The sequence below is a fragment of the Schistocerca cancellata genome, chromosome 8 (assembly GCF_023864275.1).
Source record: "Schistocerca cancellata isolate TAMUIC-IGC-003103 chromosome 8, iqSchCanc2.1, whole genome shotgun sequence".
Taxonomy (NCBI): Eukaryota; Metazoa; Arthropoda; class Insecta; order Orthoptera; family Acrididae; genus Schistocerca; species Schistocerca cancellata.
The window spans coordinates 440,786,806-440,858,894 of NC_064633.1; the positions used below are offsets into that span (position 1 = coordinate 440,786,806).

The 72,089-nt window shown below is 37.8% G+C and overlaps 1 protein-coding gene across 1 annotated transcript; it reads left to right on the forward strand.

The window, feature by feature from the left end:
- Positions 1-4,151: 4,151 nt before the first annotated feature.
- On the forward strand, positions 4,152-32,048 carry LOC126095321 (coatomer subunit epsilon). Its single transcript, XM_049910127.1, has 6 exons — positions 4,152-4,307; positions 10,245-10,408; positions 10,490-10,642; positions 10,793-10,928; positions 26,696-26,920; positions 31,846-32,048. Exons 1-6 carry the CDS (start codon positions 4,206-4,208, stop codon positions 31,978-31,980), a joined length of 915 nt encoding a protein of 304 aa, XP_049766084.1. The 5' UTR covers positions 4,152-4,205; the 3' UTR covers positions 31,981-32,048.
- Positions 32,049-72,089: the final 40,041 nt, after the last annotated feature.

A 72,089-nucleotide genomic window follows, 5' to 3' on the forward strand; every position in this document is an offset into this window, starting at 1 on the left:
GTTAGTTAGTTTACTGTTCCATGGATCATTTGCACAATAAATCATAATGATGTGAAACGAGTCATTTTACATTCACATCACAAATTATTTCACAAATATGCATACATGCTAATCATGAACAAGTTTATTATATTATTATTATTATTAAATATATAGATATGATTTAGTAATTCTTACCCACCATCTTTAACACATACAATAACAGCAATTCTCCTATGGAATAAAAAGAGTTGTCAAGAAGAAACTTTATCAGCTGGCTCTCCCGAACATTTTATATCACTGGTTAAGTGATCAAAATCTTTATTTTCATTATTGTGCACCCCTTTTATTGCTAAAGACCACCTTAATATGTGGTACTGAAGATAATTTGTCCTTCTGGTATTATAATTATTACATAATTTTTCTTTTGAGCTGCAGTAAATTATTTACAACAAACACCATGAAGGAATAAATACACTGTGAAGCAGCAGTTAGAATTCTAGCTCCTTAATCAGATGTCTACAAAATGATCCTTGGTGCACACCACGTATTTTTATTGCAATGTGTTTTCAAGCAATGAAGACTTTCTTTCTTAAAGATGAGTTACTCCAGAATATTGAATGAAATATGCAAAATAAGTGATCTCACTGATTTCTCTTCCCAAGATTTTCAATGATTCTCAGTGCAAACGTGGCTGAACTAAGTAATTGTAGGATTTCCAAAATGTGCTTTTTCCAGATTACATTCTCATGACTATGGACACCTAAGAATTTTGAACTTTCCACACTATTTATTATTTCCTCCCATGTGTTACAGGTACCATTGGTGTTGTGCCCTGAGAAATGCAGAACTTATATGCCATATCTTTTCAAAATTGAGGGTGAGATCATGTGCTCAAAACCAGTCAATGATACTTTTAAGAACCTTGTTTAACATTCCTTCTGTTGCTGTATGTGTCATCTGCAAAAAAGAACTAATTCTGTTTCTTGTATATTAGATGGTAGATACTTTATGTGTATGAGGAACACTGTAGTACCTAAAATCTGGACTTGGAGAATCACATATGTTACTTCTCCCAGTCAGAAGAATCTCCCTGATTACAGTGGTTGAATTACTAAGTTCAATTTTCTGTATTCTTTTGGTTAGATAAGTCATTATCTATTGGTTGGCTGTACCATGAGTTCCATAAAAACTTCCGTTTATCTTGGAGAATATTGTGATTCACTCAAATGCTTTAGGCAGGTCATGGAAAATACTAAGTGGCGCTATTTTGTTATTTAATACTTGTAAAATTTGGTGAATGAACATGTAAATGGCACTCTCTGTAGAGAAAGTTTTCTAAAATACAAACTGTGATGTACTGAGGATACTATTGTTGCTCAGACAAAATACTGTGCAGGAAGACATCACCTTCTCAAACATTTTGTTCAGCCTATTTCTGCAGTTTGACAAAACTTGCAGAAGTCGACTTGCTGGAGGTGTTTGCACATCAAATAAATTGCAGAAGTAAGTTCCGCAAGTAACTCATAACAGTTTACTTGCCAGTGAAATAGCCTATCCTACACAAGCTGAAGCCTTCAATAACACCACGCAGATGTCAAAGAAGGGTCACAACCACGGTATGTTAGTCTCATTGCACTTTAAAAACAAATCTGTTTTATTATCTCATACTTAAAATTGTGTGTTAACTCATACACAAAAGAACAAATCACTGATAAAATCATTTACATATCCACAGATGCAATTTTAACAAGTGTCGGAAATTATGAACAACATTAAGGGAACATTATGCTCAATGTGGAAATCAAGTTCATTATATGAAAGGACATGTCATGTGCTCATACATGAACGCAATACTATTATTACCACATGTGCACAAGAACGAATTAGTAATAACACTTCCATTTAAATGGGCAAGAATAGAATTTTAAGAAATGAAGACAATTACGTTACATGAAAACTTTATGTTCTGCAGCTGTGAAGTATAGTGCAAAATGTATGGTACATACATACATAACATGTTCAAAAACAATTTTTTCTAGGCAAAAAATGTAAAACATGATGACATATTGCTCTCATGTATTAAATACACTGCCAGAAAAAATTAGTACACCCTTTTAGAGGTTCCCAAATCGCTCAAATTTCATTGTTGCAACAGTGCATATGAAGCGAATGAAATGATTACATTTACAGATCAATAGCACAAGGGTTTCTGAAATACGAGGTATCGACGAATGCTGAAACATCCACATTAGTGTGTGGTGTACCTTCCATGCACAGCAATGCAGGCACTTACTCTAACATTCAGTCGATCATACAGATGGCGAATACTGACCTCAGCGAAGATCAGTTTGGATTCTGGAGAAATTTAGGAACATGTGAGGCAATATTGACCCTAAGACTCCTCACAGAAGATAGCTTAAGGAAAGGCAAATGTACATTTACAGCATTTGTAGACTTAGAGAAAGTTTTCGACAATGTTGACTGGAATACTCTGCTTCAAATTCTAAAGGATTCAGGGGCAAAATATACGGACTGAAAGGCTATTTACAATTTGTGCAGAAAACCAGATGGCAGTTATGAGAGTTGAGAGGCATGAAACGGAAGCAGTGGTTGAGAAGAGAGTGACACACAGTTGTAGCCTCTCCCCAATGTTATTCAATCTGAATATTGAGCAAGCAGTGAAGGGACAAAAAAATTGGAGTAGGAATTAAAGTCTAGGGAGCAGAAATAAGAACTTTAAGGTTCACTGATGACATTGTAAATCTGTCAGAGACAGCAAAGGACTTGGAAGAATAGTTGAACAGAATGAACAATTTCTTCAAAGGAGGATGTAAAATGAACATTAACATAAGTGAAACGAGAATAATGGAATGAAGTCGAATTGTCAGTTGATGCTGAGGGAATTAGAGTAGGAAATGAGATATTTAAACCAGTAGAAGAGTTTTGCCATTTGGGAACCAAAATAGCTGATGATGGCCGATGTAGCGAGGATATAAATATAGAGTGGCAATGGCAAGAACAGCATTCTGAAGAAGAGGAATTTGTTAATATCGCATATAGATTTAAGTGTTAGGAAGTCTTTTCTGAAAGTATTTGTATGGAGTGTAGCAATGTGTGTAAATGAAACATGGACGATAAACAGAGACGTGGTGCTACAGAAGAATGCTGAAGATTAGACGGATAACTAAAGAGGAGGTACTGAGTAGAACTGGGGAGAAGATAAATTTGTGGTACAACCTAACAAAAGAAGAGATCACCAGTTTAGTACTGGAGGGAAGCACGGGGTGGAGTAAAAATGGTAGAGGGAGCCCAAGAAATGAATACAGTAAGCAGATTCAGAAGGATGTAGGTCACACTAGTTATTCGGAGATGAAGAGGGTTGCACAGGATAGAGTAGCATGGACAGCTGCATCAAACCAGTCTTTGGACTAAAGACCACAACAACAACACTAATTAATAATAAGACTGGTATATGTGGCCTGAGGTACTGCCTCAATGTTACTATTGGCTCTTGAGCAAAAAAATTTGACAACCACTATACTAGAAGAAGTTTAGCCATTTCAAACATACAATAAAAGTGCCTCCCGAGCTAGTGCCATACTGAAATTGCATGTGTGAACTCTCAGTTTTCAGTGACGCAGCTTCTCTTATGCCACAAAAAGTTCAACTTGATTGTACTTTGTTGAGCCACTTTCCTTCCACCACTGCCCCCTAGTGGTAGTATTCCGAAACACAAGCTACCTGTCGCAGTTATCGTGGCGTAATTACGGCTAAGTGAACCAGACTATTGTCTTTCAAAATATTGCAGCTGCTGAGAATGCACCTTAGTGCTTTCGAACGGTGCACTTCATATATACAAGATTCCACTCACTGCACTTACCCGGGGCTACCTGTCGCAGTTATCGTGGCGTAATTACGGCTAAGTGAACCAGACTATTGTCTTTCAAAATATTGCAGCTGCTGAGAATGCACCTTAGTGCTTTCGAACGGTGCACTTCATATATACAAGATTCCACTCACTGCACTTACCCGGGGCTCCCATTACTCGATTTCCTAAACCGATTGTGGTTAGCAAACTCTCCAGAATTGATTCTGGAAATGCTGTTCTAGTGTTGTTGCTTCCGGATTTCCTCATCGCAATCGATTTTAGACCCGATGTTGTAAATACTTTGATTCCCATCAGAGAGGTGGCGTAGCGTCTGCGACGAGAGATTTGTTTTGAAATGGCACGTCAGCAGGGAGAGGTAGACGAATTATTTGATGTCAAAAATTCATTTTATATTGGAAACTATCAACAGTGTATAAATGAAGCTCAGAAACTTAAGGTAAGAACAATTATAGACTTTTTCTGGTTGTTGACCTGTATTTCTGTTTTCCTTAACCTGAGAAAGTCATGTAACTTAATATATGATGCACCCACCGCCACGACCACCCAGCACATAGCAGTAAACCATAATTTTATCAGTGTGTGCTACTGGAGTTCTACTGTCTTGATGGCTTTTTTTCATGAAACGTGCGTTGCCACGTTACCTCGAATTTGTTTACATCAACAAACTTGAATAAAGAATCGCCAAATAACGTATGTTCACTGATCCATTATTTAGTTACAATAATTGTATCTCCTTAGCTGTAGTGTTAGGCCTATTTCTAACAAATGAAGTTTGGAATAGATTAGTGAATTAGTATCTCTCCTTCCTTGCCATCCTCAGTTTCTGTCTTCATTTTCCCCTGCAACAGAAAAATTATGGAAGCGTAAATCGTGTCATTGCACTGGAAATGCAGTTCTCCCAAATTGCGTTCGGAAAGAAAGAACACCCACGCACAGAGACACAGGGAGGGAGAGCAAGGTCTTACTAATAACAAGGCTTTAGAGGCCTGCTATCTAAGTTACCACACGTTAAAAGTACCATTATGATATTACATAATAGCAAAGAGAATTCTGCATTAACATTAAATCAAATTTTGGCATTAAAACTTACCCTAGATATCTCTCAGCCCTGAGCCATTGCAGCCTAAGGGGGAACCCCAAAATAACAGATTATACCAAGTGGAGATCAAATACTCATTTTCAGATGTGGATAATTACCACTGACTGTAGTGTGTTTCGTGTATCCAGAATTGTTCTCGAGCTGCTTGCAAACAGTCTTTCAGCAAGTGTGACAAAACAGATGCAGAAAGGTAACATCCAAATATCTACAATTCAGTGTAGCAAGAAAACACAAATATTCACCAACCATAAGACACCAACACTGTCCAGTGCCATAAAAACAATTAGTGAACAGCTTAGCTGTTAAGTGAATGAAAATAAATGAGATGAAAGTAATGCCGTAGCAGTATAAATATATTCTCATGTTCAACTTGGAGTTGTGAAAAGTCATCTATTGGTCATGTCTTGAGGTTTGTATCTTCACCATGTTGATGTCATTGGTCTATTGGCACCCTATTGCATTGTTTACTAAATCCTACATAAATTGTGGATTTACTATCAGGTTCATAAAACCTTGGTAACTGCACTGCGATTAGAATTGTTTCTGATAATCATTAATCCAGCATTCCAGTATATCAAATCTCTTAATACACATCATGCTTTTATTCTATTTAACTTGTAGAAAAATTGTAATTGCACGCTCCAAGAGAATATTCGCAAGAGGAAAACATTTGCATCCACCTATTAGCAAAGTTAACAGTAATGAGAAATAAGTGTCAAACAAAATTGAAGAGTACTGTAGTATTTAAATCAGTCACTTTTCTGAAGCCTCCATTAAGTGAGATTGATCACCTTATTGTCAGATTGTGGTTTACTGGTGCTAACTGTGTTTACTGTTCATTTTGCATAGTCCATATCAACTCAGGCAGCCTAGGAAAAAATCTTACTTTCATAGTCTTGGATGTTATTGAATTTAGCATATGTTAAAATGAAGGACTAAGTAAGGAACACACTTTCTTTTTTTTTTTTCCTGTTGATTAGTGCCATATAGTCCACATTCCCTGAAAAAGAGAACTTCCACTTTTAGATTGAACAGGTTTTATATACAATTGAAACTTTTGCCATACATAGAACCTGTTTTAGTACCACATTATCACGAAACAGGCTCATAAAAATCAAAACCTAGCCTTATGTAACATAATTTTAGTTTTAAAATATTAGTAAGAGACTCATTTTTCAAGCACTTTAAATGGTTCGAAAATGTATGTGAAAGGTCCAAACACTTAAAGGTTTCTATTTTTACAACGCACTCTGTTTTGTACTGAAATTAGCCAGTCAATGAACTAAAAATGTTTTTCACTGCTTCAGTATCTTCCTTTGATAGAGTGATGCCTTCCTGTTGATCCAACAGGAACTGGAGCACTTAGTCTTCAAAACATTGTGAAGAGGATGTGAGCACTCATGGTGTTCTTGCTGTCCTTCAGCTGGAAACCTATAGCCAGCAGCTGGTCCATGTGGTAGCATATAGTTCACTACAATTTCAGTTAACTCATAACTGGTGTCCATAGTCTCTGCAATCCACCAATCACAGTCATACATACACACACCACAAACATCCCCCTTCTCAGGTTGTGAATCTGAATATTATCCTGCTGTTTCTGAGGTGTTGGCCGAACAAACAAAATTTCTTTTTTTTTTTTTTTTTTTTGCTCTTTAAAGTGCGTGCAGTACGAGTTTGGCCATCACTTTGACTCCAAAAATGTGTCTTCTGAATTCCTTTCACATGAATAGTTTGTTTGGATCATTCTTCTTTCTGCTCACGGAATTCTTCGATTGCCTCTTTGGACAAAAGAATGAGGGCTGTGGGTGTGTAAGATGTCACAACTCTCATAAAATCCTGAGCATTGTGAATCGCAGCTGTATTTGGTCTGGAAAGATTATGGTTTGTAGCATGGTGCTTCAGCAGGCCTCCTACATAATCACAAGGACCCTTCCCGTAACCAGTCAGTTGGCACAAGCAACTTACTCAATTCAAACAGCTGGTAACAATTTATAAAATGATTAGGAGCACCATCATAAATAATGATGATCTTCTCTGCTCCTGTTTGCAGTTAAAGAATTTTGTGCATTGCTAGCAAAGCATGTGTTGAGTCCTGACCTGTGTCATTACTCATAACTGCAACACTTGTGGTCTTGTTTTGAAAATATGTCACTCCTGTAAAAATTGAAACCTGGTCATTACACCTATGATACCGTTGTACCTCTTGTGGGAGAACTACAGACGAGATCTCAGCAAAATCACAGTGAAGCACTAAACATAGTTCTTCAGCCTGTACACACCCTTTCACGTCTGCAATGTGTTGTTGTTGCAATTTCTTCAGACGCTGGTGTGTTACTGATTTCACTGACCATTTACCAAATTCATCAATGAAAGTGTCAAAGACGACAGTTTTCTTAATTAGTTTATTTACTTCCCATGTTGCATATGTAATTTCTGCAGAGTTATCTGCTACGTCTTCCAGGCCAAGTGTCTGTAAAGACAGTCCTCCCTTTCCAGGGCAGTCACCACGTTCTTGAAACAAACAAGTCTACCGCTTTACGTCATAGATTACTAATGACTTCACACGCTCAACCAAGGTGTCGTATGTCACATGCTCCAGTAAGTCTTTCAAAGTTACCACACAAAGTCCAAAATTCGCATAGTACACACATAAACAGGCATCTGTGGGTGGGTGTGGAAATACTACTATGTCATAGTGCATAAAATTTTGCTCTTCCAGTATGTGAAGTTGTAGAGTTGCTGTTATAAATTGTAAAAGTTCCTTTAATACTGCAAATCATGTACTTCTTCACTTTCACAACTTTTTGACCTTCAACTGTTACAGTTAGAGTCCCCCCCCCACTCTGGAGAGGACAGTTGCATTTATCTTCCATATAAAATGACTGCAAAGTTTGAACTTGAGCTGCTTCTACAGGATGACCATAATAGGTATCTGGTCTTCCAAAGACTCCTACAGACCTCTCATTTCTTGATTTGTCTACCATGTACTTTGATACTGATGGAACATGATACAAAATTGTTATCTTTGAAAATGTCTTTGGAATAATAGTTAAAAGTTGCACCTTTTTGCATGTGGATGCACAATATTCAACAGCTGAATTGATATTTGTGTAAAATTCCTGGCAAGAAGTGCAAGAGTGCTTTGGTTCATTTTCTTCTGAAGATGAAATTTCTACTTTGAGCCAGTCGGTGTGGCCATGCGGTTCTAGGTGCTTCAGTCTGGAACTGCGTGACCGCTACGGTCGCAGGTTCGAATCCTGCCTCGGGCATGGATGTGTGTGATGTCCTTAGGTTAGTTAGGTTTAATTAGTTCCAAGTTCTAGGGGACTGTTGACCGCAGATGTTAAGTCCCATAGTGCTCAGAGCCATTTGAACCATTTTCTACTTTGAAGAGTGTGGTCAGTTTGGCTGTAGTGTTCATCCATAGCTTTAGTAATTTCTGTGCACTTTCTTGAGGCATAGAGCTTATGGTTCGACTTCACAGACCATGGTTTCTTAACATGACTAACTCCTACTCTGTAGTTGACTGGTTCACAGTATTTAATTATTCCTCTGTTGATGCAAAATCTGCACCATTGGAGGCTTCACCTTGTTCACGTACTAACATTGTTGTTGTTCTGCCAAAACGTTTAGAACACAAAAAGTTGTCACTGGGAACATCTTCACTTTGAAATAGAGTCTTCAAATGAGAACACTTATTCCCAACCTGAACAAAGTCTGTTTCTTTGTTTGTCTTATATTTATATCACTCTTTTATCGATATGCAAATAGCCAGCACACTTCACCCTCCTGTGACCCCAGTCAGAAGACATTTCGAACAGTCCTTTTCACAAAACACACTGCGACTACGTCAACTGGCAAATTCCTCATGAAAACACAGAACTCACTGGATGGTCTCAGATTTCTTAGAAGCCTTTTCACAAATTAGCCCTGAACAACTACAATAGAGAAACCTGCAACGAACAACCATGACAAAGAAACTGACAAGAAACTACAAAAAAGTGTAAGAAATAACTGCAACCATGAAAGGAAAAGAAATAACTGCAAGAAAGAAAGTGATAAGAAATAACTGCAACAAAGACAATAGAAAGAGACATTGTAACAGAGAAATCAGTAAGAAAAGACTTCAGTGAAAACATACATTACCCTCGAGTGTTAAAAAAATGATTTTTTAAAATAAAACCTGTCCAACTTAAAAGTGAAAGCTCTCCTGTACAGAGAATATAGTACTACATGGTACTAATCAACAGAAAAATCTAACTTTTCTTGATTGACATTTTTGATAAAAAAATGTTCCTGTAAATTTAAAAAAAATTCAAAATGCGACTGTAAAAGAACTTTGACAGATAGGTCCAAATGGAGGATACCATTGTAATCATAAAGCATTTATCTTTCAAATAAAAAACCTCTAACAAAATATCTAGAACTGTTACAGAGATACAGCATTTTTTAAAAAAATCAGAAATTCGCTTCTTCAAAATGGTGTTCACAGTGTCATCTTTGGAGGCCTGTATCTCGGGGCAGGAATTTTTTTGGAGAAAACTAAAAAATGTTGTGTTTCTTACTTATTCCTGAATTTTAGAGTGACGTAATCCCCTACACAACTCTGTCGTGCACCCCATCTCCTTTAGTGTTTTAATGAAGAAATTTGTATTTCAAAGTTGAAGGGTGCCATGAGAGTTGTAATTTCTTATCTTTTTATGAAGTTACACCTTTAATATGGCAAATAAGTGAATCCAGAAGATAATATCAAACCCAGGATTTTCGTTCATTTAATAATTATCTAACAAATAAAATGACTGTATTTTAATTGGAATATTAACTTGCTAAACATATTTGTCCATTATGATGTAAGTAAACTGACAAATTTCTAAAAGATGCAATTGCAACAAGGTTATAGATATAAAAAGTAGTGATATCATTTGTAGTGATCAGAGTCTTAGATTGTCCCAGTATCATGGGAAAGAGAGGCAGACAATAGAAGTACGAAAAAGAAAGAATAAGAGACACAAGTATTAGAGAAAAGTGGGAGCTGATCTAACAAATGAATCAGGAGAGATACAAATGAAAGGAAAGGAGTGTTAATACCTGGAAAATGACTGATTTAGTTTTATTGCTTTTTAATCTAAAAACTTTTACATCTACCTCCCCAAAGACAAACTGCAGCACTTTTTTTCTCTCTCTGTAAAATAGCAAGTGTGTTGCAACAGTTAGCTTTATTATGGTGGTTTATGTCTCCTGAATTATGATTATTTATTGCTGCCCAAATTACAGGTGTCAAATCCAGCATTGCAGACTGAGCGTGACTCCTTCTTGTACAGAGCTTACATAGCGCAAAAGAAGTATCGTGTTGTTATCGATGAAATCAGTGCAGCATCTCCTGCTGAACTACAGCCATTGAAAGTACTTGCTGAATATTTCAGTGACAAACATAAAAGGTTTGTATTAGCGCCCTCATCAAATTTATGAAAGTATAGTTCGGCCGTTTGATTACTGTGTTTCTTGTGTTTTCATTTCAGACTTTCAATCGTAACAAAGTTAGATGATCAAACATCTGGCAACATAGATCCCAAAAATGTGAATTTCATAATATCAGCAGCAACTATATATTATGAAGAAGAAAACTTTGATTCAGCTCTGAGAATCTTGCATAATACAGATCATTTGGAATGGTAAGCAATACCGAAATGTTTTCATCATTAACTGTAACTCAGTGATTGTTTTCTATAATAGTTTCCACATTTTAAGCAATAATGAAGTGTGTTCAGAATTAACTATAGCTGAACGATATATTCTTTTTATAATGGTTTCCACATTTTCAGCTCAGCACTTATGCTGCAGATATACCTAAAAATGGATCGCCCAGATCTTGCACAAAAAGAATTGAAAGTCATGCAGGAGAAGGATGATGATGCTACTTTGACTCAGTTGGCACAGGCGTGGGTTAATATCTACATGGTAAGAACTTTGCCAGCAACTTTATTACAAGTGTTCTAAAATGCAAACAGATGAGCAAGAGCTGCGTGGTTTTGGATCAGTACAAGTCAGTCGACTTTGGCATGCTCGGGGTCAACAGAAACATCCGATCTCACGCGTCGGCTTTGACCCGTGACGTAAGGGTGTTGTGGTGTGACGTCATTACGGCGCGGAGTTTGGTTTGTGAGTGTGGCGTGTTTGTAGATGTTGCCTCGTTGACGTTACCTTAGTAGGAGTTTTAGGGCCTGTAATATATAGTTTACCTTTTTACTGTACTTTTTGTTTTAACGTCGTCTATGAGGCTTTTATCAGTTTGCCATTAGATTGTTCAATCTTTATGGTCTATATGTTTTGTCGCTACTCGTTATGTCTAATGAATAAATATTGTTTTTTTTTCTTTTTTTTTTTTTTATTTGTTTCTTTTTTTTATCTTTTGATTGACCTACACATTGATCTGTAGCGTAGCCCTGAATACGAGGTTAGGTTGGGAGTTTTTTTTTTTTGGCGGGGGGGTCAGGGGGGGCGCAGCCCCCCCCTGCCTGGCCTTGAGTACCACTTGTTTATTATCTTTGTTTGCTATCAATGTTAGCAGACTGTTCTTGTGAAACCTTTGTGTGTGTTGTTTTTCTACGTGTTTTTGTCTTTGTGATACGTATGCAACGTTTTTATATCCGCCATATTGGAATTGTCGTTTATGGTCGTTTCCGCCATATTTGTGACGTCATGGGTCAAAGCCGACGGGTTGGATAGGACGCTTCCGTATTTCCCATGCTCGGGATTTGTTTGGTCTCTTCCAGTCTTTGTGATCTAATACAGAACATTCCACATGTAGCCACTGCAAAATGATTGTTGTGTTATGTTGTCACAAATTAATACTTTTATGAGTCCCAAAGTGATTCCTGCCCCATTATGGGCACTTTTCACTCCTCAGAGAAAGATAAGGTTTAGTACTTCATGGAGTGAAGTTAGAAAAATAACAACATTGCTGAGTGTTGTGGGCAGGAGAGCAAAAATATTAGAGTTGCCCTACCATCTCTCTCTCAACCAGTGAGATGAACAGTCAGAAGAATTTAGAATTTTTGCAAAAATAATAGTGGGAAATCACCAGAAACTATCAGCAAAAAAGAGGTAAATTTCATTTCAAATTTTTCAGTTTGTCAGTGCTTTGAAACTGCCTTCCCCTTTGTCTTAATTTCTTTAAAATGGTAATTTTTTGTTTGTGTGTGTAAAAACAACATTGATTTTTTATTGTACAAACTCCTGGGACTGTTTCCCTTACAAGAAGAGGTCCGCAGGATAGTGGTAGACTTTCTGGAGCCACATTTGCAGTTGTGTAGTGTAGGATCCCACATATTATATGACACCCTGCAATCATTTACCCTGGTGGGCTCTCATTTGTGAGTAATAAACAAAAATGAATTTCCTGCAATCCGGTAGGAGACTAAAGCACTAATAACAACACTAATTGTTGAAACTTTCTTGTAGCTTAGTGGTGAGGTTATGTGGCTGGTATGCTAAAAGTAGCGGGTTCAAGTCCTCTCATTAACAGCTCTTTTTACTTCTTTAGAGAAGTGTTTGTCATCATTATTTTTGTTCAGTGAACTGTGGCTGCATGTTGTGATACCCACAGAATTGTGTAGATGGTTTTAACATATCAGTCAAATCCGTGGGAATCTCACTGTGCACAGAGGTCTTTGTTGCTAGAACATTGAATAATTTTTGATTGGCAGTCACATTTCATTTTGGAAATGGAACGTGTTAGGGAAGCCACCACAGAAATAATCTATAAGTAAAACTTGGATAAACAGTAGTGACAGTTGTTTTACTACTGGATCTTTTTTAATTTCAAATTGACTATGAGAACTGATATGGAATTAGTAGCAAGAAACACCATCATTCAACATGAAACTATCTGTTTTGATTTCACAAATCCTTCAAACTTTCGTTATGCTCTCGCCTCAGTTTTTAGTTGTGTATGCATACAATACACAGCAGTTGATAGCTGGTTCTGTGGCCAGTAGGTGACACTGTCACCACCACTTGAAGCATAAACTGATATGTGAATGCAAATGTTGTACCAGCACTGCGTAACATATGCACATTCGTTCATCTTCCTGTGAACAGTTTGTACTTGTATCTATCACCAGAAAAAATTTTTCAATTCAGTCTGTGTTTTTTTTTTTTCCAGTTTTGTGGCACAGTCTGTGATGATACAACACTACTTAAATATATGCTCTGCCTGCAGCCTATGGTTTGACATGATCAGCATCTTTGGCATTGTCATTATATATTTTGTGTTTTCCTTATCCTAATTTTTTTCCAGGCTTTGATATCTACATCTATACTCCTTAAATCACTGCACTGTGCATAGCAGATGGTACAGTCTGTTGTACTGCATATTAGGATTTCTTCCCATTCCATTTGCTTATGGAATGAAAGAAGAAAAATAATCAACCGAGCATTCTTCTCAAGAGCTGGACATCCCACATATGACTGATGTGTGTTAAGGAAATGATTGCATGTCAGACCATTTAAGTACACAATGGTGCAAGAACTGGAAGACACTGATAAGATTCCTCTTAAGGACTTTTGTGCGGAAATGTTACCTCAGTTGGACAAAGATTTCATTGGAAAAATTATTTTTGGTGATGAGTCAACTTTTTATTTGAGTGGTAAGGTTAATAAATGCAACTGCAGGATTTGAAACAGGAAAAATTCACAAAAATCCCTGGAACATGATAGGCCGAAACTGAATGTGTTTTGTGCATTGAAGAGGAGCAAAGTTTACAGACCTTTCCTTTTCCAAGAGAAAACCTTCAGCAGACTAGGGTACTTAAATATGCTGGAAACCTTTTCAATCTACCCATTTTGACATTGATGGCAAAGAATGCAGTGTACAGTTTATGCAAAATGGTGCGCCATCACACTACCTGTCAGACATCTGGAATTTCCTAAATTTGTGCTTTCCAGCGAGAGGATGGGCCAAGGTGATTGTTCCACCGTCACCGGCTTCTCTACTAGAGCTGAGCTAGAATCTACCTCATAACTGAATGAATCAAGCCTGATACACTTCAATGAATTTGGCAAGAAATAGACATTGGATGGGTTGTGTGGTGCATAACTAATGGAAGTCACATTTTGAAACTGTTTAGGTATAAGGTAAAAAAAAGTTAAGTAATTTGATATAAAAGGGCACCAAAGTCACGCCAGTAAGTAAAAAACTAAATGAGTATGAGTTACTCGTGTTTGGTACGGGTCTCACACAGATGAGCAGTATTTCAGAATGTGGTGCATGAATGCTTTGTAAGCACTCTCTCCCATTTTATAACCTTACAAATTGTTACCCCCCCCCCCCCCCCCCCCTTGTGTGTGACTTGAATAACTCCAATTGTTACTCATTGATATTGTAGTCAAGAATGCCATAGTTCTTTGTTTTGTGTGGTGCACAATTTTACATTTCTAAACATGTGAAGTAAGTTGCCAGTTTTCGCATATTTTAAATATTTTCAGGATCTGGCTGTTTCTGTACCTTTTTTTAGTCAGTACCTAATTTAAATAACTGCTTCATCTGCTAAAACTTTGAGGTTAGTATTAAACTAGTCTGCCAGATCAGTAACATAAAATGTGAACTGCAAGGGTCCCAAAACACTGTGTCGATGACACTCCATCCAAGGTAACATCTGCAATCTCCATTGATAAAACCTCAGAAATTTCATTTGGTACCCCATGTGAACATACATTAATACGTGTTGGTTTGGTACCAAGTCAAATGCTGTTTGGAAGTCAAGAAATGCTGCTTCCACCTGTCTGTCTTGATCCATAACACCCACCAGACACACACAGTGTATATTTAAATTCACATCCAAGCTCTGCACCGTGAGATGTTCCAAGAGATTTTAAAACAAAAATACACTTTGTTAAAATATCTCGTGGTCCTGCATTTGTGAGAAAACCTCTGAGAAAAGTGGCAATTCTGCAGGATGGAGACTCACAAAGAGTGAAGGCATGTTACATAAATAACAGGAATAGTACCTTCGATACCATTTTAGAATTTAGGGCGTCCATGTTCAATAACAACAATGCTCTTGAGGCTACTTTTCCAAGAAGTCATTAGTACCATTGGTGCTGCCGGGTGCCAGAATGTTCACACCCACATTATGCATCTGTTTAGGGCATATATTGCTTTCCATGGAAACAAATATAAATAAAATTGTGAAATGATGTAAATACTTTGTGTGTGTGTGTGTGTGTGTGTGTGTGTGTGTGTGTGTGTGTGTGTGTGTGTGTGAGAGAGAGAGAGAGAGAGAGAGAGAGAGAGAGAGAGAGAGAGAGATTGTAAATGGCTATGCTGTTGTGGTTATGATAGTGTTGAAATTAGTGTTGAGTGTCGAAATTAGCATTGAGCACTATCTTTGTGTAATTGATGAACAGTATGCTTGCTATAGTCCTGCATCAAAATCAAATCATATGTAGAGTTAAATTTACAATGGAAAGCTATTTGAGAAAAATACATCAGTAGGAAATGATGAGCTTCAAATGCAGAGCCTTTGATAGATGGAAGTACAGCATTACCATTAAACTTCCTTCGCAAGTTGTCCATAGTGTGAGCTAGAACCATGTTCCCTATTTTGCAGTGATGTCACATAACTTATTTGTCAGAGACTTTTTGAAAAATGAATTATATGACGTTTGAGAAAGAATATATTTGTATTAAAATCCAGTCGCACTTTATATGATGGAAAAACCTGGGCACAATTTCGAGACACCTACAATTTACGTGCACATTAAAGTAAATACTTCTGCTTACAGTATTCTGTTCATAAGGTTTTCTATGTTGGTCCTTTTTTTCTGAAACTTTTGTTGACCTGCTTCTCACTCTGGATTTGGAGCAACTGTACGTTTCAGTCTGGTGCCCTGTAATATGCTCAATCCTTTCACATTAGTCTGACCCCATATCAAAAGAGTGAGTAAGCATCTTTTGGAGCACAGACGTGCAGGAATGGACTCAATGAGGTTCTGGAAGGTGCCAACAGGGATGTTGTATCATCCAGTGCTGTGGCCAGCTGTGTTAGGTTTCTCAGTTGAGGATCCAAGTTGCGAACAGTCTGATCAAGGTGGTCCCACAGATTCTTGATTGGGTTTAAATTGGGGGAGTTTGGAAACCAAAGGAGTATGGTAAATTCATCCCTCCTCAGGCCTGGACCCATCTGTTGATCATTGCAGGGCCATACACATCAATGACCATCTGTCTGATGGAGCATAAAATATGATTTATCTGAAAATGCCACCTGTAACCATAAGTGGACCTCCATTTGCAGTATTGGTGTGCAAATTCCAGCCTTCGTCGCCAATAGACAGCAGTCACCTTGGGTGCATGAACCGGTGCCTGCTGCAGAGGCCCATAAGCAGCAAGATTCATTTGCTGAATGGCCGTTGAGAACACACTGTTTTGGTAGCCCTTTCGTTCATCTGGGTAATCAGTTGCTCAGTGGTTGCACATCTATTTTCTTGTACACATCTGTGCTCATACACACTTCTGCAGCTGTCAGTGCATCCCTGTCATCTATGGCCTGTGGTGTACCATAGTTACCTGGGCGTCGATTTTGGATAGTGCCATTTTGCCATAAACAGTATACTTTTACCACAGTGGCATGCAAACAGTGTACAGGCTTAGCTGTTTCAGAAATGGTTTCACCCTTGGCCCAAAAGCCAGTGATCAGACCTTTTTGAACATCAGGTAAATCACTCCGTTTCTGCCTTAGGACAACTTCACTTTTTATATACCCTTCACTGTTAGTGCTGCCACCTGCTGTCTGAGTTGTTGTTGCACATTGACTCTGAACATAGACAGTGGTCACATTACAAGGTGTTTCTCTGTGGATAAAGCACTACTCACTAAATAAGAGGTGATGAACAGTGGTCAGGAATGTAGAATGGATGAAAAATTCGTTAGCTTTAAGATCAAATCGTGCTTGAGAGAGAGAGAGAGAGAGCGGGAGCGAGCATTCCTAGCCCCTCCACACACACACACACACACACACACACACACACACACACACACAATTCGAAGCCTCCTGACTATGTAGTTGGAGAGAGTGGTGGGCATCTGAAAATTGGTGTAGAGTGAGAAGGGCAACAGTCTAGATGGAATACGGGTAGGAAAAGTAATGCGTGCAGAGGAGTTAGCAGACCCCAGCACAGGGTGTATTTGTGGTATCCCTTGGAGAAAGAAAGAAAAAAATTGTACATATGGAAAGCAAGGGATATGTACTTTGAGAAAGATAGGGAACATTACAATGGCAAGCTAGGGTAATGGGATGCATGAATCTCATGTAAGGGCAGTATGATGGAAATGGGGTGGGAACAGTTGGTGAGATGATGACAGATGTAGGACTGGTGATTGAGGCTAATAGGGTTACAGCAGTTACTAATAGGATTGCAAGGGTTGGTCATAGAATTCCCAATTGAGCAGTCTAGGAAAACTGCTGGTTTTATGGGTTTTGAACCAGCCACAGAAGTAAAATCACTCTGCACTGCGTGCTCTGCAACCGAGAAGTTTGCTTGGCCCATTGCCACAGCTTGTCAGTAACAATTGGGGTTAATAATTTATCATCATACCTTTGGAGAATGAGGTGCAGACGTTACGTTAATATGCCAGCTGCTTTCACAGGTTTTGCTTCCTGTGATAAGAGTATGACACTAACTAGGCTGGAATATGGGTGATTGGAAGATCTATTAGTCAGGTCTCACACTTGGGGCTTCCACAGGATACAGCCAACGGGATTGGATATTATGAGCAGGAGAAGAGTGACAGACAGTGATATTTTGAAAGTTGAGTGGCCTATGGATTACATCTATGAGTGAGGGATGAGGAGGATATGTGGGAGGGTATTTGTTATTTCAATGTATAATGAGAAGTGACCAAAGCCTTTGTGGTAAATGTGCTTCAGTTGTTTCTGTGTAGGGTGATACTGAGTCATGTGGGGGTCTTTTTTTTTGTGGGTGGTCAGTCAATGTTTGAGGTGTTCGGTGGGTGTGAACATAAGGCACCGAAGATCTGTTTCTAGACAGTGTTGGGAGAATGGTTTTGTTTCTGTGAAGGCCATGCCAAGACTTTCCCCATACTTTTAGAGGGACTAATTGTCATTGCAAATGTGGTGCCTTCATATGGCTCACCTGTATGAGAAGGAAGTTCTGTGTGTCTCGGGTGGCAGTTGTTGAAGTGGATGTACTGTGACTCACTGCTAAGTTTTATTTGAATAGAGGTTATACTGGTCCCCTCAGTGAGGTAGTGGTCAACATCCAAGAAGATGGCACTTACTGCACTATTGAGGACCAGCAAACACAGGTAAAGGAGAAGTTTTGATGCTCTGGAGGAATGAGAATAGGGTGTCCGTGCCTTTAGTTAAGATCATAAAGATATCATCAGTGCGTGGGAACAAGGTAAGAGGTTGATATCCTGGGTGGGCCATGTTTGTCCACATACAGGATTTCATAGGACATTGCATTTGAGAATCTATAACAGTGCTGCATATTTGTTTGCAGGGGATAATTTCAGGAGCACATTAGTTGTGAGTGAGTGTATTGTTAAGTCAAAGTTTCCGGGAGATAGGTTGCGACTTTGTAGTAAGCTGGCCGTTGGCAGAAGGAATGTTGAGTGATGATGAACTATATACATTAAAAATGTTAGTGCAGAGGGAGGTGGTGACAAGCAAAGCATCAGTTGCTACATGATCAGGATCCACGGAGAGAAAATGTGAAGAGGTTAATGTGAACAATATGTTGTAGATTTTGGTCTAAAAGTGTAAGGATTCCTTCAGTTGACATGCAGTAGTGGCACTACTGTGACTGGTTTGTTGGTTCCTCATTGTCGCCAGAAAATGCAGTGTACTGCAACTGAACTACTTGTCTTTCTAACTCTCTTTAATAAACTGCTGGCTTCTGTCAATATCTTCTTTTTTCAAATTGATTTTCAGTGTTTGTGTTGGATTTTATTGTTTTAACTTTCTGTTATTCAACACTCAACCATTGATAGTATGGTTTTAAAATTTTGCTTTAACTGTCATGTCATGAAATAATTTTCTCTCTGTGGAACAATGAATCTGAAGAAGACTGTCAACAGCAAATTCAGCTGAATGCTGGAAAAGATGCTGAGCATACTTCAGAAAGCTAATGCAAATAAAATGATGGCCCATCATACCTCATAAACCTCATGTTCAAGAAGTATGAGTTGAAGTCTTGGACATGACTCTTCAGTATATTAGTAAGGAAAAATGGGTTAAAAGGACTTGATGAGGTTTTATTGTTTTGTTATCTTGTGATTTCTGGAAAACATTGCCATTCATTCAGATAGGTATATTGGATAACACTGCACCTATTTTGTAGAGTTACACAGAAAAATTCCATTTGACACTGCATATCACTGCAGTACTGACTATTCCTCACTTAATGTGTTAGAGATAAGTGAGGGAAAGGTTGTTGCTGATGAACAAAGCAGAATTGTTTTTCTACTGAATTTTGAAAATTTGCTTGTATCTAGTGTTGAACTGATTTAAAGATCTTCACCAGTTTGGCATGTAAATACTACTCAGTTTTCAGTAAAAGTAGTCATGTTATGACAGTAAACTTGTCACAACACCTGTTCTTAAATGGGATGGAATCCACAATCCCCCCCCCCCCCCCCCCAATATTCTCACACATAAAGGGTTAGCTTTATGGAGCTTACTGGAGAGTATTAAGTGGAAACAATGTACATATATTTGGTGCACAAAGAAAAACTGTGAACATTGTGTACAAGTGTGATTCGTTACTATAGTCAGTTCATCATAAGAATAAACCTGATGTAAACAAAACAGAACATTGGTCTTCAGCCATAGCCCTTGTACACTGGTGGTGTTCCACTCTTGGAAGGAGGTCCAATTTATGTATTAGACATCTTATTACTGTGTCACTGTAAATGAAACTTTGATATTTGATGTATTAATAGCTATCAACGTGTTTCGTAATCATACTTTAGCTGAGTAATTTTTATTTCAAAAATCGTGTACAGTTACAGTTGCTGTAAGCACTGCTTGTGCTCTGATTGTCTCGCTGTTCATATGTAGTGTGGAAAAGGATGTCACTGATTCCTGCTTTCTGCATCAAACCAGTCTCAGGACTGAAGACCACAACAACAACAACTCACTTTAATTAACTGCTGGGTTCTGTCAATATCTTCTTTTTTCAAATTGATTTTCAGTGTTTGTGTTGGATTTTATTGTTTTAACTTTCTGTTATTCAACACTCAACCATTGATAATATGGTTTTAAAATTTTGCTTTAACTGTCATGTCATGAAATAATTTTCTCTCTGTGGAACAATGAATCTGAAGAAGACTGTCAACAGCAAATTCATATAATATCATGAAATAATTGTGTGAAACACCATTAATGGATAGAAACAAGTTGTTCTTAATGTATTTCAAATTATTACAGAGAAAAATCAGCTTTGACGTTTTTCAAAAACACTTTATAATAAATATAAGAGTAAATATGCAATTTTCATTCGTGGCGTAGTCGGTATCGTCGTTGCTCAATAATCGAGTGGGCGGCGGTTCAGAACCCATTGTGATCCATAATTTTTTTTAGTTCAGTTTGAATATCTAAAACATTTAAATATGAAATTTATCAAATATATGATAATTAACTCATACTTAACCATCATTTTTTCAAGAAAAATGCTAGTCTTTTAGTTTTTAACCACATATCACACACAAAATTCTGGGTTTCATTGCAAATACACATTCTTAACTATCAATATTTTAAAATAGATTTTTAAACATCTTGAAGTTAAGAAAACATTACACTATTAAATTTTTTGGAGAAAAATGAAATATCAAATACTTGTTGTTAGACTGCCCATTGTTTTTGTAGGACAGATGTGGTCGCACACGATCCAGAGTGGTAAGTGTTGCAGAAAAATGGAATACAATAATTTTCACAGTATCGTGCACACTGTACAAATGATGCATTTTTACATTTGTCACCTTAACACTGCAATCTGAGACCAATGGAATTGATCTGGAGCAAAGTTAATGGATCTGTAGCAAGAAATAACAAGACTTCGTGGAGTCCAATATGGAAGAAGTTCAAAGATTACCAAACAACTGACTGTAATACATTCAGTGACTTAAATATTTAACTATGTGGTGAAATCCCAGCAGTGCGGTTTTATGCCACAGGTAGCTCGTGCAAAAAAAACTACCCTTGTTAAAGTCATGAATCTTCATCACCCTTGTTTTTAATTACAGTACTATGCTTGCAAATCGCCTGATTGTACCCTTATTTCCTTATGTTCAAAAATTAAATGACATTCAAGGCTATATTGTTCTCTGCTCATCTCTTTTTACATCTTTACTACAACTGTCCACATCACTGCAGGCTAGTTGAACCAGGTGCCTGGCCATTGCTGTCCAAGTTAAATGTGCCCGTATTATCGCTGAGTTGATGTACACGTGAACCACAGCATAAAACATATCCTCATTGTCGTATTTGACTGTAATCGAGACAGCTTTGCTTCTGCTCCATGTGAAAAGAAATCCAATAAAGTTCCAGCAAACGCAGAAAAATACATAGTGTCATGTTTACATGAGGTTTATTCTTATGATGAGGTTTATTCCTATGATGAACAGAGTATAGTTTTAGATGAATTTATTCACTTTAAAAGTATACATCAGATATGACATAAAGTTATCTACTTGTGACGTTACACAGTTACTGTTGAGTAGAAGTAGGTGAAATGAGTATTTAGCATTTGTGCTAGCTAGAACTAAATAAGGCACAAGCAGAATGAGATTTTCACTCTGCAGCGGAGTGTGCGCTGATATGAAACTTCCTGGCAGATTAAAACTGTGTGCCCAACCGAGACTCGAACTCGGGACCTTTGCCTTTCGCGGGCAAGTGCTCTACCAACTGAGCTACTGAAGCACGACTCACGCCCGGTACTCACAGCTTTACTTCTGCCAGTACCTCGTCTCCTACCTTCCAAACTTTACAGAAGCTCTCCTGCGAAGGAGGTAGGAGACGAGGTACTGGCAGAAGTAAAACTGTGAGTACCGGGCGTGAGTCATGCTTCGGTAGCTCAGTGGTAGAGCACTTGCCCGCGAAAGGCAAAGGTCCCGAGTTTGAGTCTCGGTCAGGCACACAGTTTTAATCTGCCAGGAAGTTTCAAGGCACAAGCAGATGGAGTATGCCAGCTGGAGCAATATGACTTTTGATATAATTAACACATTGATTGCCATGATGAAATTTGTACCATGCATTGCTATGCCACATTGAAATCACGAATATTACTTCTGTAGCCAAATAGATTTTTTTGCAAGAGATGTCTTCTTTTGAACATGTAGAATTAAGTTGGTTGATAAAATGTCAATTTATGACTGATCTGGACAGATAACAGGTGTGAGCCATATAACACAGTTATAATCTGTGGCACATGTGGCTCATAAGATTTAAAACCACATAGGTATAAAAATTTCGTTTTTCAAGGAATGATGGAACTGCTTAATTTATTTGATTATATTAGCTGCACATAATATTATTTACAATTTTTTTTACTTGGTCTGACAGTGTTCATGAATAAAGATCTTGGAATATTCCACTTCTAAACAGCATTTTCAATATCACTAAAACACTTGTTGCACATAAAACTGTCACATTTATTGTATTTAGTGCACACCCTCTTCACTTTCTTAGCAGCATCCTTTCTTTCTTCTGTTCTTTGCAGACTGTTTATAACATCATCTTTGACTGCTCTGCTTTGGCCCCTCTACTGTCACAAGGCAATGGCTGTTATCTTCATGGAATGGTTGTAGTGTTGTTCGTGGTTGTGGATCTTTGGCATTCAATAGCAGTAGAGTCAAGTGCCCCCCTGAAAGGAATTATTTGTATGCGATTCTTTGATCCTTTGTTTGCCAAGTTACACAGCACTTGAGCATTTACAAACATGTTCCAAAAAGGATTTCAAAAATGATCTTTCTGTACCATTTAACAGAAGTTAGGAATCACCATGGCTACCAATTGTAAAAATATTGAGTGCTACAAACATGAGTGTTCAGTGGAGCCACCACTTTTAAACCCATAGTTGAAACACATTATCAGTGAGCCGTATTAGGCTCATGAGGCCTCTAAACACAACTCTGCATGTGAACCAGTTACAGCTCATGTGGCCCACAGTACAATGTATACGTGAACCAAATATGGCTCACCTGGTGTCACAACCCGTGTAACTGTGAGCCACCATTGGCTCATGCAACAGTCAATATGTTAATGCTTACATATGTAGATCTGTACTCTACAAGTCATGTCACTTCCCTCTTTTGTGTTCCAGTTATGAATGGTTCACAGGAAGTATGATTTTGGAGAGCCTCCACGTGAGCTCAAATCTCATTTTACGCTTATGTTCATGGTCTTTTCTCAAGATACACTGTATCGAAAGTCTTCTGGAAACCACGGACCGTGGCTTCGAACTGGGTGTTGGTATCTATTGCTTTCTGGATCTCATAGATGAAGGGAGTGATGGTATCTCATCAGGTCCAGTGGCCTTCCCCCTGTTGAGTGATTTTGGTTGCTTTTTTTTCTTATTGTCGCTTATTTCGATATGTCATTTTGACATTTGTACAATGATTTATAGGAATAACTGCAATACAATCTTTCTCAGTGTAATAGTTGGTAAAAAGATGCTTAGTGTTTCAGACATCTCTCCGTCATCCTTCATTTCACAGTGTGTGTGAAAAGTGGCTTCAGTCCACTTATTGATTGAACATAAGACCAAAACTTGATAGAATTTTCTCTGAAGTCAGTGGGAGAATTTTACTTTCAAATTTGTTACACAATTCAAGCAAGGCTCTCCCTGTACTAGTTTTGGTTTTGTCCAGTTTTTGTTTGACTGTGAGGTTTTGCCTTTGTTTGAATTTGAAGTGACTCTCTCTTTGCTTTCATAGCTTCTTTCTAACACAGCTGTCATATCAGGCAGGTTTTTCTCATCCTTCACACCTTTGCATAGCACATACCTGTGTAAGGCATATTGTGCAATACTTTTGAATTTTGTCCATTGATGCTCAACATTTTTGGGCCTGGAGATGAATTTTTCATGTTGATCGCTCAAGTAATCTGAAATCTGCTTTTAAATATATATTGCTAAGCAGAAATATCTTTCTTTCGTTCTTTACATTCCTATTTACAGCTGTATTCAGTGATTCCATAACAGCCTTATAATCTCTGATGCCCTGTTCTATGCTAACTGAATTGAGAAGTTCAGGCTTGTTTGTGACCATGAGATCGGCTTGTCAGTTCTCTGATTAGCTGGTCAAGGCAGTTTTCAGATGAAGCATTTAGAACAATTTCACATGATTCCTGTTCCTATTACTCATCTTAATCACTTGAGTCTGTCTGTAGATGGTAAATTGAAATCGCCATCTAATACGATAACATGACCAGAAAAATTACACAAAATCTTCCTCAAGTTTTCCTTCTAATGTTCCACTACTATGGTTCAGAAATTATTGTTCTTTATTGCTCTTTATTCAGTATGAAGTAATGAGTGCTGTCAGCAGAGGATCTCGCATTGGTTCCATATTTCTAGAGTTCCAGAAGCCATTTGACACCATTCCTCACAAGTAGCTTCTAATTAAATAGCACTCCTGTGGAGTATCATCTCAATTGTGTGACTGGGTTCATGATTTCTGTCAGAAAGATTACAGTTTATGGTAATTGATGGAAAGTCATTGAATAAAATGGATGTGATGTTTAGTGTTTCCCAAGGAATTTTTATTCTGCTGTTCCTAATCATTATTTAGGAGACAATCTAAGCAGTCCTCTTAGATTGTTTTACAGACGACGCTGTCATTTAACATGTAGTGAAATCGTAATATCAAAACCAATTGCAAAATGATGCAGGCAAGACATCTGTATGGTGTGAAAAGTGGTAGTTGTCTCAAGCAATAAAAAACTGGAACCATCTAATAGAAAATGTTGTGGGATGCATGAACCAAAGATTGTGTTTTATTGGTGAAACACTTAGAAGATGCAGCAGTTCTACTAAAGAAGCTGCCTGCACTACCCTTGTCCGTCCCATAGTGGAGTATTGGTGCACGGTACAGGACCCTTACCAGGTGTATTGACGAGGCACATCAGAAAAGTTCAAATAAGAGCAGCCTGTTCTGTATTATTGTGGATACCCACGAGTTTCAGTGGCAGTCATTAAAACAAAGGCATTTTTTGTTGGAGCAAGATCTTTTCACAAAATTTAAATCACCAACTCTCTGCTGAATGCGAAAATATTTTATTGATGCATTCCTACATAGGGAGAAATGATCATTACAATAAAATATGGGAAACCGGAACTCACACAGAAAGGTTTAAGTGTTTTTCCCACACACTGTTCAAGCACTTAGTGTAAATTGCAGAGTAATTGTGTAGATGCAGTACCTAATCCTTTCTCATTGAGGGAGTTGGTACATTAGTGAAGGAAAACTCTTTTATTGAGTAGTGGTGTTCAAATGTCATATGCGTGCATTGATTTTGGTTCTGTGATAGTTCAAAATCACTTGTGGTGAATTTTGAGATTTTCTTCAGTTGATTGATTCATCCCTCTTTTTGCAAATGACTCGGTCATTAGTCTCTAATAATCTTAACATTGAAAAGTAGTCAAATTCTAACATTTCCACCTAACTGCACCACTTCCGACCACCATTGCCATGACTGTCTTTAGTGCAAGTTGTTGATATTGGCAGCAGAAAACAGCTTTGAACAAGGCTGTGTTTTTCATGACTCAGCTTCTTTTCCTGGTCCTCATATTAGCTTATGTAGTAATTTAATTTGCCTCATTCATGATAATTCCAAGTATTTACGCATCTTATTACATTTTATTTCTTTGCTCGTATCGTGAAATGATATTCAGAATAGAATGACTATTAAAAAAAAATTCGCATTATTATATATTTCCCACGTGGAATGTTTCCCTCTATTATATTCTATGTATATATTGATTGATATCATTGATTATGTTTTTGTATTTGGTCTGTATAATGTTCATAGTCTTTATTTCTTGTATTATTAAGTATATCATCTGTAATGATGTAAAAATAAAACTAGTTTTAGAAAGAGCAGATGCCAGGCTGAGGTTCAGTGGATGAATCTTAATGAAATGTAATTCATTTGCAAAGAAATTGACTTACAAAACATGTATTTGACCAAATCTTGAGTATTGCTCATCAGTCTGAGATCTTTATCAAGTAGGATTGAGAGAGAGAGAGAGAGAGAGAGAGAGAGATCCAACAAAGAGTGGTGGGTTTAGACAGAGGATTGCTTAGCACTTAGTATGAGAGTGTTACACGGATGCTCAGCAGTCTTCGGTGGTAGGTTCTAGAAGAAAGGCATTTGCAATGGAGAGGTGTAGTGTTGAAATTCAAAGAATGTGTGTTCCAGGAAGAAATTGGCAGTGTAGTGTTTCCTCCCACATAAATCACGTTAAATGATCACAGCAAGAAAATTGGAGAATGTACAAGACATGGGAGTCTTACTCTCAGTTGTTCTTCCTATGCACAATTCATGAATGGAGCGGAGCGGAGCGGAGGAAGAGGGGCTGGCCAGGGCAGATTGAAAGTGGTACCAGAAGTACCCTGTGCCACACACCATATAGAAGCTTGTGGGGTATACCTTAGATGTAGAAACATTATTGAGATTTTAACACTTTAATTTTCGATTTTCTAGGGTGGTGAAAAGTTGCAAGAGGCGTACTACATATTCCAAGAAATGTGTGACAAATATGTGAGCACACCTTTATTGCTAAATGGTCAGGCTGTCTGCTTTATTGGCATGGCAAAATATGAGGAAGCAGATGCAGCATTGCAAGAAGCATTGGAAAAAGACAGCAATCATCCTGACACACTTATTAACTTGATTGTTCTGTCACAACACATGTCCAAACCAGAAGAGGTGAGTAGCTGCCAAGATCACAAGTATTTGTAAATCCATCCTTCCAAGTGAGAGTAACTCATGTTATACAGAAGATAAATGTGTTTACTTTTGTTGTTAAATTTAAATGTATTTGTTAGCACCAAGTGAAGTGTAAAAATGAATGAAGTATTTAATTTAATTAAGTATGTTTCACTAATTTTGGGAGTAATCTCATGCTGAGTGGCATGCTCATCGGTTCCATATACACTCCTGGAAATTGAAATAAGAACACCGTGAATTCATTGTCCCAGGAAGGGGAAACTTTATTGACACATTCCTGGGGTCAGATACATCACATGATCACACTGACAGAACCACAGGCACATAGACACAGGCAACAGAGCATGCACAATGTCAGCACTAGTACAGTGTATATCCACCTTTCGCAGCAATGCAGGCTGCTATTCTCCCATGCAGACGATCGTAGAGATGCTGGATGTAGTCCTGTGGAACGGCTTGCCATGCCATTTCCACCTGGCGCCTCAGTTGGATCAGCATTCGTGCTGGACGTGCAGACCGCGTGAGACGACGCTTCATCCTGTACCGAACATGCTCAATGGGGGACAGATCCGGAGATCTTGCTGGCCAGGGTAGTTGACTTACACCTTCTAGAGCATGTTGGGTGGCACGGGATACATGCGGACGTGCATTGTCCTGTTGGAACAGCAAGTTCCCTTGCTGGTCTAGGAATGGTAGAACGATGGGTTCGATGACGGTTTGGATGTACCGTGCACTATTCAGTGTCCCCTCGACGATCACCAGTGGTGTATGGCCAGTGTAGGAGAGCGCTCCCCACACCATGATGCCGGGTGTTGGCCCTGTGTGCCTCGGTCGTATGCAGTCCTGATTGTGGGGCTCACCTGCACGGCGTCAAACACACATACGACCATCATTGGCACCAAGGCAGAAGCGACTCTCATCGTTAAAGACGACACGTCTCCATTCGTCCCTCCATTCACGCCTGTCGCGACACCAGTGGAGGCGGGCTGCACGATGTTGGTGCGTGAGCAGAAGACGGCCTAACGGTGTGCGGGACCGTAGCCCAGCTTCATGGAGACGGTTGCGAATGGTCCTCGCCGATACCCCAGGAGCAACAGTGTCCCTAATTTGCTGGGAAGTGGCGGTGCGGTCCCCTACGGCACTGCGTAGGATCCTACGGTCTTGGCGTGCATCCGTGCGTCGCTGCGGTCCGGTCCCAGGTCGACGGGCACGTGCACCTTCCGCCGACCACTGGCGACAACATCGATGTACTGTGGAGACCTCACGCCCCACGTGTTGAGCAATTCGGCGGTACGTCCACCCGGCCTCCCGCATGCCCACTATACGCCCTCGCTCAAAGTCCGTCAACTGCACATACGGTTCTCGTCCACACTGTCGCGGCATGCTACCAGTGTTAAAGACTGCGATGGAGCTCCGTATGCCACGGCAAACTGGCTGACACTGACGGCGGCGGTGCACAAATGCTGCGCAGCTAGCACCATTCGACGGCCATCACCGCGCTTCCTGGTGTGTCCGCTGTGCCGTGCGTGTCATCATTGCCTGTACAGCCCTCTCGCAGTGTCCGGAGCAAGTATGGTGGGTCACACCGGTGTCAATGTGTTCTTTTTTCCATTTCCAGGAGTGTAATATTGATAGAAATGTTAGGTATGAATAATCTTTCGAACAAGCTGAACACTCAAAGAAACATTGCTCTTAGAGCTTTGTTTTAAGAGTGACTCTTTCTCTTATCAGCTGATTCATTGTTACACCCAAAAAGTAGGACAATTGTTAGAGAAATATAACAGTTATACCATATTAAGCAAATGCTGATATTTATACATGTTCATCACAATAGTGCAACTACACATTTGCTGAAAGTGGGTATTTTACATTGCTCCATGAGGTTGCACTCAAATACTCATTATACCATGCCATCAAATGAGACAGTTGATTAGTCCCCTTCATTTCTTTTCCTTTCCTTTATTCCCCCTCCACCTTCAATTTACATAATTTGATGTATTTTTATTTATTACTTATAGCAATTTTTCAGTCAGCCCACAACTCACTGGTAGTGACGCAAGTTGTAAATTTTTATACAGATTGTACTTGCACTATTCCTTATTTTCAGTATTTAAACAGCACGAGTAAGTCAGAGAAGGCATGGGTCTTGTAGAGAGGAAGAAGTTGAGTAGTGACTTCAAATATATGTCAAAGGAATGTACCGTGATAATCATACTTATTTTTACTTTCCAGCCTTCTAAACTTAGTTAATGTGGTGGTGCCCTTTTATAATTAGTAGTTGAGGTTTTTGTAATATCTCAGGCACATCATAATTTGCCAACTTACTTGTCAATTCTGTCTGTAATTAGTACCGGTGAAGTGTCATTTTGAATTGAAACGTAATGACAAACAAAACATCACAACACATTTCATGCTTCTTCCGCCTTACGATGTAAGTGCAAAAGGTATTAAGCCTGTTCACAGTACCTTTTGAAAGTACCTGATTGCATGGCACTGTAGTACCATTTCCTTCTCTTAGTTTGTTCTTTGTGATGCTATTTGCCTTTTGTGCAGCTATGAAGTATATATATTATCCACAATAGTTTAGTCTTCAAATCACTTATTTCTGCCAACACATGGTACAGAGGCTGGAGTTGTGAGTTCTCATCTGGGGAATGTGCGCATCTATTTATGGTACTAGAATTCTATTTTGGGGTGTTGTTTCTCAAGGGGACCTTGCCCAGACATAAATTTCCTAAAGCAGTTTGATGTAGTCATCCAACAAACATGAAATGATTGTCTTTGAAGATCTGTAGAACACTGTTAAGTACAAAATTTTTCATGTGTTTTAACAGAGGCACTGTTAGCCGAGTACGTAGCATAGAAGTATTGTAATTGTGAATTTGTTGGTTTCATTCTCAAGTATATCAACATTTTTTACCTTTTATGTATATTTTATATTAACAGGCACTGAACCATAATTTTTGATTTTAGTTACTAATCGCATAAAAAAAGTGAGAATTTACAATAAATTAAAATTTGGTACAAAAATGTGAAACATCAAATAAAATACTTTCTTGCCTGTAAAGATTGAATTGTATTCTTCACGTAACGATAAGACATTTTGCATTGCTGCATAAATTTTAATATTATTTTCAGATGATTAGTAAATAGATACAAAATGTTATTTTTTATTTACAATTTAGGATTCGTTACTTGTTAATCAACATTTCCATTTGAAATTAAATCTACAATTCAAATAAAATAAAAAAATTAAATGATGATGGTGATAAAAAAAATTGCTACTCTCAAGAATCGAACCACCGATTTTGCAGTTGTGACTTCTCTGCTACACACTTAGTTAACAGTGGCTTAAGCCACGCAGAGTAGCTGTCCGGTCTGAGGTGCCTTGCCATGGTTTGTGTGGCTACCTCGCCCCCCCCCCCCCCCCACCCCCACCCCTCCCGGAGGTTCGAGTCCTTCCTCAGGCATGGGTGTGTTTGTTGTCTTCAGCATAAGTTACTTTAAGTTAGATTCAGTAGTGTGTAAGCCTAGGGAGCAATGACCTCAGCAGTTTGGTCCCCTAGGAACTTACACAAATTTCCAAATAACAGTGGCTCCCTTAAAATGTTTGATACAGCACTACAGTGTCTTCAGAAGTGATTTCGTTTTTCAAATTTCTTTGGGAAATATGTTGTACTGCGTTAGCAAATGGATGTACATGTGCTGACCCTTCTTCATTAAGTGACGGTAATTGAAGATGATACCTGTTCCTCATCCTTCTTTCTTGTAGCCCGTTGCTTGCTTTACAATTCAGTGACTTTTCAGTTGTGTCCTTGAGCAAATGAGACTATTTACATATTGTACGCAGAACTGTCATGTGGAACTTGATGTGGAACATACTAAAATTCTTAGTACACCTGGAATAAATCATCTTACACATGTAGTAAAAGGTCCCAGCTGTTTTGTGAGTTGCCAGAGTGAAGGATGGCCTACAAACCAATCGTAATTTTACAGTGATTAAGTGAACCTTGTACTGTCGCAACCTGTGTCTGAGGAGATAGCGTGTTGAGCAAATTTAATGAGTTGCAGTGACAACTCTGCACAGTTCAGAGGGTGTTGACACAAATGAAGCTTGCAGAAAGGAATTTTCTTGTCTGTGTCACACACAATAGATAAAATAACAAAGAAAATATTGAGTATTCTGAAATGAAAGGAAATTAGTTAATTGCCATAGCAGTTCAGAACATTTGTGGGGGATAGGACAAGACAAGACACTGTAACATTTCCATACTTTCACTTTCATAGGGACAAGCCTCAGAAAGAAACTTTAATATAAGGCCATTAGCTTCCTCCTGTTGTGTGAGTATCCAAGGGCTTCTAGTGCTCTGTTGTACTGTCATAACCACCCCACTTTGGACTATTGCCTTTAATTTATGAGGCAAATGTATTTATGCTCTCCATTACATACATGAGAGACAAACAAAAATTTTGCATTATTTGCAGTCAGTTGTAATTTGTTGGGGGAGTTAATATGTCAGGATGATTATCTCCTCTTTTTTTCTCAGTATCAACCAGCTTCTCCCTCCCCCATTCTTGTTTAGCATAAATGATTATGGTATGCTGCATGTTAATTGTACTTACACATGTTCTGCTAATGGATGAGAGTGAAGATCATAAGATTTTTGCTGTAGCACAACATACTTAAAAACATTTAGATCAGTGGCTCTATAAAGCACTTTCTTCTCCTTGCACTCTGTGTGGGATTTTTGGAGGAATGGAAAATGATGGTTAGTATTTTTCAGTTTTGAAAGTATAGTGTTGTAACATTGTGGGACTTTTTGTAGGAGTTTCAGATCTTTTACTTTGATAAGTCTTATTAACTTAACACTGCCACAGAATTTAATATTTTTATTTTGTTTCAGGTGAGCAACCGCTACTTGAGCCAGCTGAAAGATTCTCATACAGATCACCCATTTGTGAAAGATTACTTTCAAAAAGAAGCAGAATTTGACCGGTTAGCGCAGCAGTTTGCACAAGAATATGCAACTCCTTCATAATGTTATATGTTTATAATAAATTAATTTAAAATATGAATTTGAATAAATTTGTACATAAACAGCAAAAACTGTCATTTGCATATTCCTGTTGCATGAATATTTCCTTGGAGAAGCACACAGATTTCAGAATTTTGGAGTGTGGCAGTTCCAGTCCACATCCAGACATTTTTATTTAAATCCTCCATGGTTTCCCTAAATATGTTAAAGCTAATCATCGCTCCACTGGAAAGGACATGGTTGATTTCCTTTCCCAACCTGAGTTTTAGCTCTCTCTCGCTTGTGACCTAATTGTCAAAGGTGCATTAAACCCTAATCTTCAGTGCTGTAGTGAATGTTACTCTAGATGAATTTGAATGATGGCATTATCATATATACAAGGGAATTCAGAAAAGTAATGCTTCCGAATTTTTTATTCTGTTCTCAGTATCATTTGAGATTACATGTCATGCCTATTACTCAGTTTACCTTTCTGCTTCACTGATGATAGTTGCCGACTCTGTGCCATTAGTGGGCTCCGAATTGTAGCATGTAACATGATGGTGTGTAATGTTAACAATGTCTGTGTACTGTGAGAGCCTCAGAAAACTAAAAGTACAAATTCAAAGAGTTTGTTCACATTTGGAGCACCGTCTCCTTCTGCATGACCGTGTCAGTTAACACATGAACACTACAACATATGCAACAATCCGATGCCTTGGATTCGTTGTTATTGATTATCTTCCATACAATCCCAACTTGGCCTCATCCAATTTTCATCTGTTTCCAAAATTTAAAGACCGCCTCCAAGGACTCCACTTTGATAGTGATGGAGTGCAAGCAGATGTGAGGTTGTGGCTCTGTTGACAAAGTCAAACATTCTACTGTACAGTATCAACAAACTGGTCTTTCATTGGCAAAATGTGTCCGTCAGCAGGGTGGCTGATGAATAATAAATATCTAGATATGAAGAATAATGATATAGAATGTTAATAACATTTGGTTTATTTAAGAAGCCTTGAGTTTTCACGCAAATTCAGAGGGATTACTTTTCATCATGCCACCATATTTCTTCTCTTTGATACTGATAGGAAAACTCTTGAACACGGTAGAGATGATTAGCTTTCATTAATTTCATCAGTGTAATGTAAACATTTCAAATTACAATGTCTATTGGAGATGCTGTATTGTTACCACAACTCAGTAGATACTAAACATTATCACCAGGAAAGAAATGAAAATTAAGGTAAATATTGGCACACCTGTTGCTGTCTGAAAAACAAGGAAATTAGCAACATATGTTTTCTCATTCTATGCGTTGTAATCACTTTATGAATTTGACATTTATTTACTTTTGTAGCACAATTAGGAATCAGGCCATTTGTGAGTGATGCATGGGAGGTTAAACACTGCATGCCTGGCGTTACAACTTATCATGAAGATTGTGGATTAACCAGAAAAATGACATGACAGGGATGATACTTAAAGTGTATGCCAGGCTTTTCTAGCTCACATGCCCACCAGCAAGCACAGGTGAGCAGGTTGGGTGAACACCTGACATGCAGGCAGGCAGCTGTGCTGTAGCCTAAGCAGTGCTACTGAACCGACTTGGGCAGGGTGACCAAGAACCTCAGGTATGGGCAAAATGTGTGATATTAGCCTGCCTGACAGGTTGCTTGTTCTAGCTGCACCTAACCAAGAGAGAACCGACAGGCACCTGGTGTATGCAATAGAAGTACAGCACGCTATGTTTTCAACTTGGATGTCTGTAACTTCAAATGTCAATGCTACAAACTTGTGAATGCATATGGAACTGATAGAAAATTGCATGTAATTTTTCTGTTTGTCCATGTATGCTTCCTGGAATTTTGAAACTATCTGCATAGGAAGAGCAGACGCAATGTTTGTAATGTCTTTATATGGCTTGAGATGCCTTCTCACTGAGTTCAGTGCTGTATTTTACAAACCGTGTTATGTGGTGTGGTTGTTAAAACATTAAACTCAGCTGCAGGAAGATGTTTAAATGCTCTAAATCACCTTAGTTTCTTTGAAATGACTGCCAAGTTTCCTGTCCCATTCATCTCTAATCACATGTTTTACTCTATCTGTAATGATATTAAAGTCAGTGTCTCATTAAATAAAACCTTCCCTGCTACTTTTATTTTATATCTTTGCAGCACTTTGGTATCCACCTACATAACTTGAGAATAAGTGAAATGAATATTTTGCAAACTGATCTCTCCAAATATTCTGTCAAGTAACAAAACCTGTAATTTGGATTCTTAATAAATTACAGGGATATTAAAATATCTGTAGGAAATAATATTACGTGTTAGGGAATTGAGTCAAGTGGGCTTTTTCTATCTGCCTAAGGAATAGTATTCCAAATATCTTCTATCTGAACCCTAATGTCTTTGCTACTAACTAACGGATGAGTATCACTAGCAAACTTTAAGCATTGAACAGTATGGGGGGAACATGTAGATTACATTTTCTTGTAGTGTTGTATTTATTTATGTTATTCTCAGTATATTGTTGAGAAGGTATGAAATTGTAATGTTGGGATGAAGTGTGTGTGTGTGTGTGTGTGTGTGTGTGTGTGTGTGTGTGTGTGTGTGTGTGTGTGTGTTTATGGAAAAGTATTGGTTTTAACAAGTTTACAGTATGAGTTTTCCAGTTGTAAGTTCAGCAAATATTTAATTTACAAAATTTAGAACTTAAAAGCAAGAATTGTTCCACTTCTTGTTTCAGATGAAATGATAGACATCTGTGACATTGAAGGGGGTTGCAAATACGAGGGTTGTAACTTAAATAGTGGCAACTATTTATTCACATTCGATACAAAAGCGTTACATGTTTGCACCTGTTACTGTCCTTCAAAGTGGTAACCAGCATTGTGTAGATCGCATTGCCAGCGATGTGGAAGGCCTACTATAGCGTTACCAGAGCCTGTTCTGTTGATGGTGTGAATGGAGCAGTCTACTGCCTGTGGAATCTCTGGAATAGTTCTGAAGCGAATGCCACGAAGTGGTTTCATCATCTTCGGAATCAAATCAGTCACAAGGACTTAAGTCGTATTACTGTTCATTTTTGGAGCATCTCCTGCGACCAGCATTGCGAAAGAAGTGGCGACACTTACTGCGCAACCCACCCATCATTTTGCACAACAATGTGCGGGCGCATACAGCGCAAGCTGTGGCTGCTCTGTTCAGTCAATGGAACTGGGAAGTACTGTACCATCCACCATACTCCCCGGACTGGTGACTTTGATTTGATTCTGAAGATGAAGGAACCACTTCGTGGCATTCGCTTCAGAACTGTTCCAGAGATTCGACTGGCAGTAGACCGCTCCATTTGCACCATCAACAGAATAGGCTCTGCTAACGGAATACTACGCCTTCCACATCGTTGGAAACGCGTTCTACGCAATGCTGGTGACTATTTTGAAGGACAGTAACAGGTGCAAACATGTAACTCTTTCGTATCGGTTGTGAATAAATAATTGCCACTATATAAGTTCCAACCCTCGTGTTTATAATATAAAATGATAAAAACAGCTATAAAACTGGTGTTTTGACATTGTTTGCAGCGGTTCGACTAAACTGCTGTGTTGTTGTGATGATATTTTCTACATACTCCTATTTCGCCTGCCACGTAAGTTGCAACAGCTGAAGACGCCAAATGAGAAACTGCTGAACAACCTCAGCTTCCTCGAGAGGTGCCAGATCTGGTATCCCGGTCCAACATTTTTGCCAGTTCGCCAGAAGGCATGGACATAGATAACAGCCACTAGGTGGCGCCCCAGTAATCTAAAAGTGCTGTTGTCACCATCACGGAGCTATGCCCAGAGTATGCCTGTCACACTGGCCTATCTGCACACATGGTGGTCCTATAAAGCCAGGAGCGCAGACTGCAGTCATGTTCAGACATCACTCATGATCATTTATCTATTCATTGTTGCTCTGGTTGCTGATAGTTGTTACTTCTTGTATCTGATTTGGTTTTGCTCTCGGGTCTTGGTATTTCACCGTGTGGTCTGTGTTGTCAGTCATCCCTGTTGTGTGTGACTGCATTGCACCAGCGATTTTCCATTGACGCCGTTGACTCGCTGGCTGATGTGCTCCGGTCTCACTCAGTTCTGGTTACTAGACCAGGGCCATGATACTGTACCAAAATGCCTTTCATTGTACTTTGGAACTGGAAAAACAAATAAATCTACAAACTTGCAAATCATTCATTACTTAGAGAAATAGCCCTTCACCTCCATTGTCTTGAATTTTTCTTTAGGAAATATCTATGGCTGGGTGACAGATTATCAACAACCGACTAGGAAAACATTGACAAAATAGACAGAATAGCTTAAGTATCAAGTGAATCAATAAGGAGTAGCCAAAAGCAGAAATTTATAGTGCTCACACAAATGAAATACTGAGCCAAAACTGGAGCATGAGCTGTGGTGAATCTATCGGTGCGGACCATCAGCAAAGCAATTAGTGACGTTTTGTTAAAAGGTTTAAATTACTCACTGGTGCTCCAGTGCATATCTACAGAAGATGATATACAATCCATGAAAGCACCATTCCAAAAACTGCCTCAACTAGAAGCAAAGATGTGGCAAGTCACACACTCTTGGCGCATGTGAAACCAATGAAGCAGACTAGATCAAGTGAAGAAACAGCCATCGCAAATAACAAGATATTGAGAGTTTAAATGCAGATAAAGTAAATGTCACATAATAATGGACACTGCAACATATGAAGACAAAATCAGTGACTCCACAGCGAAGACAGTAAAGAAGGTGCAAGCCTTAATTAATGGTTGCAGAATTAATGCTGACAGAACTAACTGGCTCACATCAAAGTTCCAGTGCTACCAAGATTATGTGGGGTACCAAAGTACATAAGGAGGACTGTGCTGTCAAACCCCTCAAAAACAGAACTGACTCACATACTATCTGCTGAAATATTTGGTCAGTAAGTTAAGTTGCCTGGTTGGTCACTGTCAGGTAATGAGTGAGTTGTGGCACCCTGGAAATATTATATGTTTGGAGTTGGGGCAGCCGCACAGGAGGCTTGTCATAGCCGCGGCCCGGCAGCAACCACATGGTGCCGAACGTTAGCTGAGCATGAGGGGAGCCCCAGCACATGGTCCATTGAGCACATGGATGGGGATTCCTTGATGATGCTGTGCACCGTGAGGGCCAAAGAAACCTTAATGGTAGACATTTCACAGTTCATATAGAAATTAATAGTAGCCTCAAAAATAAATGTGCTTTACTATTATTTGCACGATGATTCTGATGGTGTAATCAGAGTTTCTATATCTTTATTAGTTTAAAGTTTAGTACCTGACAGTAAATTATACAAGTAACACCCAACAACGAATTTCCAAAAATATAAACGCTTCGTCCGATTTTGTTGATCGCCATGTCTTTAGAAAGCTATTAGTGTAAACCTAAATTGGTATGAATTACAGGCATGTAACTTGAATGGTACGTGAGTTATTGGGGGTCAAAGTGGCCGATTACTATCGATCGCGTCAGGCTATAAGTACTCCACAGTTACATGAAAAAACAGTAGCAGCATGCTTATAAATATATTTATTCATCTATGTCTTTGTTTATATCCGATATATACTATTCATGAAGAAATTGGTTACAAATTTACTGTGTTTTAGAAAGCACAGAGACATTAGGCTACTGGCCTACCTTTTGTTCTATTCCTTTGATATATGTTTATTTAATTTGTATATGTATCTAATAATGTGTGTTAGAGCGTGTTTATGGTCCGGCTTTAGGAATATTTATTTAATTTCAAGTTATTTAATTGTAAATCCATTATTTTGAATGTGTTTCATTATGTTTGTGTGGGTGCGTTGGCTTGAAGACATGGAGGGAGCGCTCCAGCCAATCACAGTGCTCATGAATGGGGAGACTGGATGGAAGCAAGTTCGGGAGAGAGGACAGCGGAGTATGGAACAGTACATGGGAGGTGCTGGATGCGACGGTTGTGAGGAAGGACTTGGAGTGTGGAGTGGTTTGCGCATGGTCGCGAGAGGTAGAAATACTTCGGAGTGCGGACTTCTGAACTTGTGAGATTTCCAACATTTCTACAGTGAAGACACAGTATGCATTTCGAAGTGAATATCTTGCTAGCTATGTTGTTGTTCATAACTGATTATGTGGAGTAGGGATCTATTGTTTCCCTGTAATCCACCTTATATTTTATTTTATTGCTAGACCATCGATACCAATAAGTGTTTTGCAGAAATATACCGCATTCTCAAAAGTACGTCTACTATCGTACTCATCATTTAAAGTTGTTAAGATAGTATGTGCAGATTTTATTTAATTGCAGTCTTTCATTTATAAATTTATATGTTACATTCATAATTCGACCATTCGATTCATTTGTGTATTCTTATTATATACTGTAGACTCAGCAGTATTTGGCCTGTAATGTGGCAACTATGTATCCCAGCCCCTAGACAACGAAACCAGCTAAAACTTTTAATATTGCAACTCTGAGTTAGAGGGCCACATCATTTCATCATATATTAGTGAAAGCCCGCGTCACACAGAGTCATACGTTGAGAAATCCATACAATTTCATTGAAATTGTACAGGGAAAGCCACTATAAGGTACGGATTTAATGTTTAGCTTTGACGTAGAATCTCTTTTAGTGAACATGCCTATACACTCCTGGAAATGGAAAAAAGAACACATTGACACCGGTGTGTCAGACCCACCATACTTGCTCCGGACACTGCGAGAGGGCTGTACAAGCAATGATCACACGCACGGCACAGCGGACACACCAGGAACCGCGGTGTTGGCCGTCGAATGGCGCTAGCTGCGCAGCATTTGTGCACCGCCGCCGTCAGTGTCAGCCAGTTTGCCGTGGCATACGGAGCTCCATCGCAGTCTTTAACACTGGTAGCATGCCGCGACAGCGTGGACGTGAACCGTATGTGCAGTTGACGGACTTTGAGCGAGGGCGTATAGTGGGCATGCGGAAGGCCGGGTGGACGTACCGCCGAATTGCTCAACACGTGGGGCGTGAGGTCTCCACAGTACATCGATGTTGTCGCCAGTGGTCGGCGGAAGGTGCACGTGCCCGTCGACCTGGGACCGGACCGCAGCGACGCACGGATGCACGCCAAGACCGTAGGATCCTACGCAGTGCCGTAGGGGACCGCACCACCACTTCCCAGCAAATTAGGGACACTGTTGCTCCTGGGGTATCGGCGAGGACCATTCGCAACCGTCTCCATGAAGCTGGGCTACGGTCCCGCACACCGTTAGGCCGTCTTCCGCTCACGCCCCAACATCGTGCAGCCCGCCTCCAGTGGTGTCGCGACAGGCGTGAATGGAGGGACGAATGGAGACGTGTCGTCTTCAGCGATGAGAGTCGCTTCTGCCTTGGTGCCAATGATGGTCGTATGCGTGTTTGGCGCCGTGCAGGTGAGCGCCACAATCAGGACTGCATACGACCGAGGCACACAGGGCCAACACCCGGCATCATGGTGTGGGGAGCGATCTCCTACACTGGCCGTACACGACTGGTGATCATCGAGGGGACACTGAATAGTGCACGGTACATCCAAACCGTCATCGAACCCATCGTTCTACCATTCCTAGACCGGCAAGGGAACTTGCTGTTCCAACAGGACAATGCACGTCCGCATGTATCCCGTGCCACCCAACGTGCTCTAGAAGGTGTAAGTCAACTACCCTGGCCAGCAAGATCTCCGGATCTGTCCCCCATTGAGCATGTTTGGGACTGGATGAAGCGTCGTCTCACGCGGTCTGCACGTCCAGCACGAACGCTGGTCCAACTGAGGCGCCAGGGGGAAATGGCATGGCGAGCCGTTCCACAGGACTACATCCAGCATCTCTACGATCGTCTCCATGGGAGAATAGCAGCCTGCATTGCTGCGAAAGGTGGATATACACTGTACTAGTGCCGACATTGTGCATGCTCTGTTGCCTGTGTCTATGTGCCTGTGGTTCTGTCAGTGTGATCATGTGATGTATCTGACCCCAGGAATGTGTCAATAAAGTTTCCCCTTCCTGGGACAATGAATTCATGGTGTTCTTATTTCAATTTCCAGGAGTGTAGTTGATAGCTTTAATGAATTACAGAAACAAATACTGCCAGACATTTATAGCATTGTGAAGTTGTGCATGTCATTGTAGTGACAAGACAAATTCTTTGAACAGACACAGAGTGACAATGGATAGCCCGCTTTCATCTATAGCGGCTGATGTGGATATGGATGTTGTCAGAAGATGAAAAGCAATAATGTGTTGTGCCGATGTTGTTGGTTGAAACATGTGGATGACACAGTTGTCATATGGCTGCACATGGCAGCAGAACTACATAAATTTCAGCAGCAGCTCAGTGGCCTACTGCAATTTGCCAATGCTTCTTAGGAGAAATTCTCTTCTCCATGGTCTGAAGCTTGAGTGGCACAGGCAAATCTAAGGTATCAGTCTCACATTGTCATGTAGAAAATAAAAAGCTCAAATTATGTGCGTCTTCTCTTTATTAGTTCATCAGCATACCATCCACTATTTACAATAACTTCCTACAACTTCTTCTACTCAAGGACATGTACATTCTTAATTCAAACATCTTGTTACTACTATCAAACATTTCACGTGGTCTCACATTTCGTGAGGTCTCCCTAAACACTCCACTGTACGATCTCTCTCGAAGTTCTTACAAGCTTCACCTTAAAACTAACTAGTACATCACATGCGTGGCAATGAATGCAATACAGACAGAAAAGTAAATACTAAAAACAAGAGTTGATTTTATGGCTTTATCATTTTTTTATAGGCAAGCTTTTCAGACATACTTTCAGTTATTTTCAGATTTGAAAGTAGGATTCTACAATGCTTCTAATAAATTTTTAATTACATAATTAGTCAATTACTGACAACATAGTCACTTATATCTGTATAATTTATGAATTTTAGTCTGCCTAATTTATATGTGACTAAAATGAAGTAGATAGACAGCACCACACCCACATAAGAAATACACGATACTTCATTCCTAAACTATAAATGAACTGTTTGATACCAATGATTATATTATATAAAAACCTATTTCACACTAGACACAAAGAATAATGACTCACTTCCTATCACACACACACACACACACACACACACACACACACACACACAGACAATACTGTGTTAAAGGAAATAAGCTAGAAGAATTACTAAACAGATTAAAGGAGAATCAGCAGGCTTATTTTAAAGTTATTTGCTTACTTTTCAGTAAAACATTGTACCAGCCCACAGTGGAGCCCCACTGTGATCTTGAACATTGGATGAGTTATGTCCTCAATAGGAAGTAAGGGATCTTCACTATTTGTCCACATGACTGAGAGTGGTGTGACAGTGTTAAGGCTACACAACCTCAGCAGTGAAAACCAGGACCAAGGAGAACTTGGTGTGTTATGTCCGTCTCCCTAATTAACAAGCTCGAGGTGATGTCTTAAACTGAAATGGAGCCAGACTCTCTTAACCTTTTGGGATACCTGTTGTGTTCTGGAAGCTGGTTAAAACAAGTGGTAGCAAAGAGATTTTTGGGGAAAATTTAGGCATGTATCAAAAGGAGAGGCTAATAGTAAATGGTTTATTTGTCACAGTAAGCAAGAAATACATGTCCACCAAGTTAGAAATTGAAACACCATGTCAGATTGTCTGGGGAAGACTTGGAAGGATGGGCATAAACTTACAATCAGGTCCTTTTATTGACCACCAGACTCACCTCCAGATAAAATCCAAAGCTTCATAGAAAACCCAAGTTCACCAGTACATAAGGTCCCGAATCATACCATCATCATTGGATGAGACTTTAATCATCAACAATCAATTGGAAAAATTACTGTTTTATATTGGTGGGTGTGACAAGGCATCCTGTGAAACATTACTGAATGTGTTCTGTGAGAACTATTTAGAACAGATTGTTCTGATGACCACTCACGATGAAATTATATTTGATATAATATCAATAAATAGACCCGATATACCGGGTGATCAAAAAGTAAGTAAAAATTTGAAAACTAAATAAATTACGGAATAATGTAGATAGAGAGGTACAAATTGACACACATGCTTGGAATGACTTGGGGTTTTATTAGAACCAAAAAAATACAAAAGTTCAAAAAAATGTCCGACGGATGGCGCTTCATCTGATCAGAATAGCAATAATTAGCATAAAAAAGTGAGACAAAGCAAAGATGACGTTCTTTGCAGGAAATGCTCAATATGTCCACCATCATTCCCAAAAATAGCTGTAGCCGAGGAATAATGTTGTGAACAGCACTGTAAAGCATGTCCGGAGTTATGGTGAGGCATTGGCGTCAGATGTTGTCTTTCAGCATCCCTAGAGATGTCGGTTGATCACGATACACTTGTGACTTCAGGTAACCCCAAAACCAGTAATCGCACGGACTGAGGTCTGGGGACCTGAGAGGCCAAGCATGACGGAAGCGGCGGCTGATCACACGATCATCACCAAACGACGCGCACAAGACATCTTTCACACGTCTAGCAATATGGGGTGGTTCTAATAAAACCCCATGTCATTCCAAGCATGTGTATCAATTTTTACCCCTCTATCTACATTATTCTGTGGTTTATTAAGTTTTCAAATTTATACTGACTTTTTGATCACCCGGTATTTGAGGATGTCCAAATAGAAACTGTTATCAGTGACCATGAGGCAGTTGTAGAAGCAATGATTAACAAAGTACAAAGGGCAGTTAAAACAAATAGGATTTATTTGCTCAGCAAACCAGATAAAGAGGAAGAAGTGTTATATCACAACAAGCACCAATTTCAAATGTCCCTTTACAAATTAAAATTCAATAGTGTTGCCCCAGTTTAATTCTCATACCATTGCAAAGGTGAGTGATACAGATATTAGTCTCACTGGTGTTGCTTAGATTGTTAAAACTGAACAAAGATCCAATGCCAAATGGAACCACAATCAGATTCCATACTGAGTTTGTGGCTGAATTAGCCCCTCTTCCAACAATAATCTACTGCAAATCCATCGACCAAGAAATAGTTGTAAGAAAGCACAATTCACACCTTTCTGCAAGAAGGGTAGCTGAAGTGATTCACAAAAATTCCATCCAATAACCTTGACAGCCATTTGTTGTAGAATCTTAAAAAATATTTTATGTAGAGAAAGGCAGCATGAATGGTCACATGTTCTGCCCGAACTATGGTAGTGTGTTGAAGAATCTGACCTGGCAGACACTTGAAGATAAGTGCAAACTATCCTGAGAGAATGTAATTACTAAGTTTCAAGAACCAGCTTTAAATGATGACTCTCAGAATATATTGCAAACCCCTATGCATTGCTCCCATATGGAGGACAAGATTACATTATGTACAGAATACACAGAAGCTTTTAAGCAATCACACTTCCCACACTCCATATGTGAATGGAAAGGGAAGAAGCCCTAGTAAGTTGGTACAGTGAAAAGTACCCTCAGCCATGCAGCTCACAGTGGTTTGCAGAGTAGGGATTTGTAGATGTAGGTTATGTACATTGACAGTGTGAGCCCACCAAATAAACAATGCTAATAATGTCCAACATGAACTAAAAATGCTCCAGACAACATGCTTTGAGAACTGCTACAGCAAAAAACCATACAATCAGCTGTGACAAAGTGCATTCAGTGTGACTGCCACAGGGTTGTGCAAATGAAGGAGGTGTTAGGAGGACAACATTTCAATGATGACACAGAACATAGCAGTTATTGTGCAGATGATTGTTTCAGTAGCTTACATTTTTTTTTAAATGGATGAAGGTTGATGTTAGTTAGCTTGAGTATAGCAGGTAGGTAAGGAGCTACGTATGGTCAAACACCTGTAGTCATAGGTAGGGTAACTAGGCCTTTTTAGGGTAATTCAGGACAACAGGGAACACTCCCTTAATAGTGTCTCAACAGTTAAGAAATTTCTTCAACATGTACGCAGAAGATAGAACCTACCACATTGAAATGTATACTCGTCAATTATGAGCAGAGAGAAAAAGGTATCATAAGGACGAACAACACGTAAATTATCTTAGAATTATCAATTCTTCATCAAAGTATGCAATTTATTAAAAGTAAAGCACACCAACTTGAAGCAGTATTACAGTCTTTGAACAGCACAGTGGTATTCGTTACCAAGCACTGGTGCAGACATACTGAAGTACAGCACATAGTGATATCAGCATATGGTTGTGCAAGTTACTACTGTAGAACTATCTAAAGAAGGGGGGGATTGGGGAATTGTATCAGAAGTCTTGTGCATTTTAAAGCTACGGAATATCTGATCACATGTAATGGAGATAAACATTTTGAACTGACAGCCATTGAACTAACAAAGCTAGACGTCCATGGAAAGTTAAACATTCTATGCATGTACTATATTAGTGGTAGTGTGGACACTGTCTTCAACAAATTAACTTCGTTTTTGAAAGAATCTCAACTCCAAAATCTAACATAATAATTTGTGAAGACATTAATACAAATATAGAAAGTGAAATTAGTAATAACTTCCTAAAGACTTTGGCCACTTTAGGGCTGGCACAAGTAGTCATCACTGCTACAAGGGAATCAAAAAGTTCAGCATTAGTCTTACATCATGCACTTACAGATATTGACAGGGAAATTTGTAAAGTATTTATCTTGGCTGCTCTGATCATTACTGTCAGATGATAAAGCTAAAGACAGGCTCGATAAAACCCACAAAAATGTAGGAATATGTCAATGGTAGACAATGAAAATCTTGTAACTTTGTATGTCTGTGATTCCAGTAACCAGTAGGTTCCAATATCAAAGTGAGATTTGAAAGTAATGGATTTCTCTAATCTGTCAATAATTAGACTTCTACTATATAGTTACATGTGTAGCAACATTATCTGTATCACTTTACATATTTTTTAAGAAACTGTTTTTGCTGCTCCTGTAAAATGTATCCAAATGGAGTTATGAAGTTTTCATTGCCTACCATCGATGAACAGGTGTTCTTGGGACATAAAATACAAACATTTTATAGGGCATAGGCAAATCAAACCTGGGATGAAGTGTATATGGAAAGCAATGTAGATCCCAAGTTCTACCCTCTGTTTACATTAAGTTTTGGGGCTGTATTTCCAAAAGTGGCCACTTTAACAGCAGCAGCTACAGAAAATGGGTGGATAACTAAAAGTACTATAAATCCTCCCACAAACTTTAATTTCAGATCACTGCAAAAACACTACATCAATCCTCAGTTCTTAAATTACTTTCACAGGTTCAAAAAGAAATAAAGGACGGAACTGCTTGCTTCACATAACACCATTTATTGACAAAATAATACGTAATGCAGAAAATATAAGAAAATTAGTATGGGATGTTATGAAATATGAAACTGGGAAAGAAAGATAGACATACAAATCAATTATGAGAGTAACAGAAAATGTCAGGTAATAGCAAATTTTGTAAATGACTATTTCTCTGGTATTGTGGAGAAGTTGCAATAAAATATTCCTAAAACACATGTAGCACCCACAATGAAATAGAATGTAATTGGATAGATAAAAAATTTACCCACCAAGTAGCAGGAGAGCACACACGCACACACACACACACACACACACACACACACACACACACACACACACACACACTTCAGCTCTCTTCCTTCCCCTTCAACCATTTTGCTGGAGGAAGGAGCCACTGGCTCCAAAAGCTTGATAAGTAAAACCCTTTTTTTATGTTTGTGTTCTCCTGCTGCCACTTGGTGAGTCAATTTTTTATCTATCCAATTACATTACAGTGTCAAACATTGACTACCCACACTGAAATAGGATACAAAGCAAGCACAGTGATACGTTTCAAAAGAGCACTTGAAAACAGGTAGACAATTCTGAAATTAAAAATAAGAAGTTAGCATGCATAGATGATGTTCCAGTCTCTATTCTGAAGATGTGCATAGGCAGCATACAGACTTCATTAACAAATAAATTACTGAGCCAGTCATACTGGAGTTTTGAGCTTAGTTCCCGTGGTTGCAGAAAAATAATAATGAAGGAAGGATGGCTCCATCATTTTGGAGGTATACAAATTATTGTTTTGTTTTATCACCCAAATATGTTCCACCACAGTTGCAGCATTGTCAATGTTTTATTGTTTTTAGTTATTATTTTCCTTTTACTTTACATTCTGTGTGTCCTGTGGCTGCCAACCAAAATCAGCCACACCACGTCATTTTTGTGTAGTTGAGCTGGACATTTTCTCCTGCTTGTTTGTCAGTATTGTTTCCTGTTGTTATGTTGCTGTTGCTTGGATGCACATTCACCATTCAACACACAGCAACATAAGAGGATACAGCATTTATAAATCATCCAGAGAAAACATTCAGCTCAACTACACAAAATCACGTTAGGTACATATAAATGAACTTGTCACAGCTAAGGACTAGCAAACTACTACAATGACAACATGTTGTACTAATTTATACCTGTGGCTGATTTTGGTGGCAGACACAGGACACACACAATGTAAATTAAAAGGAAAATAATAAAAATCCCTCTGAGTGTGCCACAACTGTGGTGAAACACGTGTGGGTGATAAAAAATAATTTATGTACTTGTGAAAAGGCGGACCCATCCTTAATTCATCCTTTAGTTCAGATATTTTTCATTAGTACCAAAAGAATATACAAGTTGTGCTTGTACTAAAGATAGATAATGCAGAAAGTATAGAAAACTGCATGCCAGTTTCACTACCATCAGCATTCTCAGAAATAAATGAATTGATCATGAAAGTTGGACTAATAGGTTACATGGAAAATACAACGTTTTTAACAAAATACAGTTCGGTTTCTGAAGTGAGAGACATACAATATCGGCCATTATAGAGTTCACAAAAATGATACTTGAAGCTCTTGACAAGCATGACTGTCTTCCGGGCATATTCTTACAATTTTGCAAGGCTTTTGGCACCATTGATCATAAAATACTACTAAACAATGTAGAAACACTACGTGTAAGAGAAATAGCAAATGAGTGGATCGAGCCTTACCTGGATAATTTAGTGCAAATGGTAGAGATAGCTCACACGTCTGCCAATGATAAATTTTTAGTTAAGTTATTGTTATGCAAGAAATATATAAATGGTAGGCGTGTCTCCAGGTAGCGTATTGGGTCCAGTTCCATTCTTAATATGCAGTGTGAATGGGTATAAGTGCAAATACTTCTATTAGTGATAGAGAACAGTGTACTGAACAATATTACATCAGTAGTTACATCATTTGCAGACTATAATTATAGCTATTACAAGTTGCATGGTAAACAAATTTCTTAAAAGCATCACTGACTGGTTTTCTGTGTATGGTCTCTCACTCAACTGTAAATGATGCAACATATTTGGTTCTGCACATCTAGGGGTACTACATCAATGATAAGTGTAGTACATGCCAAGGAAATAATACATAGCATGGAAATTCAAAATTCTTAGATGTTCATACTGATGAGAATTTAAATTGGAAAAAGCACACTTTGGAACTCCTAAGCCAACTTAGTTCAGCCACAGTTGCAGTTTTAATCATTGCAAATGTTGGGGAGAGACAGATCAGTAAGGTACCATACTTTGCATGCATTCATTCAATAATGTAATATAATGAAGTTCTGCAGCAAATCATCATTAACAAAGGAAGTCTTCATTGCTCAGAAATGTGCTTAAGAATATGTGGTGCTCACCTACAATCATCTTGTAGACATCCATTTAAGGAGTTTGACATTCTGATTACTGCTTCGCAGTATATTTATTCCCTCACAATGTTTTTTTTTTTGCAAATATTGTAGCCCACTACAGTTTAAAAGGAACAATGATGTACATAATTACAATGCCAGAAGGATAAATGGTATTCATTACTCCACATTCAGGTTGTTTTTAGCACAAAAAGGGGAGCACAATTTTGCAAAAAAAAAATTTTGATCACTCACCCACTATAAAATATCTGACAGACAGCAAAGTAAAATCAGAAAACAAATTCTGTAGAAGAATTTGTACAAATTAATTTGTGATGTGAATGTAAATTGATTTGTTCCACATCATTATAATCTATCATACAAAATGATCCATGGAACATGAAACTAACTGACTTAGGCTGGTACACCTCCAAGTGTGGCAAGAGCAAGCCACTAATGCTTATTTTACCCTGGGCAGCAAGTCAAGCAGTGAAACATGAACACAAAACAGTTAGTCTATAGTGGCAGGTGTAGTCCACTTAGTGGTGCGGTTACGATCATACAGAAAAAAAACACCAGGTAGTAAAATTTGTTATGTGTTTGTCGGAAGACTGTTCGACAAGAGAAAAAAAAAACCAGCACTCTGGTGAATGTACATATTACAGTACCACAAATAAAAATATCTGCATGTATACACCTATTACACTCTGTAGCTCAATGACTTTCCAGACAGCATAAGACATGAAGAGAATGTTCTCTTTGCTGATGACAGTAACATCATAGTCACTAATAAAACACCAGAACTCCTAATAGAGAAGGCAAGTGAAACCTTTAAGAATGTTTACAGGTGGTAATATCTTTTTTTTTTTTTTTTAAAAAAAAAAGCATGCACTTTAGCACAAAGAGGGAAAACAACTGTATTGCATTAAGCATGATGATAAACACACAGACTGTTCAACAAACACACAGTTTTTAGGGATCAATACTGATGGTCGGTTAACATGGAATGCACACACAGGCAAAAAAGAATGTCACTGGCACACTATGCTCCTAGGGTTTTAGCAGTTGTTTGTAACAACCAATGTCTTGTTATGACATACTATTCCTGCACACACTCAGTTCTTAGCTATGGTATTCTGTTCTGGGGATCAAAGGCAAAAAACATGGACATAGTTTTTAAATTGCAGAAAAGGGTGTGGGAATTTCCATAGGTGTATTCTTATTGCACCAAGTGAGTACATCTAACAATCTGTTGCGCGTATAATACAAAACATTATGCTAGTAAGTATTTCACTAATAATTTTATACATAATCATGGATAAGAGCTAATTTGATTCTATAACAAATACATAATATGAAGATCAATCAAAGAATTTAAAATCAGAGATGGTAAAATAGTCTATACTAAAAGAGTGAATGTCCAAATCCGCAATAGCGGTTTATTGTATTTTCACTTATGGATTGTCATGTGCTGTCTGGGCTCTTCTTTTGACTTTGTTTTGGAGATGTTTTAATGATCATGCATGGTTCGGATCAGATGCCCAGCTGTTGTTTCATCCAAGGTTTTACTGAAAAGTGACATGTTTTTATGCACATTTGTACTTGGATTTTTTGGCTCATGAAGTATTAGTTTTATGTGGCCTGAAGATAAACCATCAGGGTATGAAACCGGTTGCTGTAATGTGAAAATGCAATAAACAGCTATTGTGGATTATTATAGATTATTATACCATTTCTGATTTTAAATTATTTGATTTTCCTCCACATTATGAACATTTTTTTAGCTTGTGGTTGTGCAACCTATAAGGTTATTTGTGTATAACAAATTGCTCAAGGAGATGAAGTAAGTTATTAAAATATATCTCTTTAAAAAGGCATCAAAAGTGTACTTCATAAATAGTGCATACTACACAAGTAAAGATTACTTACAAGGGAACCTCCCCATCGCACCCCCCTCAGATTTAGTTATAAGTTGGCACAGTGTATAGGCCTTGAAAACCTGAACACAGATCAATCGAGAAAACAGGAAGAAGTTGTGTGGAACTATGAAAAAAATAAGCAAAATATACAAACTGATTAGACCATGTGCAACATAGGCAACATCGAGGACAGTGTAACCTCAGGAGTGCATGGTCCCGTGGTTAACATGAGCACCTGCAGAACGAGAGGTCCTTGGTTCAAGTCTTCCCTCGAGTGCAAATTTTACTTTCTTCATTTTCGCAGAGTTATGATCTGTCCGTTCGTTCATTGACGTCTCTATTCACTGTAATTAGTTTAGTGTCTGTGTTTTGCGATGGCACCGAAAAACTGTGCGATTAGTAGACAAAAGGACGTGCCTCTCCAATGGGATTATCACATCCACAAGAAAACCTAAATCGGGCAAGGTAGAAGAATCTTTTTACCCATTCGCCAAGTGTACAAGTTAGGTGTGTCGACAACATATTCCTGTCATGTGACGCACTTGCTGTCACCAGTGTTGTATAGAATATATCAGACGTGTTTTCCTGTGGAGGGATCGGTTGACCTATAACCTTGCGATCAAATGTTTTCGGTTCCCATTGCAGAAGCACATCCTTTCGTCTACTAATTGGACGGTTTTGCGGTGCAGTCGCAAAACACAGACACTAAACTTACTATAGTGAACAGAGATGTCAATGAATGAACGGACAGATCATAACTCTGCAAAAATAAAGAAAGTAAATTTTTCATTCGAGGGAAGACTTGAACCAAGGAACTCTCGTTCAACAGCTGCTCACGCTAACCACGGGACCACGGCGCTCCTGAACTCATACCATCCTTGATGTTGCTTATCTTCCACATGGACTATTCAGTTTGTATATTTTGCTTATTTTTTTCATAGTTCCACACAACTTCTTCCTGTTTTCTCGATTGATCTGTGTTCAGGTTTTCGAGGCCTATCCACTGTGCCAACTTATAACTCAGAGTAGGGACAACTACAACAACCCATCACATTACAGTATGTGATCACAATGTAATGCTTTTACAAGGAAATGCGCCAAGATCTGTAGTTAGTCTTATAGTGATAGTAATGTCTTCTCATTCTCCTGAGCTCAATATCTCACTCATCATGGGGATTGCTGGCTCAGTTTTCCAGATAGACTGAATGGAGGCCATGGACCCCTGCATGGGGTAAAGCAACATGTTTATGAGCCTAGAGTCAGTTTTCCAAAGAGACTTAAGAGAGTGCAAGGGGCATAGCAGCATGCTCGATGTCCTGGAGTCACCAGTAGGTATCCATAGTGTGTGCAAAACTATATTTTATTTTATAGGCCCTAAATTATCTGGTGCAAATTTTGTGTGACCAAAGAAACATATACATTAGGGAACAACCATATGATGCTGAATGATGGAGTTTGCTTTGTATGACCTTCCTGATTTAGGTTTTCTATAGTTCTCCTAAATCATTTCAGGCAAATTACTGGGAGGTTCCTTCAGCAAGGCAAAGGCTGACCACCGGTCCTTTCCTTGTAAAAACACATTTATATATTCTGTGTGTATGCATATTAAAGCTAATCATTTTCATTGTATTATGACGACAAAGTCTTATCACTCTGAAATGATCCCTGGGTGAATAAATAAATCTATCAGTTGAAGAAAACTGCACATTCTTTTGTAAGAAAATTATGACTCTCTCTCTCTGTCACTGCTGGTTGAAGGACTTGTGCAGATTTCTCCATGTTCAGCTAAACAGCTATATGCAGCTGTACTACACATATTAGGAAGGGTGGACAGAATTAACTGCTTCTGTGAAACTGTTCTTGTTATAAAGAGGCTCACTATGTTTTATTTATTTAGATTTGATATAGAAGATGTTGTCATGAGTAACTGAATTGGAGACGAAAATATCATCATGAGTAACTGAATTGGAGACAGCTGCTGTAATGGGAAGAGAGCAGTCCTGTTGACGTAGCGAATGGAAAGCTTTGGCCTGTATTATGACTGAAATGGCTCCAACATTGTACTGGCTGTTGACATGAAAGTCCAGTGCAGGATGGGCAAAAATGTGATATCAAGTTTGGATTGTGACCAGACTGTGGTTTCATATTGCATGGAACACTTCATCTCCTGGAGTATGCAGACAGTGGGTTATATACAAGTCATACATAGTCTCAGTAAATTTCTATACATTTTCTTTTATTGACAAAATTATTTAATTGAATAGATAAAAAATCTACTCACCAAGTGGTGGCAGGACACACACATAAAAGATGGTTGTCATTGGCAAGCTTTTGGAGCCAGTGGCTCCTCCTTCAGGCAGAAGGGTTAAAGGGGAAGGAAAAGGACTGGAGAGGTCTAGGAAACTGGGTATTGTGGAGATTGGGAGGGTGAAGGAAAGCTATTCTAGGTGTGGTGGGCAATAGCTTTCTGTTGCCCTCCCAATCTCTGCAATATTCTCTTCAGACTCTATGCTCCTTCTCCACCCATCTCCCTATCCTATGGCTCCTGCCCCCATAACCGTCTCCACTGCAAGACTTGACCTATGCACCCTCTTACCACTATCCATTACAGTTCTGTAACTGGCAAAACATATACTATCAAAGGGAGAGCCACCTGCACAACGACACATCATATACTAGCTTTTATGTGAACACTGTCTGGCCTTCTACATTGGCACGACTACCACAAAATTATCAATTAGGATTAACGGGCATAGACAGAGGGTGTATATTGGCAATGTGAAATATCCTGTTGCAGAGGATGCTGTACAACATGACATTCGTGACCTCTGCACCTGTTTCACCACACTCACCATCTAGAGTCTTCCTCCAGTTCTTCAGAAGCACCACAACATGTCCTTGGTTCCCACCATCCAACTGGCCTTAATTTATATTAATTTATTCCATCTCAGCATTTCTTCACTGTAACTACTCTTTGCTTCTCTCCATTTTAGTTTTCTACATTTTTCATTGTCTTCCTCATCTATTTTTTTTTTCACCACCCCCCGCTCCCTCCCTCCTTTGTTACATACAATGTACTTAGCTTTTCACTCTTATTAACTCATGCATGATGTTTAAGCAGTAATCTCTGCCTGCATATTACCCTGTCTTCCACCTTTAAGCTCTCAGGTTTTCAAATCTCATCCGATGCAGTCCCCAACAATAAGTCTTTCCTTCTCGTTATATACGGTAAATCTCCCCAGACCCACGGTTCTGGGTGACTTTCCCGAAATCTGGCCCTTTTCCTATATGTCTCCAGTCCTTTTTCTTCACCCCTCTTCCTTTCCCCTCTAACACTTCTGCCTGAAGAAGTAGCTACTTGCTCCAAAAGCTTGCCAATTACAACTGTCTTTTATTTTTGTGTTCTGCTGCCACTTGGTGTACATTTTCTTTGAAATATATTAAACAATTATATGCACAAAGACTTGAGAGTGTCACTATATTGAGTCAACTGAAATTTTTCTTGTAGGGTTCTCTAGACCCAATCCTTGAAAACATCTGATTGCTTTTTTTTCTGCCATCTGAAAAAGCAGTTTGAATGAAGTGAATTTCCCAGTAACAGTTCCCCATACTGCAACTGTGTCTAAGAGAACACAATAGTAACAATGAACCAGTTATTTTTTTTATACAGTATCTTAATTTATTTAGTAATAAAGTCACATGTTCAAGTTTACCACTCAAATATTTTTATGCTCCTCTCATGATTGTCTTTGATCTATTACGAAGCCCAATAGTTTGACAATTCGTTCTCTTCTTTCTGTACCTCTAGATTAAAATAAATTTCCATGTAGTCTGTTAGATTTACACCAATGGTTACTTTTTTCAAACAGTTCCTTACTTTTGTCTGTAACCAGCTACATATTGTAGTAGGATGAAGTCATAGTCATATCATCAGCATAAGGACATTTTTGCTGGCTATATGGAATGCAGTTTGAGAAGTAATTATCACTGACTATAAAGAGGAACGGTCCAAGAACAGAGCCTTGTGGGAGACACCTCTAAATTTCCATTAGTGCCTACTTCTTGTTGACATGCATATGCATCTGCATCTACATCTATATTCTGCAAATAATGGTGAAGTCTACAGTAGAGGGCACACCCAATGGTACCAGTTATTAAGGCTTTTAATGTGTCTATGCATACTATAATTGACCTAATCTTGTCCTCATGATCCCTACATGGTGACGCATACAATGTTGTAGTACATTCATAGAGCCCTCTTTTAGAGCCAGGTTTTGAAACACTGTAAGTAATTCTTCTCAGGATAGTTTACACCTATCTTCAAGAGTCTGCCAGTTCAGTTTCTTCAGCATTTCTGTGACACTATCCCATGAATCAAACAAACTTGTGACCATTCATGCTGCCCTTCTCTGTATTCAATATCTCCTGTTAGTCTGTTTGGTATGAGTTCCACGCTCTTGAGCAATATTCCAAGGGTGATTTGCAGGAGAGATTTGCAAGACTTTGCAGATTGCATTTCCCCAGTATTCTACCAATAAACCAAAGTCTACCACTTGCTTTAACTACAACGGAGCCTATGTGATCATTCCATTTCATATCCCTAAAAGTGTTACCCCCAGATATTTGTGTGAGTTGACTGATTCCAACTGTGACATGTTGATATTATAATCATAGAATACTAGTTGTTTATACAGTACACAATTTTACGTTTCTGAACATTTAAAGCAAGTTGTCAATCTCTGAACCACTTTGAAATTTTATGGAGATCTGACCAAACATTTACATAACTTCTTTCAGACAGTGCTTCAAAGGTAACTGCATCATCCACAAAAAGTCTGAGGAAACTAATATTGTCTACAAGGACATTAATATACAACATAAACAGCAAGTGTCCCAGCAAACTTCCCTGGGGCACTCCAGAAGTTGTTTCTACACTTGTCAATGAATCTCTATCAAACATACCATGCTACATCCTCTATACCAAAAAATCCTGAATCCAGTCACAAATTTCACTTGGTAGCCCATACAGTGATTGTTGCCTGTTGCTCAGGTAATTATTAACTAAACTTAGTGGTTTATCTACATTACCATAGTGTTCTAGCATTATTGCAATAATCTTATGTGATACAGAAACAAAAGCTCTCACTGAGGTCTTGTGTAGCATAGGTGGTCAGTTTCCTATCATAACCATCGTGAACTGCAGTTAACAGGATTTTAGTAGCTTTTGTGGTGGGCAGGTTTGGTCTAATCCAAACTGACTTTCGTTCAGTAACTTGTTATTCTCAAACTAAATGTAAATCTATGTATGTATGTATGCAGCTCTCTACGATTTTAAATATTATAGGGACAATTAATATTGGTCTACAGTTATCTGGTATGTCTATGTCATCGTCTTTGTGTACTGGGAGCATAACTCTTTCTCTCCAGAGAAAATAAAGAATTTTATTTAAAAGATAGAACAGGGGCATTCTGATTTCCATAATTATTCAGTTCATAACATAGTAACTGAAACCACAGTAGTCCTCTGCTCTGGAGTAATTCAACAATGATCTCTCAAAAGGCCTTTGATTGTGTAAATCATGGAATTCTTTTAGATAAGCTAAATCATTATGGTTTGAGGGGGCAGTGCACAAATGGTTTAATTCACACTTAACTGGAAGAATGCAGAAAGTTGAAATAAGTGGTTCATGAAATGTTAAAACAACAGCTGATTCCTCAAACTGAAGGGGGGGGGGGGGGGCTAATCAAGTACGGTGCCCCACAGGGTTCGGTCTTAGGTCCTTTACTGTTCTTGATATACATTAATGACTTAACATTCCACATTGATGAAGATGCAAAGTTAGTTCTTTTTGCTGATGATACAAGTATAGTAATAATATCCAAAAACCAAGAACTAAGTGATGTAATTGTAAATGATGTTTTTCACAAAATTATTAAGTGGTTCTCAGCAAACGGACTCTCTTTAAATTTTGATGAAACACAGTATATACAGTTCCATACAGTAAATGGCACAACTCCAGTAATAAATATAGACTTTGAACAGAAGTCTGTAGCTAAGGTAGAATTTTCAAAATTTTTAGGTGTCCATTGATGAGAGGTTAAACTGGAAGCAACACATTGATGGTCTGCTGAAACGTCTGAGTTCAGCTATGTATGCTATTAGGGTTATTGCAAATTTTGGTGACAAGAATTTCAGTAAATTAGCTTACTATGCCTACTTTCATTCACTGCTTTCGTATAGCATCATATTCTGGGGTAATTCATCATTGAGTAGGAAAGTATTCATTGCTCAAAAACGTGTAATCAGACTAATTGCTGGTGCCCACCCACGGTCATCCTGCAGACATCTATTTAAGGATCTAGGGATCCTCACAGTAACCTCACAGTATATATATTCACTTATGAAATTTGTTGTTAATAATCCAACCCAGTTCAAAACTAATAGCAGTGTGCATAGCTATAACACCAGGAGAAAGGATGATCTTCACTATGCAGGGTTAAATCTGACTTTGGCACAGAAAGGGATAAATTATGCTGCCACAAAAGTCTTTGGTCACCTACCAAACAGCATCAAAAGCCTGACAGATAACCAACCAACATTTAAAAATAAATTAAAAGAATTTCTAGATGACAACTCCTTCTACTCATTGGCTGAATTTTTAGATATAAATTAAGGGAAAAAAACCAACTTAAAAACATTAGTGTCATGCGATGTTTTGTGTAATGTAATATCTTGTACAGGCATCTTTTATTAACCTGACATGTTCCACATCATTACGAAGTGTCGTATTCATGATCTATGGAACAAGCATTAATCTAATCTAATCTTTACTGAGTTAGTAATGTCTGTTACAGTAACTTTTGTCCAAGTGACTATCATTTGTTTTATTCTATGCTTGCAAAAGGAAAGCCTCAGTGTCAGATGTAACATAACTTTGTGATGCAAGGGAACTTGCAGAAGTTACAAAATATTTGTCGATTATTGTAGTCAGTTGGGATAGAGGTTTCTTCCTTATCCGTGTTTGTTTAATTTTCTACTATATTCTAGGCTGCTTTATATTTATTTTTAGTTTTTACAATGAACAATGTTCAGTTGTTTGTCATTTTATCAGGCTTGAATAAAAACTGTATTAAAGGATTTTCTATAGCATCGCAAATGTTGTTAACCAATAATTAATGTAAGCTGAAAATCAAAGTGTCCCTAATTAATATATAACCAACAAATAAAATAACAGTGTCATATTTGTTAAACTGTCCCACTGGAAAAAGTGCTATGTTGCAATTTTTTATATATTAAGGATTAAAAATGACATCAAAGTCAAGATTGCAAACAAATATTATTGTGATCACTAATTTTGGCTACACAAAAGCCTTTATTACAGCAATAATTCCATAATAAATTAGTTTTATGACTTTTGTTCTAATTGATTATATGCAAATGACATGTCAAATTATTTCACTAATACATTCTGAATGGATGTTGTAACTAAAAAAAAAGAGGGCTTTTTAAGCAATTATGGCAGCTACACTAATCAAGACTGTTTTTATGATATGAAGATGGCTCATATATAGTCCACACTAGTAATCACAACATAATTTGTTTGCGATCTCAACTTTGAGGATTTTTAATTCTTAATAAAAAAAAAATTGCAGAGTATCCCATTGTTTAGTAATTTGATGTATTGTACACTACAGTGAGTGTATTTTGGTTTGTTATGTTACAACAGTAAGTGGGCAATTTTCATAAGTACTTTATCTGGGCACTACAGAGTACTTTTCTTAAAAAAAAAAAAAAAAAAAAAAAAAAAAAAAAATCAATGGTTATGGTATGTGAAGTATGTAACAGTAGATGGGACAGTTGCTCAGCTGCAAAGGTAAATAGAAGAAATATATAGATTAAGTAGACAGACAAATGTAAATGCATGTAAAGAACTGGCATATTCATCCACTGCATATTGTGTCCTTTTCTCAAACCAAACCCTGAATTCTCTGTTTTTTATCTGTTCTGCAGCCAAAGAACTTATTCTACAGAAGCATGCAGTAAGGATATTGTGTAAAATTCACTGCAAACCAAACTAGAAGGCTTATCAGTATCACACAAGTCATTTAATATGGCCTTTGCATTTACAAAATAGTTATCTCCTTGTATTTCTTCATCCATATACGGAAGATTTTTGTAAGAATGAATTAAAAGTGAATGTTAGAGATTGTAGTCACTCATGGTCATTGTATACAATAAGAGAAAGGAGCAACGAATTGTCAGCTTTGTTTTCAGTTTCCTCTCTGAATCTGTCTGTAGTGATTCTAACCGATTTGTCAGTATTGCTAGATAACATCATGAGAAAGATGGTGATGCAGATTTAAATGTGCAAAGCTTCTGGTGGACTAGAAACAATAGTATTGGTAAAAAAACATCCACTTCCCATACAGAGGGCATTAAGCAGTGAATAAACATATAAACAACAGATTGATCGTGAAAATACACCAAGATAAATTTCTTGCTGTTGGTCTTATGTTCCGAAATACTAAGTCAATCTTTGACAGAGTAAGCCTATAGAATTTGCTAACTTTCTCTCTATTATCTCCTTTTCAACATAACAGTTGCAAACACTCCAGCAGTACTCAATATTAGATAACACTAACATCCTATATGTGGTCTCCTCTAATAATGAACCCTACATGTCTAAAACTCTCTCAATAAACCAAAGACAGCCATTCACCTTCCCAACCACAATCCTCACATGTTTATAGCATTTTACATAGTTACTGTGCCGGCATCATCATTGATGGTCTGCAATGGGGTAGCAGTTCAAATGCTTTTCAGAAAAGTAGGTATTTCGAATCTACCTGTTGCATAGTTTGCAACATATCATGTGAGAAAATAGCAATGTATCCAAACATTACAGGTTTGTTTTCCCTATTCATTCACATTAACTTACAGTCTGCTACATTTAGAGCCAGCTGCCATTCATCATACCATCTAGAGATTTTGTCTAAGTCATCTGGTAGCCCCCTACAGTCACTCAACTTCGACACCTTTCTGTACACCACAGCATCATCAGTAAACAATTGTAGGTTGCTGCTCACTCTGTCTGCCAGATCATTTACATGTATAGAAAATAATAGCAGTCCTGTCACATTTCCTATGGCATTCATGAAAATACTCGTTTCTGATGGACACTCGTCATCAAGGACAATATTCTGCGTTCTATTACATAAGAAGTCTTTGAGCCACTCATATATCTGGGAAACTAGTCTGTAAGCTTGTACCTTCATTGATGGTCTGCAATGTGGTAGCAGTTCAAATGCTTTTCAGAAAAGTAGATATTTCGAATCTACCTGTTGCATAGTTTGCAATATATCACGTGAGAAAATGGCAAGAAAGAAGATATGCAGATGTTATGAGATAGTTAGTCCTATCCATTATCTCTTACACAGAACAGAAATAGAAATTCTTCCACAGAATACAAGGAGGTTTTCAGTTTGTTTCCAAATTTTACTTTGATGCCTGTCAGACATTTTGTATCACTGGGTAAGTGAAAGAAAATTTTGTTGCAGCATTCTGCACACTTTTTTGTGCTGAAGACAACCTTAATGTGGAGTAACAAATATCATTTTTCTGTCTGGTATTGTAATTATGTACTTAATTGTTCCCTTTGAACTTTAGAGGATTATCTACAACAAACATCATGAGAGAATAAATAATAGTCAGAATGCCCAACTGCTTAACAAGATGTCTGCAAGATGATCATGGGTAAGCACCACATATTATTCTAACAGCATGTTTTTGTGCAATGAAGACATTCTTGCTTAAAGATGAGTTGCTAAAATATGTCAACTTAGTGGGTGAACTAAGTTGTTTTAGGAGTTTCAAAATATGTTTTTTACAATTTAAATTCTCATCAATATGGACACCTAAGAATTTTAAAGTTTCCAACCTATTTATTATTTCCTCACCATATGTTACACTTATCACTGGTGTAATACCTCTAGATGTGCAGAAGTGAATAAGTTGTGTTTTTATTTTATTTTATTTTTAAATTGATGGTGAGACAATTCATAGAAAACCAGTCTATTATATTTTTAAGAACTTTTTTTACCATTTCTATTGTTTCTGTACCTGTGGTTGGAGTGATTACAATGCTAGTGTTATCTGCAAAAAGAAATAATTCTGCTTGTTGTGTACTAAACAGAAGATCGTTTACATATATGAGGGACAATAGTGGACCTAAGATTGAACTTTGGGGAACCCGATACAGTATTTCACCCAATTTAGTTTACTTTGCTGTGGTTAGCATGGTTTGTTCACTTTACTTTCATGTTCAGCCATTGAATCTGACAGTTTTTCTGTGTGAAATCTCATGCACTATGTGTCAGTGCTTATGCACCCTTCTTCATTATGTACATTGGTATGTATTCAGTGAATTTGACTGTCACTTTTTTTACCTTACTCTGTGGATCATGAAGTATTTTTGTGCTCATGGTGTAAATGTTTTTTAACAGATTGTCTGATGATGGCCCATGCCTGAAGCATGTAATTAAGAGTTTGGATTCAATACATTTCTATGGAACACCCAGGATCTGTTATGTCTATTGGATTATTTATAGTAAGATGCCAGCAAACAAAACAATTTAACTGTTAATTTGTACTGTTAAAATTCACAATACTTTTGAGGCAAGATTTACACAAATATCAATTTTATGTTTTTTAAGTGTAAGAACAAGGGGTTTTTAATATTCAAGGACAATTTCAGTCAAAATCTCGAGCGGCACACATATACTGTAGCTAAGGTACTTTTGTAGCAAAGTTGAGGCGGTCTCTCAGATTGATGGACTACAAGTGTCCTATATCAAACTGTTAGTCTCTATTTCACCTACACCTCTGTTGTACAGTGTATGCATTCTTCGTTTAAATCCTATGTAGACAGGAATGAATGGGTCTCACTACTGAGTCTTGTGGAAATATCTGCTTATAAAAAAGAAGTGAAAAAGGAAACTTAGGTTAAGACATGTTGGCATTTTTTTGTTGAGAAAGTATACTATAATTGTAAAGCTGACTCATTCCAGATCATAGCAAGAGGTTGTCATTATGACCCACAACACATGCAACTAACTAAACTATCATCTTATTATCAACTTTTTTGCAAAAATCATCAGGTAAAGGCTTAACTAACTAACTGCTCTTTAGGACAGTATAGTAGGAACATTAGACTATGTTATACAGTTAGGCAGTGAAAAATACTTCGAAGCATTTTAAGTAACATCAGGGAAATCGTAATAATATTTGATTACATATCCCCTGATAGCAATTTATGCATCTTATTTAATAAAAAACCCTCACCTTGCACTAGGAAAACTTAAAAATACATGCAAAACTGTAGTTCTCTTTGGTGATATTAATACTGATCGTTTAACTCACAGCCCTGAAGAGAAAAATTCTTTAATATTATTAAGGAGTATAACTTCTGTACGGCACAGCAAAAACTAATGCTAAAATATTGATCAGATCTTTGTAAACACAGACACAAACATCTCAGAAAACTTTAATACTGGCTACAGTGACTACTGTGCACAACTACTGACTGTATGTGGAAGTAATTCTTGTTTTTGCGAGAAAAGTGATTCGGAAGATCTTCAGTTTGGTTCTGGATGCAGACACAGTGGAATGGAGGATCAGACACAGCCAAGAGCTTGAGGAACTATACCAGCAGCTCAACATAGCAGGAACTGTCAAAATCAAATGACGGCAGTGGGCAGGCCATGTGGCCCAGATGGAAGATCACAGATGGCCTCGGAAGCTCCTGGATTTCACACCTACAGGAAAGAGACCCCCAGGGAGCCCAAGAAGTATTGGAGGGATAGCCTTCATGAAGATTTAAGCCAAGCATCAATAGATGTGGGCAGATGTCGGATAGCAGTAATGGACAGAATACAATGGAGGAGGAAACTTGTAGCAGTGTGTGGTCCACTGGGCCTGATCATGTAGAAGAAGAAGACAAAGAAGAAGAAGAAGAAGAAGAAGATGTGGAAGTAATGTCTTGCATAGAGATGGAAGTGTTATCTACAAAAGGAAATAAAGTAAGCAAAATATTGAACAAAATACTGAACACTTCAAATATATGCTAAAAACCCACTCATGGGATAAAATCTAGAACCATTACAACATGGACAAAAAAACTGGATAACTTCCTGGAAATTTACAGGCCTTGTTTTGAAATGGCATTTCCAAAAAAGAAAATAATTAGTAAAGGCGCCAGAAGATCCAAAACACGAATCACATCAAGGATCACAGTACCATGTAAAGCAAAACGAATACTTTTTGCACTAACAAAAAAAGATAATAGCCCTGAATTTGTTCATTACTTTATGAAATATGAGTTAATTCTGAGTCATGCCGTAAAGGAAGAAAATTAAGAGAGAACGACAAATTTATTATGGAGTCATGAAACAAAACTTGGACTATATGGACCATGGTACAGAGATTTACTGGGACGGCAGCAATACACAAAAATATTGCACTGTCATATGCTGTCAATGAGAGCAGTGATCCAAAATTAATTGCTAATCACTTGAGTAGTTACTATACCATAATTGCTGGTGAGCTATTGTTTATTTATTTATTTGTTCGAGAATAATTTTAGTACATTCTTTGCACATGCGATATAGGACAGTGGTAAACCTACCGTAGTTAATTTACAATACAGCAGTCATTTTAACTACATTGTTGACATAATCAAAATGCATAATAATGTAGACTAGTGTCCTACATTGCTTCTACATGTGATAATAGCAGTGAGATGACATGATAAGCACAATGTAAACTTTATTATGAATTGACAATTAGTAAAATTTGGTAAATGAGGTTTACTTATTACAATGTTCCATAAATTCTGACAAAGAACAGAAGCAGTGTTCAAGCAAGAGCTGTTTTAGCTTTATTTTAAATGCATTTAATGTTGGTATGCATTTTAGGTAAGAAGGCAAATGGTTATATAACATAACTCCAGTATGATACACTCCTCTTTTGCATAAGTTTGTATTTACTGTTTTCATGTGTAGATTCCTCTTCTGCTTTGTTTCGTATGTGTGTATATCATAGTTGTGTCTGAAGAGATTTTCCTTTATTAATATGCTTCCTTTTGTGAAAATTAGTATTTCGTATATATACAAGCAAGGATGCAGCAATATTTTGTGGATTTTAAAACGGGGTCTACAGAAATCCTTCCATTTAGCCTTTTTTATCACCCTGATAATCTTTTTGTGTTTTTTAAATGTTTTTGTAGGATTTGTGGATCCCCCAAGGAATTATTCCATACATAAGTAGCGACTGTATAACAAAATGGTACATTGTCAGCACTGTTGAACAGCTTGTATTCTGAGTGAGGATCCTAACAGCATATGCAAGTGAATTCAGTTTCTTATTTAAATTGTTTAGGTGCACCTCCCACATCAGATCTGCCTGAATATGAATGCCTAGAAATTTTTTATGACTGACCTTCGACACATTTTTTACTTCAATAGTGAAAACAGGGTTTGCAGGCTGGAGGTTTTGTGTGGTGTGGAAGTTAACTGCCACAGTTTTTTTCAGAATTTATGATGAGCCTATTGGTTCTGAACTGTATAAAGGCATGCATAATTGATATTGCAGTCTCCTGCAGATTTTCCTCGTTCTGTGATTTAACTGGAATATTAGTGTCATCTGCAAAGATTACAGTGGTTCCATCGTGTATTTTATTAGCCAAGTCGTTTATATACAGCAGAAATAGGACAGGTCCCAGAACTGACCATTGTGGGTCTCCTTACTTCATTTTCTCCTCATCACTGTAAAAACTAGAAATTTTTTTTGTTTCATTATCTTTGTGTTTTATTTCTGTAATCTGCTGATGATTGCTGAGGTACGACTGGAGCCACCTTTCAGACTGGCCTCTCATTCCATAATTACTTAATTTACACAAGAGAATGCCATATCAATAACATCGAAGGCTTTACTTAGATCCAGAAATATCCCAGATATATGTTGCTTATCACCCACTGCTTTTAGTACTTCATTTAAGAAGGCAAAATTTGCTGTCTTGAGTTGACTTTCCAGCTCTGTACCTTTGTTGGGGTCACTTATCAGCCTCTCTTTATTAGAGAAAACTGTTACTCTTCTAACGAACATTTTTTCAATAATTTTGCTGAAGCCTGACAATACTGAAACTGGCCTATAATAGCAATATCACTTTTTGCACCTTTACAGCTTTTAGATTATTTGGAAATACACCACTCTCAAAAGATGAGTTTACTATTTCTGTTAGTGGTTCCACAATAAATGTTGCGCTAACTTTGATAATAGCATCTGGTATATTATCAACAACCACTGAGTATTTATTAGGTAATTCTTTTAGAATTCTTGACAGTTCCTCAGGTATTGCTGGATACATGAATAAAGTGTTTGGATGAATTTTTTGGTCTGAGTAACTGGCTGGCTATTCGACAATGTGTGTATTTATTAACTGCTGTGCTATATTAGAGAAATAATTGTGGAAAACAGTAGCCACATGTTTGGAGTCAGTTAGTTTATTTTTATTCATAATCAGCTCTATATTACTGTGATTAGCTGGCATGGTGCCCATTCCTTTCTTTATAACTTGCTAGGTTGCTTTAGTAAAAACATCAAGAACAGTTACACTACCAGCAACAAATGCAGTAACAGCTCCATCAACTGCAGAGTCAGCCCTACCACCAGTAGGAAAATCAACAGCAAAAGCAACAGAACCATCATTAGAAGCAGCAGAACCATCCACAATAGCAGCAGAATCAACTCCAACATTAGCAGAACCAGTACTGTCAACTAAAAAAACTCCAGACAGCAGACGGAAGCCAGTGCCTCCATCCCATCTAAATGATCTTTAGTGGAAACCAGAAAGAGGAGGAAGCCCACAAGAGAAACAGAGATATGACCTTATTTAAGTCGGTAAAGCAGAGAAATCTACAACAAGATATTTACAACTTTAAAATAATCCACCAGAATGTACATGGCTTGAGCAAGAAATATGAACAATTAGACGTGTTTGTAAATGAAACTATGCCTGATGTGCTTGGTATTAGTGAACACTGGCTATCTGATGCCAAATTAGAACTTTTTAAACCTCTAAACGTGGTACTAGCTAATAAGTTCTGCAGATCTGCTATCAGAGGTGGGGGTGTGTCAATGTATGTAAAAAGCACATTTGATTTTAATTCTGTAAATGTAAGTAAATACTCATTAGAAGGAACAATTGAATTATGTGCAGCATGTATAGAGATACCAAATGATGAAATTTATGTTATATGTTTATATAGACCGCCAGGTGGAAACTTCGAAGTTTTCTTAACAAAGTTTTGTGACATGATAGAGAATGTTTTTATATCACACCTGAACAAGTTAGTAATTATAGGGGATTTCAACATAAATGTACTAGCAGATAAGTTACACACTAGACTATTCAAGAATGCTCTTCTTGAATATAATGTGAGATACCTGATAAACACTGCAACCAGGGAGACTGAAACATGCCAGTCTGCAATAGATAACATAATCACTGGTATTCGTCTTCACGATCTTACATCTTCTTTTATTATAAGTGCTTTGTCCAACCACCATGCAGTAGATGTGTAGTGTGCACATAGAAAAGCTCCCTACACACAGTTGCTATAGATATATTAGGATGAATACAGACCAAACTATAACTCATTTGAATAATATCTAAGGAATGTGGATTGGAACAGTGTTCTAATGACACTCAATAGTTATGGCAAATTCTCAAGTGAACTATTCTACATTCTTAACCAAGCCTGCCCATTAATAAAAAAGAGAATTCAGTCACATGCGGTAACCCGAAACTATATATCAAGTTCAGTCACTGAGGCTAGAGAAAAACTAAGATGGTATGAGTTTGCTGTGTTAAATGACTTGAGCAATAAAAAATTAAAAGAAGAATTCAAAAAGTATCAGAAATACTATGTAGACTTTCTAATTTCAGAAAAACAGAAACATTTTGAAAGTGTCATTCAGAACTCAAATAATATCTCCAAAACATCACGGTCACTAGTAAATAGAGAAATAGGTAAATCTGGGAAACATACAACTAAAAATCACTTGCTGATAAACGGCACAATAGAAACTGATCAGAATAAGATAGCAGATCTATTTAACAATTACTTTGCTTCTGCTGGCTCCAGCATAAACAATCAGCTTAAAAATCATAAATACAAATTCAGAGGAACACCAGTGTCAGGAAGTATATTTTTGATGCCAACAAGTAAAGAAGAAATAATTGAAATAGTGAGTAGCTTAAAGAATTCCCATGCAGCAGGATATGATGGTCTTAGTCTGGACACTCTTAAGAAATGTATATATAAAACTGCATCACCTTTATCAACAGTTATCAACTCTCATATGGAAGATGGTCTATTTCCAGACGAGTTGAAAATTGCCCGAGTTGTGCCTATTTTTAAATAAGGCAACAGGAATCTAGTAGAAAACTTTTGACCCATTTCTGTTCTTCCAATAATATCCAAAATCTTTGAGCAAGTAATATACATAAGAATCTGGAACTTCCTGGTATGCAAAAAAGTGATTTCTAAGGGGCAGTATGGGTTTGTCAAGGGGTCGTCCACATTTACAGCAGCATCCAACTTAATCAAAAGTATCACTCAAGCAATAGATAATAAACAATATGTATGTGGAATCTTTCTGGAGTTACAAAAAGCTTTTGACTGTGTTGATACGACCATATTGCTGGACAAACTGTGAAACTATGGCATTTGAGGCACAGCCCATAATCTGATGAGGTCCTACTTGGCCAATAGGAAGCAGTTTGTGTCTATTAGCACTACAGAGGGAGTATACAAATCAAACACCACTGACATAAATTTTGGTATTCCACAGGGGTCAATATTAGGACCACTTCTTTTCATTATTTATGTTAATGATATTCAGTCCATAACAAACCATGCAACAGCTATCTTATATGCAGATGATACCACGTTAATATGCTGCAATCCAAGCTATTCGCAGCTTGAAGTGGAATCCAATACTGCAGCAGGCTTAATTCTGAAATATTTTAATGAAAACAAACTAAAATTAAACACAAATAAATCTGTCTATATTGAATTTGATCTTGGGAGGCAAAAAACTCATGAAAACCAAATCTTAATGGGTGACAAATACATTAAAAAACAATACTCAACCAAATTTCTTGGCCTGACACTTGATGCAGAGTTAAACTGGTCTGATCATGTGAATGATATTTGCAAAAAGCTATGTACTACCATATATGTCCTAAGAAAAGTGACACCTTTTTGTAACATCATCACTCTGAGGCAAATATATTTTGCACTATTTGAATCCCATCTAAGCTATGGGATAGAGGTATGGGGATCCAGCAGTAAAGGTAATATGGAAAGTGTACTTATATTACAAAAGAAGGCACTTAGAATTATGGGAAAGAAATGTGCCAGGGAGTCCTGCAGAAATTTGTTTAAAGAATTTAAAATACTAACCGTTCATAACCTGTATGTGCTGAAGATAATCATTATGGCAGTAAACAGTAACAAAACACTTAATAAAGAAATACACGATCACAACACTAGAGGTAGAGAGAGACCCCACATCATCTCCCATAGAACAACACTTTAGGAGAAAAGCCCTCACTATGCAGGCATAAAACTACTGAGTTGTTTCCATCCTAATATCTCCAAATTGTCCATTACAAAACTAAAAACGAAATTAAAATTATGGCTCCTAAACAATCCTGTATATTCAATAGATGAGTTTCTAGATTTAGTACACTTGTGTGATGGAAGACCATCTATCTAAAAATATATGTAATCTCAGATCTTAGACTGTGTCACAGTCTGTAAATATTTGAATGTCAGATATGAATACTGTGTCACAAACTGTAGATTCCTTAATCTAAGTATGGAAATAACAATTTTTTTATGTATAGTCCATATATGTAACTCTGTTCTCTCAACTAAATTTAGAAAAAGTTGTGTAGATAAAAGTGCCAGCCAATAATATGTAACCCTAGTAAGTAAGGCTCTGACTTATCCAGAAGACAGGAACAAAAAAAACTTTTTTTGTATTCAGTTGATGTTGGATCAAAATGAATAAATAAATAGATTTATTCTTGGAATTACAGAATATTTTGTCATTTCTAGTTTTTTTGCTTTTGAAATAACTCGTGTTAGTATTCTTTCGCACCTTTTGAAATATGTAACAAAGTCAGGATTAGTATTTTGCTTGAAGTACTCATACAATCTCCTTTTATTTTGACATGATATCCTTATCCCTTTTGTAACACACTTGTTTATTTTTTGAGTAGAGTTAAAGGAAGTTATTTTCTTGGGAAAGGTCACTTCAAAAAATGTTTGAATGTAGCCATAAACTTGTCATATTTCTCATTAGAATCATTACAGTCGTATACATCTTTCCAACTTTCACCCTTTATGAGAGAACAAAAATATTCCACATGTTTTGTACTGAAATTCCTTACAGTGTGTCATATTCTACTGGGAACTAAGTGTCTGAAATATTCATTGCAAGAATTTAAGCATTGTGATAACTAAAACCCCTGTTTACAACTTGTATGTTACAGTTATATTTGCACATATTTATCAAGATTTGATCAATTATAGATGCAGTGTTTCTTGAGTTGGTTCAGATACTGTCGCACTGACGCTAAATGATTATAGTAGATTTATAATGTCATCTCTGAATTTATTGGATTTCCAGAAAGCGATATGAAATTCATTATATATAATTATGTTTTTCTTGGGAGAGTGAATTTCTTCTAAGAGTTCCTCTATGCGATTTTAAAACACTTTTTTGTTTCCATCTACTGACCTCTATACACAAATAATAACTGTATTTTGCCTTGGTAGTTCAGCTATAGAGAGTTTTATATCTTTTTCACTGGACAGTTTATGGTGTTTAGACACCATTTTCGTTAACATATACACAGGTACCCCCATGACTTGATATTTTCCTACAGAACATGCTTGCAAGTTTGAACTGAGGAATGTATGTTTGCTCTAACATATCTTGTTTGACCCAGTGTTGTGTAAAGCATAGTACAGAAATATAATTTAGGTCATTTAACATTATTTCTATTTCATTTAGTTTCATTGAAGTGACAAATGGGAAAAAGCATCAAACAAACTATTAGAGGAAATTTCTGAAATAGGTGTAAACAGTGCATTTATGTTCCTTTGATCAATAAGCAGGGAAGAAATGTTACACACCATTAAGTCATTAAAAAATAACTATTCAGCCGGAATTGATGATAACCGACTACTTATAAAAAATATCGGTGGAACGGATACTCCCATCCCTGCTACGTATCTGCAATTCTTCACAGTTGAGTGGTATCTTCCTGCAGCAGCTGTAAACTTCATAAGTTGTGAAACTTCCTGGCAGATTAAAACTGTGTGCCCGACCGAGACTCGAACTCGGGACCTTTGCCTTTTGCGGGCAAGTGCTCTACCATCTGAGCTACCGAAGCACGACTCATGCCCGGTCCTCACAGCTTTACTTCTGCCAGTATCTCGTCTCCTACCTTCCAAACTTTACTGGGCGTGAGTCGTGCTTCGGTAGCTCAGATGGTAGAGCACTTGCGTGCGAAAGGCAAAGGTCCCGAGTTCGATTCTCGGTCGGGCACACAGTTTTAATCTGCCAGGAAGTTTCATATCAGCGCACACTCCGCTGCAGAGTGAAAATCTCATTCATAAGTTGTGCTGCTTTACAAAAAGGGTGATTGGCAACAGATGGTCAACTATATAGGCCTGAGACACTCCTGTCAGGCTTTTCAAAAATCATTGAAAAATTAGTTCTGTCACAATTAACTGACTTTTTTAACAAAAATAATATTGTCTCAGGATGTCAGCATGGCTTCAGGCCACAGCGCTGTACTGAAACAGCCACTTTCACCCTCATAAATTGTGTTTTAAGTGCAGTGAATAGTGGCACAAATGTTTCAGGTATTTAACCAAAGCCTTTGACCTAACAGATCATGAAATTCTTCTAAGAATTTTAGAGTGCTGTGGTGTAAAAGGTGTGCCAAGCGAGTCACTGAAACCCTACTTAGAAAATCTCTCTCAGATAACGGAGATCAAACATACGGAAAAAACTAACTCCAAGCTTAGCACTTGAAACCTTCCCCATTAACCCATGATGTATCACAAGGCTCAATTTTAGGTCCTTTCCCCTTCTTAGTTTTCATAACTTATTTCCTTCTACATGTTCAACACTTTGAACCAGTCTTATTTGCAGACATCACCACTGTCTGACTGAGGGTGAAAATGAAAAAGCCCTTAGTCTGTATGCTAAAGTCGCAAATGAAAAAATTCTGTAGTGTTTTGTGAGGAATAAGCTACTGATAAACCCTCAAAAAATAGTCATCATACACCTCCATACACAACGAAATAAAAATCCAGTAAAACCAATTATGTCTATGGAAAACCAAAAAAATTAACAGTGTCACTGAAACAAAATTTCTTGGCATTTACTTACAAGACAATCTTAAATGTAATTCCCAAAGCACATTCTTAAATTTTAAACTATCTACAATGACCTATGCAACAAAAATTAAATGGAACAACAGAAGTGCTGAAACAGTTAGAGTGGTGTATTATTCTTGCATACATTCCCTTTTGAAATGTGACATCATATCCTGGGGGTATTCACCTCGCAGCATAACGACTTCCCGGAAATGAAAAAAGATTGTGAGGATAATGAAAAATGCAAACAGCCAAAAATCATGTAAACCATTATATAAAAAAAAACACTGGATCCCACCCCTACCATGTGTCTATATACTTGAGGTTGTCATGTCATGTATGAAAAAAAAAAAAAAACAAAAAAAAAGCCAAAATAGGAAAACATATATATTCAAAACAAAACTGTACATGGATACTATACAGTGTCAAATAGCGACATACACAGAAATCTGAAGAGGTTGAAAAAATCAGCCAACCAGCTGCAAAACAAACGTTTATTACCCCTTGACTGAGGTTTCAATATTTCTAAAAACTCACTCAGCTTTAGCTGATTTCATAATTAATGACATTCTATGCTCATTATGATGAGGTTGTTTAGATGTTCTTGTCCCATACTGCTCCTTAACCCATTTGTAATATGTTTAAATGTTGAAGAAGAATGTTCTCCACTGCAGTTGTTAATCATCAAAGTCAAGTAAATGCATAAGACTATTTCTACATTTGGGAAACATGATTCTAATGAATTTTTCATTACAAGTTTATAAGACTGGAGTTTGATGAGCTTGTGCTTTTCCTGTCAGATGGAGCAGCCACACCTGTTTTGAGCAGCTCGACAAACTGCATCAGTTATTCACCTAGATGTTTTTCCAAATAAGCACTGATGATGACTGGAGTTCTTTACAAGATCTCTCCTGCTGTTAAAGACTTAAATTGCTGAAGTATTCCATATAACTAGTCACATGATGGTATGCTTCCATGTTCCAAGTGGAAGTAGAGTGGCTAGGCCCTCTACAAGTTTTACAGCCTGTATATTTGTCGTGCATTGTTCCAAAAGCAATATACACATTTTCTTGCATGGTTATCATCATACAAACACTTAAAACACAAATTCTTTTTGCAACCATCAGAAAATAAAATGCTAACTTACTGTAAACATATTTTTAATACAAATTCAGTTCATTAATTTGTGCAAAATAATGAAGTTAATACAATGATTGAAATGATGTATTCAAGGGTCAGAAATTAAATTTAAGAAAAGAATTATATTTAGAACCAAATTAAATGAATAAAAATAAAGACCACAATCATTTTGCTAAGGATTTCAAAAAATTATCTTTCTGTAGATATTGAATGCACAACCTTTTAGCTTACTACCCTAGGGCCTTCACTATTATGCTAAGGAGCTACTTCTTTTTAATGGTTTAATGTATCAAGAGAAATTATCTTCTTTGCATATAGACGGGGGTCCACCAGGGTAGATGGCTGCAGATGGCTGCACGGTAAGGCACCTGGTGCCCGGTCTGTATAAAGTTACGTTTTGGAATCTCCCCTGGAAAAAAAAAAACTTGGTAGTGGCGACAGACTGATCTGCGACATAGCACGAGGTCTAGGTTAGTTTGTAAGGTGGCAGTTTGGCTGTGCATTGGCAAAGCCAACAAACGTGAAAGCAGAAAATCTACTTGTGGTATTAAATTGACCGACACTGATACGTAATATTTATGTCAGCGACATATTGAAAAATGTAAGGGGGGTCGAATAACATAACTCATATGCCCCCAGCTCTACACAGCTGTAGCAGTAGTATTAAAAAGTGGTGTCTCAGTGAAAAACATATCTTTACTAATATTTGGAAGTAAATGCATTATAAGGAAAACGTTTTATCATCACATCAAACACCAATAGCTAAAACCTACACTTTTAATGCACGTTGCC

Coding starts and splice junctions, on each gene's coding strand:
- LOC126095321 (XM_049910127.1), top strand. CDS start 4,206: ATGGCACGTCAGCAGGGAGAGGTAGACGAATTATTTGATGTCAAAAAT. Junction 10,643..10,792: donor AATACAGATCATTTGGAATG/GTAAGCAATACC, acceptor CCACATTTTCAG/CTCAGCACTTATGCTGCAGA. Junction 10,929..26,695: donor CGTGGGTTAATATCTACATG/GTAAGAACTTTG, acceptor TCGATTTTCTAG/GGTGGTGAAAAGTTGCAAGA.